General features: G+C 45.0%; 1 protein-coding gene and 1 long non-coding RNA gene across 2 annotated transcripts; both read left to right on the top strand.

Annotated features, from left to right (window-relative positions):
- Positions 1–28,066: 28,066 nt before the first annotated feature.
- LOC141130144 (uncharacterized) lies at positions 28,067–35,013 on the top strand. Its single transcript, XM_073618094.1, has 4 exons — positions 28,067–28,422; positions 29,729–29,992; positions 30,198–30,283; positions 34,106–35,013. Exons 1-4 carry the CDS (start codon positions 28,101–28,103, stop codon positions 34,361–34,363), a joined length of 930 nt encoding a protein of 309 aa, XP_073474195.1. The 5' UTR covers positions 28,067–28,100; the 3' UTR covers positions 34,364–35,013.
- A 1,572-nt stretch (positions 35,014–36,585) lies between these two features.
- On the top strand, positions 36,586–39,007 carry LOC141130143 (uncharacterized). Its single transcript, XR_012242007.1, has 2 exons — positions 36,586–38,321; positions 38,427–39,007. It is a non-coding gene; the product is annotated as an uncharacterized lncRNA (long non-coding RNA).
- The last annotated feature ends 33,082 nt before the right edge of the window (positions 39,008–72,089 follow it).

Below are 72,089 nucleotides of genomic sequence, written 5' to 3'. Positions count from 1 at the left end.
TGTAGGGGGAGGGGGGGGTGCAGAGATGTGTGTGTAGGGGGAGGGGGGTGCAGAGATGTGTGTGTAGGGGGAGGGGGGTGCAGAGATGTGTGTGTAGGGGGAGGGGGGTGCAGAGATGTGTGTGTAGGGGGAGGGGGGTGCAGAGATGTGTGTGTAGGGGGAGGGGGGTGCAGAGATGTGTGTGTAGGGGGAGGGGGGTGCAGAGATGTGTGTAGGGGGGAGGGGGGTGCAGAGATGTGTGTGTAGGGGGAGGGGGGTGCAGAGATGTGTGTAGGGGGAGGGGGGTGCAGAGATGTGTGTGTAGAGGGGTGCAGAGGTGTGTGTGTAGGGGGAGGGGGGTGCAGAGATGTGTGTGTAGGGGGAGGGGGGTGCAGAGATGTGTGTGTAGGGGGAGGGGGGTGCAGAGATGTGTGTGTGTAGGGGGAGGGGGGGTGCAGAGATGTGTGTGTAGGGGGAGGGGGGTGCAGAGATGTGTGTGTAGGGGGGAGGGGGGTGCAGAGATGTGTGTAGGGGGAGGGGGGTGCAGAGATGTGTGTGTAGGGGGAGGGGGGTGCAGAGATGTGTGTGTAGGGGGAGGGGGGGTGCAGAGATGTGTGTGTAGGGGGAGGGGGGTGCAGAGATGTGTGTGTAGGGGGAGGGGGGAGCAGAGATGTGTGCGTAGGGGGAGGGGGGTGCAGAGATGTGTGTGTAGGGGGAGGGGGGTGCAGAGATGTGTGTGTAGGGGGAGGGGGGGTGCAGAGAGGTGTGTGTAGGGGGGAGGGGGGTGCAGAGATGTGTGTGTAGGGGGGAGGGGGGTGCAGAGATGTGTGTGTAGGGGGAGGGGGGGTGCAGAGATGTGTGTGTAGGGGGAGGGGGGTGCAGAGAGGTGTGTGTAGGGGGAGGGGGGGTGCAGAGATGTGTGTGTAGGGGGAGGGGGGGTGCAGAGATGTGTGTGTAGGGGGAGGGGGGTGCAGAGATGTGTGTGTAGGGGGAGGGGGGGTGCAGAGATGTGTGTGTAGGGGGAGGGGGGGTGCAGAGATGTGTGTGTAGGAGGAGGGGGGTGCAGAGATGTGTGTGTAGGGGGAGGGGGGTGCAGAGAGGTGTGTGTAGGGGGAGGGGGGGTGCAGAGATGTGTGTGTAGGGGGAGGGGGGGTGCAGAGATGTGTGTGTAGGGGGAGGGGGGTGCAGAGATGTGTGTGTAGGGGGAGGGGGGGTGCAGAGATGTGTGTGTAGGGGGAGGGGGGGTGCAGAGATGTGTGTGTAGGAGGAGGGGGGTGCAGAGATGTGTGTGTAGGGGGGAGGGGGGTGCAGAGATGTGTGTGTAGGGGGAGGGGGGTGCAGAGAGGTGTGTGTAGGGGGAGGGGGGGTGCAGAGATGTGTGTGTAGGGGGAGGGGGGGTGCAGAGATGTGTGTGTAGGGGGAGGGGGGTGCAGAGATGTGTGTGTAGGGGGAGGGGGGGTGCAGAGATGTGTGTGTAGGAGGAGGGGGGTGCAGAGATGTGTGTGTAGGGGGAGGGGGGTGCAGAGATGTGTGTGTAGGGGGAGGGGGGTGCAGAGATGTGTGTAGGGGGGAGGGGGGTGCAGAGATGTGTGTGTAGGGGGAGGGGGGTGCAGAGATGTGTGTAGGGGGAGGGGGGTGCAGAGAGGTGTGTGTAGGGGGGGAGGGGGGTGCAGAGATGTGTGTGTAGGGGGAGGGGGGGTGCAGAGATGTGTGTGTAGGGGGGGGTTGCAGAGATGTGTGTGTAGGGGGAGGGGGGGTGCAGAGATGTGTGTGTAGGGGGGGTTGCAGAGATGTGTGTGTAGGGGGAGGGGGGTGCAGAGATGTGTGTGTGTAGGAGAGATGTGTGTGTAGGGGGGAGGGGGGGGTGCAGAGATGTGTGTGTAGGGGGAGAGGGGGTGCAGAGATGTGTGTGTAGGGGGAGGGGGGGTGCAGAGATGTGTGTGTAGGGGGAGGGGGGTGCAGAGATGTGTGTGTAGGAGGAGGGGGGGTGCAGAGAGGTGTGTGCAGGGGGAGGGGGGGTGCAGAGATGTGTGTGTAGGGGGGAGGGGGGGGTGCAGAGAGGTGTGTGCAGGGGGAGGGGGGGTGCAGAGATGTGTGTGTAGGGGGGGGGGGGTCCAGAGATGTGTGTGTAGGGGGGGGTTGCAGAGATGTGTGTGTAGGGGGGGGTGCAGAGATGTGTGTGTAGGGGGGAGGGGGGGGTGCAGAGATGTGTGTGTAGGGGGAGGGGGGTGCAGAGATGTGTGTGTAGGGGGAGGGGGGGGGTGCAGAGATGTGTGTGTAGGGGGAGGGGGGGTGCAGAGATGTGTGTGTAGGGGGGTTGCAGAGATGTGTGTGTAGGGGGAGGGGGGGTGCAGGAGAGGTGTGTGCAGGGGGAGGGGGGTGCAGAGATGTGTGTGTAGGGGGGAGGGGGGTGCAGAGATGTGTGTGTAGGGGGAGGGGGGGTGCAGAGATGTGTGTGTAGGGGGAGGGGGGTGCAGAGATGTGTGTGTAGGGGGGAGGGGGGTGCAGAGATGTGTGTGTAGGGGGAGGGGGGTGCAGAGATGTGTGTGTAGGGGGAGGGGGGGTGCAGAGATGTGTGTGTAGGGGGAGGGGGGGTGCAGAGAGGTGTGTGCAGGGGGAGGGGGGGTGCAGAGATGTGTGTGTAGGGGGGTTGCAGAGATGTGTGTGTAGGGGGGTGCAGAGATGTGTGTGTAGGGGGGTGCAGAGATGTGTGTGTAGGGGGAGGGGGTGCAGAGATGTGTGTGTAGGGGGGTGCAGAGATGTGTGTGTAGGGGGGTGCAGAGATGTGTGTGTAGGGGGGTGCAGAGATGTGTGTATGGGGGGGGTGCAGAGGGGGTCCAACTTCCATGCAATTTTTACTCCATAGACCTCAATGTTAAACCCCAAGTAGTATGTAAATCGTGGCTGAATAATATAGACACGATTTCAGTACAACTTTGTAAGCACAAGCCTCACACCATGTATGTTTTCATTTGTAATGCCAAAGTTGTGGCAAAGTCGTACAAAGTAGTACTGATCTCAAATAGTGTCAAAATTGCGCAAATTTACGGTAAAATCATACGACTTTGAAGTCATACAAGTGTGAAAGGGGCGTAAGGCTGCCCATACACGGGTCAAATTTTGAAGGAATTTTCTTTTGAAAATCAGAAAATTTGTGATTGGATGGCACCACCATTGATTCTGAAATTCAACCATTCTTTCTGGGAAATTCTCTTTTCTTGCAAATGCGCATTTCTTTTTCGATTACATTTCTCGTACGATTCTCCCATCATTGATTAGAAAATCGTTTGTTTTTCTAAAAATTTTCAACATGTCCGATTCCTCGAATTTGATGGCCGCACAAAAATCAGCTATTGCTGCATCACCACTAATGGTGCGAAATACGAATGGAAATTCTTAGATAAGATTTTCTGAAAGAAAATTCTTTGGAAATGTGACCCGTGTATGGCCGGCCGATCACAGATTTAGGTCGGGATCACAGCGGTACAACAAACGATCTGACATTGGGGGCTCAGGTCACATGATGTGTACAAATCAATGATTCTCTATGGGAGTCTTAACTGATTTGACTTAGAAAATCCTCCCTGAACTACTTTGGTCCGACTTCAGCCCATTGAAGATCATTGAAGTCGGATCCTCGTCCTCAACATACGACTTGTGACATCCGACATGTGATTACAGCAGGAAAAAGAATTTATGTCACTCTGGGATTGTTTTGATTGGCCAAAGGAACAGTCAGATTATCAAAGTCGGATCAAAGTAATATCTGTTCATTCAAGTCGAATGGAATTAGGACCGATTGTAGGACCGATGTCGCAGAGCAAAGTAGGATGAAATTCGTATGACTGTCATGTAGTATCAGTGTGAACCCGGCCTTAGTGTGTGTGTGCGTATATATATATATATATATATATATATATATATTTATCTTCAGCCCATCAGAAGTGCTTCAGATTAGCCAAAGATTACTGAAGAGTTCCAGACAAAGTTTTTCCAAACACTTTCCCCCAATGGATCCGATATGATGAGCTTTTCTGAAGGGAGCCGAGAGCTTCAGCTGAACATTTCCAAATTCCCTAGGCGAGATAGCTAAGGGCAGCGACGGCGGCAGAGAGGAGGGCAGCGACGGCGGCGGAGAGGAGGGCAGCAACGGCGGCGGAGAGGAGGGCAGCAACGGCGGCAGAGAGGAGGGCAGCAACGGCGGCAGAGAGGAGGGCAGCAACGGCGGCAGAGAGGAGGGCAGCAACGGCGGCAGAGAGGAGGGCAGCAACGGCGGCAGAGAGGAGGGCAGCAACGGTGGCAGAGAGGAGGGCAGCAACGGCGGCAGAGAGGAGAATTCATACATAATAAAATGATGTCATATGAGGACCTATAACTACATCATCCAGCTCTTGCAGTACAGAGGTGTTTGTACAATCTCCAGATAAATCTACTATCAGATTGTAATTTGCAGTAGCGGCAAATTTATTTTTTTTGGGGAGGGCACAAACCCCCCTGGTCAGGAGCCCAGATCCTACCCCATCTATGGTGGGCAGTGCTTCCCTCTGGGCAATGGGCAGCGACTTCCTCTTCCACCGCTCTCTTTCTCAGCATCACAGTGTCTTCCGCTGTGCGTCTCCTCCTCGGCCAATTGGAATGCTTCTCCTTTCAACCAATTTGAAAACAGGTCTCAGACCCGCTTCCCGATTGGCAGGGAGGAGAATCAGTGTGACCCAGGGGCAGACTGACCATTGAGCCACTAGGGGGCCCCATCAGGGTTGCCAGCCTCAGTAAAACCAGGGACAGTATGTATAAATCTGTGTTTTTTTTACATCTGTCCCTTACCGACATCCTTTTGGTCTAAAAATCCCGAGATTAGAGCTGCCCCACCTCTCCAGTACCTTCTCAGCCAACAGAAACATGTATGTGTATATTGTGTGATTGTATACTGTGTGGCCTCATAATCTCCTATTGCCCGGGGGACCAATGAGTTGTCAGTCCCCCCCTGGTATGACCATAGTGAATATTGAAGATGGAAGCTGATTGGTTGCCTCTCTTCTTTCAGTTCTAGTTATCCCCCCTCCCCCACAGCAACCAACAAGATTCCTTGGGGAAGATTGTAAACCAGAAACACCGATAAATCCCAGAATACCTTCACCGATCCAACAACAGAGGAGCCCTGGAAATAAGTGCAGTTCCCTCCTCCTCCACAGGGGGGACACAAAGCAAGGACTGGCAGTCAAAGCATATTGCAGTTCCCTCTTCCTCCATGGGGGTCAGTCGGTTCTCTCCGGTGTATTTTCTCTCCGGTGTGAGATGAAATCTCCGGACACTCCCCGCTCTTCTCACCCCACATCTCCGCTTCCCACTCATCACATCCCCGTACAGATCCCCGGTGTTCTCCAACACACAATACGATCTCCTCTCTCTCTCTTCTGACACTTCTTATATACTCAACCAATCAGCACCCTACATGTCAGTCCCCGCCCATGAGTCATGTGCAATAGTGGGCGCGGTCACAGCAATGTCTCCATGTTCTGATTGGCTGTACACAGTATTACATCAGAAACAATGTATCTAGTTACATATATAATATATATATATATATATATATATATATATATATATATATATATATATATATATACACACATGTAGTGGACATAATCTCTTTTTGAACCCCCTGTATAGAGAGGAGTGATCACCACATGTGGTCAGATTGCTGCGGCAGGAAGTCAGAAGGGAAAATTCATAAAGCTACTTTCACACTGAGGCACTTTACAGGCACTACAGCGCTAAAAATAACACCTGCATAGCTCCTGTGTCTCCAATGTGAGAGCCCGAGGGCTTTCACACTGGGGCGGTGCGCTTGCAGAACGGTAAAAAAAAAGTCCTGCAAGCCGCATCTTTGCAGCGCTGTGAAATCAAAAGGGCAGCACCACCAAACCGCAGACAAAGTGCCGCTGCAGCAGCACTTTACTAGTGGTTTTAACCCTTTTTCGGCAACTAGCGGGGGTTAAAACTGCCCTGCTAGCGGCCCTAAAATGGCGGTAAAGCGGCGCAAAAAATAGTGCCGCTTTACCGCCGACGCCCACCTCAGTTTGTAAGTAGCCTAAGACAAGCTCTCTGCTGATTTTCGAATCGTTAGTACGGGGCTTTCGACAGCTGATTTCTCTTTTTCGGATGTGAACTCAACATTTTATTTTAAGATGCTCAGTACAGAAATCATAACACAAAAGTCAAAAGTACAAACACACATGATCGGAATCAAGGAACGACTGGGAAGAGTTTGGTCTTGTAAACTACCGGTCGTAATCTAGAATTAACATTCGTGACGCGGCAATTGATGAAATGTCTACAACAAAAAAAGCACAACTAAAAAAGGGGCATTTATAAATGCCAACAAGTGCTTAATTAACTGCTTCAGCCCCGGACGATTTTACCCCCTTCCTGACTATAGCACTTTTTGCGATTTGGCACTGCGTCCCTTAAACTGACAATTGCGGAGTCGTGCGACGTTGTTCCCAAACAAAATTGACGTCCTTTTTTCCCCACAAATAGAGCTTTCTTTTGGTCGTATTTGATCCCCTCTGCGTTTTTTTATTTTTTGCTCTATAAACAAAAAAGAGCGACAATTTTGAAAAAAACGCAATATTTTTTACTTTTTGCTATATTAAATATCCCCCAAAAATATATAAAGAAATTTTTTTTTTCCTCAGTTAAGGCCAATATGTATTCTTCTACATAAACATAAACAGTAAATACCGCGCTGTGAAAAATTGACCAATTAATAGTGTTTGTTTAGAAAAAAGAAACCTACACCCAAGAAGCTGCTGCTATAAGTGAGATACACATCTAATAAGACAAATAACAATAAGTAGCAGCGCTAAATAAACAAAGTGTACACCAGCACCTGCATGTACACTGGCAGCAGCATTCTTCCTGTTTCCTCAAGAGAGGAAACAGGAAGAATGCTGCTGCCAGTGTGAGGAGGAGGACACCGCAGGAGACTGAAGGCTGCATGTAAGGAGGGACTCCGCAGGGGGCACCTGATGTAAGGACGGACTGCTGGGGACGCCTGATGGCATCTGGTTGTAGGCAACGTGGCTAGTGACACACTCGGCTCCCACTGATTCTGCATTATGGTCTGGAGGTGTATGTGAAAGGTTTTTTGCTGTGACCGATTCCTCTATGCGGTTTGGTGGACCATCGCCTTCCAATCATCCCTTCTGTTCAAAGGCCCCGACCGGGTCAAGGTCACAAGCTTATTTGAGCTTGCCTTGTGGTAAGCATATAACTTTACTGGTGTTATCACAGTGGTGCGGTGGAGGAATCATTTGTTTACCCAGCAACGTCACTTTGCAGATATCATTATAGGTCTTCAGACTTTTTCACCTGCATCTAGATGGACTTGATTGATGCCCATTTAGAGCTGCTTTTTATATAATTTTTTTTAAACTCAATTTAGTTTATGGGCTGTTTTCACATATATGCACCTGTATATGTCATTAATATTGCCACTTTGTATGCTATTGCTGGTGTACACTTTGTTTATTTAGCGCTGCTACTTATTGTTATTCTTCTACATATTTTTGGTTAAAAAAATTGCAATAAGCGTATATTGATTGTTTTGCGCAAAAGCTATAGCATCTCCAAATAGGGGATAGTTTTATGGCATTTTTATTATAAATTTTTTATTAGTAATGGCAGCGATCTGCGATTTTTATCGGGACTGCGACATTATGGCAGTAACATCGGGCACTTTTGACACTATTTTGGGACCATTGTCATTTATAGAGTGATCAGTGCTTTAAAAATGCACCGATTACTGTGTAAATGACACTGGCAGTAAAGGGGTTAACCACTAGGGGGCGATGAAGGGGTTAAATGTGTCCTAGGGAGTGATCCTAGCTGTGAGGGGATGGGCTACAACTCACATGACAGCGATCACTGCTCCCGATGACAGGGAGAAGTGATCTCTGTCATGTCACAAGCCAGAACGGTGAAATGCCTTGTTTACATAGGCACTTCCCCATTCTGAGGCTCCGTGACATGATCGCCGGGAGACCGTGTCCCGCGGGCACGGTCACGCTGTACGCAGTGCTATCCCCGCCTCTTAAAGGGGACATACAGGTACGCCCATTTGCCCACCACTGCCATTGTGCCGACATATATCGGCATGCAGCTGTCGGCAAGTGGTTAAATGGCATTTGTTTTGTAGTGATATAAATAATATTAATATAATGGTTGTTGTTTGATTTTTTTGGTGGAAGTTACCACACCTTTTTTTCCCCACAAATTGAGCTTTCTTTTGGTGGTATTTGATCACCTCTGCAATTTTTATTTTTTGCGCTATAAACAAAAAAAGAGTGTCAATTTTGAAAAAAAAAAAAAAAAACAATATTTTTTACTTTTTGCTATAATAAATAATCCCCCACATTTAAGAAAAAAAATTCTCCCTCAGTTTAGGCCGATATGTATTCTACATATTTTTGGTAAAAAAATAAAAATAAAAATCGCAATAAGCGTATATTGATTGGTTTGCACAAAAGTTATAGCGTCTATAAAATAGGGGATAGATTAATGGCATTTTTATTATTAATTTTTTTTTTTACTAATAATAATGGTGGCGATCTGTGATTTTTATCGGGACTGCGATATTGTGGTGGACAGATCGGACACTTTTGACACTTTTTTGGTGTGACATTTATACAGCGATCAGAGCTAAAAATAGCCACTGATTACAGTATAAATGTCACTGGCAGGGAAGGGGTTAACACTAGGGGGCGATCAAGGGGTTAACTGTGTTCCCTAGGTGTGTTCTAACTGTGGGGGGAATGTGGCTGACTACTTAGTATGAACATACAATCTGTCTCCTCTCCTGACAGAACCGGGATTTGTTTCTTTACACACACAGATCCCGTTTCTCGCTCTGTCCCACGCGATTGCGGGTGCCTGGCTGTCATCGCACCCACCGAGCATGTGCATCGGCTCTGGGGACACACTGCGGGCCTGCTAGAGCGTCTTAAAAAATCAATGTACAGCTACGACAGCTCGCCCAGGGGAGCCAATCTGCCGCAGTATAACTGCGGGGGCTGGTCAGGAAGCGGTTAATTTTCCATTGTGTTGTTTTTAATGTAACTGCCGACTCCCAAACTGTCATTTGAAGAAACACACATAGCCGAGTATTATTCTACACCATTATTTTATCACCCAGAAACAAAAAACAACAGAAATTAAATTAGAGATGCGATCTGCCATCCAAATAAAAATATAACTTAACAAAAAAGTGCAAATCAGCGCTCACCAAACTTCTACTAACATGAAATTAGCAGAAGGGGCCCAAAGGGTGGCGCTCGAGAAATGAACTTCCTCTTCATACTCTCGTAGTACATCACCGCGTTCGTGTTTGTGGAACGACAATTTGTGGATAGTTAGTATGCAAGAAAAAAATCCTGCACACGCAACAAAAATCAGACACTCGATCGTACAACAATCAAACCGTGTCCCTACCCCCAATCCAGCTATTTCCTACTCTGTCCACTTTTAGGTGATCCCTGAAAACTCCTCTCTTCAGGGAAGTCTATCCCGCCTTCAACTAATAACCAAATCTTCCATTTCTCCCATCAATTCACCTTTCAGTTATTACCTTTTCTTCCACCAGCCCCTCTCTATTAGATTGTAAGCTCCCAGAAGCGAGGCCCTCCTAACCCTCTTCTATTGAATTGTATTGTCTCTTATATTTTAAAGTGTTGTGCAAACTGTTGGTACCATATAAATCCTGTATAATAATAATACTCGGCCCTGCTAGGAGAACTTCCTAAGGCCGGGTTCACATTGAAGCACAGAGCGGCTCACAGTGGGGGGTCCGGTGCTCCCCCTTCACCATTTCAGGTCTGATTTCTGGCCAAATTTTGGGCTGAATTCAGACATGAAACAGACCAGAAGATACACAGGACTCCTCTACAATTCACTCTGGAGATATGTGAACCGGCTCCATAGAGAATCGATCACAATCTCCTGACATGTGAATTGGGCGCGGGGAAATAAACGTCCAATTCGCAAAGGTGTGAGCCCAGCCTAAGTGTTTTTGTCTGAGATCTGAGGACCGGCTTATCCTTTCTGATCTCTGGTTCTCCAGACCACCAATGAGGAAAGCCCGGTACCTCTGTGCCAGATCCGGGTCCTGCTGTCTGTTCTGCATGCTGGACCTGGAGATCTCCCACTGGCTGCCCTCTGATTGGTCACTGCTTGATCCGCCTATTCAGACTCCACCCAGTGATATGTGATTGAACCCTGCAGGATGGATTTATTCTGTGTGAAAGGTTTAGTAAGGGCTGCTGTTAGAAATCATGGGGCTCCCAAAATTGCTCTATTATTTTAGGGTACTACCGGTCCACGTTCCGCCCCATAGCATTCGTATTCACCAACATAAAATTATGCAATTTATATGGGGCTCTATGAGACCCAGAATCAATAAACGGGTGATGTATGCCCGCAGGATCAATGGTGGCCTCTCGGTCCCCAACCTGCAAGCTTATTACACGGCAGCAGCTATCGCCCCGCTATCACATCTCCATGAGAGACAGCAGATGCCGCTGTGGGCCGTCATTGACCTGGTGGACTCCCACCCGATACCATTGGCCTCTCTCCCTTGGCTCCCCAGGGCCCACCGCCCAACCAACATAGGCCCATGTTTGGCTCACTCACTTAAGTTGTGGGACTCGATTAAATACTCAGCGAGCCTGATCTCCCCGCATCTCCCTCTACTCCACCTTCTTCACTGCCCGCTATTTCCACCTGGTCGAGATAACCCGATGCAATTTGCGTGGTGGTCCGAGAATAGATATCCACTCCATGTTTACCCCTACCAAGATTATCTCATTCGCGGCATTACGATCCTCCCATGACATCCCTCTTAGGGAACACTACAGCTACATGCAGATCCAACACTTCCTACAACAACTCATTAAATCGCAACCAACCCCCTATACACTAACCCCTTTTGAGATTTTATGCAGAACACGACCTCAATCCTCGGGTTTGATCTCTTTAATATATGCAGCCATAATAGGCGCCAAAAAAACACCCCTGAGACCGTATCATCTCCAGTGGGAGGCAGAGTTGGGGAAAAAATTGGACCCAGAGGATTGGCAGGTCATGACTGCTACTCTATCCAAATGCTCCAGGAATGTACTATTCCTAGGAAATGCTTACAAAATACTATATAGGTGGTATTACACTCCAGCTAGACTTGCGTGCTTTATTCCATCCTACTCCCCCTTATGCTTCCGTGGGTGTGCCCAGGAAGGAACAATGGCACATATCTGGTGAAAATGCCCCAGGGTATGCAGATTGTGGATCAGAATCTGTGCACTCCTTCGTAACCTTTTCAATACAAATATAAAGAGGGATCCCTATGAAGCCCTCCTAAGGAAACCAATCACAGAGTTAATAAGACCAGAACGACAACTGGCATCACATATTTTTACTGCAACTAAATTGACCATAGCAAAAGCTTGGAAAACCCCAGTTCTCAGCTTCGAAGCAGTCAAAAACCGTGTAAATGATATTATGATTAATGAAAAATTGACAGCTGTGCTATCAGACACCCATGATAAATTCCTTCGGACATGGCAATCCTGGGTGTCTCACGTCCACCCTTCTAGATTTGATCCTGCGCTGCTTTCACTCTGAGATGCCTCCACTCCCCCCACCCCGGGGACCCCTCCCCCAATTTCCACCCCTTTTTCCTCTTCTGTACCATTCCCTTTTCTCTTCTCTTGCCTTTCTCTCTCTTACATCTTTTCTTCTTATTTTCTTCTCCTTGACTCCTTTGACCTACAGCCCAACCTCTGTTGGGTTGGACACATGATAAGCGATCACTTTAAGGAAATAAAAAATGTGTCACCCAGCTTCATATGGTCTCTTTCATATTATGTTGTTATACATTCAAAGATAACCCAATCTGTAATAGGCTTTATAAACTTAACCACTTGCCACCCGCCATATAGCAAAATGACAGCAGCAAAGTGGTTTCAATATCCTGACTGGGCGTCATATGACGTCCTCAGGATATTGAGCCGCTGCGCGCCCCCAAGGGCGTGCATTGCGGTGATCGTTGTTGCGGGGTGTCAGTATGACACCCCGCAACACCGATCTAGGTAAAGAGTCTCTGACGGAGACTCTTTACCATGTGTTCAGCCGCGTCCAATCACGGCTGATCACGATGTAAATAGGAAGAGCCTGTGATTGGCTTTTCCTCACTCGCGTCTGACAGACGCGAGTAGAGGAGAGCCGATCGGCTGCTCTCCTGACAGGGGGGGTCTGTGCTGATTGTTTATCAGCACAGCCCCCCCTCGGATCCTACCCAGAACCACCAGGGAAGCTGCCCAGGACCACCAGGGAAGACGCCCAGGACCACCAGGGAAACCAGCCACACTGGACCACCAGGTATACCCCCTAGACCCCCAGGGAAAAACTAATCAGTGCAAAGGCAGCTTCCAATCAATGCCCAGGCAGCTGCCAATCAGCAATCAGTGCCCACTCCAATGCCTACCACTGCCAGTGCCACTAGGGATGCCTATCAGTGCCGTGTATCAGTGCCGTGTATCAGTGCCCATCAGTGCCACAAATCAGTGCCCATCAGTGCCGCCTATCAGTGCCCAGCAGTGCCACCTATCAGTGCCCATCAGTGCCACCCATAAGAACCCATCTTTGCAGCCTATCAGTGCCCATCAGTGTCGCCTATCAGTACCCATCAGTGCCCACCAGTGCCACCCAGTGCCACCCATGAGTGCCCATCAGTGCCGCCTATCAATGCCCATCAGTGCTGCATATCAGTGCCACCCATCAGTGCCCATCAGTGCTGCATGTCAGTGCCCGTCAGTGCCTGCTCATTGGTGCCACCTCATCGGTGCCGCCGTATCAGTGCCCATCAGTGAAAGAGAAAACTTACTTATTTACAAAATTTTTAAACAAAAACAAAAGCAAAACTTTTATTTTTTTCAAAATTTTCGGTCTTTTTTTATTTGTTTTGCAAAAAATAAAAACCGCAGAGGGGATCAAATACCACCAAAAGAAAGCTCTATTTGTGGGAACAAAATGATAAAAATTTAGTTTGGGTACAGTGTAGCATGACCGCGCAATTGTCATTCAAACTGCGACAGCGCTGAAAGCTGAAAATTGGTCTGGGCAGGAAGGTGTCTAAGTGCCTGGTATTGAAGGGGTTAAATACGCTTTGCTGAAGTCTGGTAGGCTAGCATACCCATAAGGTCTGCAGACCAAATGCATCCCCTCCTGAATATCAGGAAGGTGTATGATCTGTTATGTCTAGTACTGTTATATTCGCTATATACCTGTCATTATAAGTAGATGTATTTACACGGTGTGTCCACCACTGATTTTTGTATACTTTTTGTTGATCTTTATGTTCAATAAAAACCTTTGTACAAGAAATCATGGGGCCCCATACAGCCCTCCTGACAGAAAAAAAAATCAAGTTATATTTTTGCTTACAATATAGTAAAATTATTATTAATAATGAAAAACACAATTCCTGCTAAATCTAAAAGATAGAACTGTATGGAGTTAATAAATGAAGCTCTTTGTGTGGATGAGATCTTGGGGGTCATTCACACGGGCGCTGTGCTCTGTACAGTGTGAATCAGTGGTTTATTACTTTGTGCAGGTGATATACCTCCTCCGCCTGTCAAATGCTCTCTGAAGAGTGATCCAAATACTGACCACTCATCAGAGAGCAAAGCACACATGAATGAGCCCCTAATGTATCTTTATTTTTAGAATTTTTAAACTTTTTTAAGTGTTTTTTATTTTTAAATGTTTTACATTTTCTTTCAGTTGTTTTATTTATTTTTTAACAGCCCTGTTAGGAACTTTAGTGAAATATCAGGGGTCTAATCTCTAATGTCTTTACTTTTAAGACAGAGAAAGGAAATGAGGATATAAATTCCCAATCCCTTCCTCTGCAGCCTCAGCTGCACTGCACAGAGAATGAATAGGAAGTGTTCTGTGCTGAGCGGCTTCCTGTTCATTCACAAACTGAAGCATAGCAAACACAGTTTACTATGGGGGGTGGAGAGCAGGGGGTGGGGATGGAGATACAGCACTGGTACTGGGGGTATAGCACTGATCACACTGACAGGGGGTACAGCACTGGTACTGGGGGTATAGCACTGATCACACTGACAGGGGGTACAGCACTGGTACTGGGGGTATAGCACTGATCACACTGACAGGGGGTACTGCACTGGTACTGGGGGTATAGCACTGATCACACTGACAGGGGGTACTGCACTGGTACTGGGGGTATAGCACTGATCACACTGACAGGGGGTACATCACTGGTACTGGGGGAGGGTTGCCACCTTTTCTTCAAACCCAAACACTTTAGCGTCGCACAGCTATTTTTTTTATAGTATAAACTATACATATATTTTGATGTTAAATAACAATTCTAATCATATAAAGTTACTAACAAGAGTTCCTCTTTTACATCTGACATTGCAGAATTCCCTTTCACTGTAAGGGAGAACTCTGCATACTCTGATATAAAGGAGAACTCTGGGGACTCTGACATAAGGGGTGCTCTGGGAACCCTAATGTAAGGGGGAACACTGAGAACTCTGATGTATGGAGAGGACTCTGATGTAATGGGGAACACTGTGGCCTCAGGTGTAAAGGGGAACTCTGATGTAAGGGGTGCTCTGAGAACCATGTTTTACCTTAATGTACTCACTCAGAGGCAGGAGAGAGAAGAGGGAGACTTCAGTCACAGACAGGGATGGATGGTGAGCTCACTCACCCCTTGGCACCTCTCATCCAGATGTATCTGAGGCTGCTGGACTTCAAATTTCTGGCCCCCATTTCCCTTTTCTGAGGCACAGCACTGGGGATTGGAGTGTGGGCAGACACAGAGGGGTAGGGCGGAAGGAAGAGGAGCAGATCAAGCCCTCTCCTCTCCTGTATGTGTGTGTTTGTGGGGGGAGGGGTAATTGTTAGTGTTGGCTTTGGGCCGTGTGAAAGAGAGTGTAGCAGACATTCTCAGCTTAGACAACTGCAGCCAGCAATCCTGCTGGGAAGCCATAGTCCAGTCTAAATAATGTGTCCGGGTTTCAGGCAGTCTGAAACCTGGACGCATGGTTCCAAACCCGAACTGTCGGGGTAAATCCTGGACAGGTGGAAACCCTAGGAAGGGGGCTCTCCAATTGCGCGGTCATGCGACATTGTACCCAAGCGAAATTGACTTATTTTTTTTCCCACATATAGAGCTTTCTTTTGGTGGTATTTGATCACCTCTGCGGTTTTTATTTTTTGTGCTATAAACAAAAACTGAGTGTCAATTTTGAAAAAAACTCAATATTTTTTACTTTTTGCTATAATAAATATCCCCCAAAAATTTATAAAAAACCTATTTTTTTCCTCAGTTTAGGCCGATATGTATTCTTCTACATATTTTTGGTAAAAAAAAAATCGCAATAAGCGTTTATTGATTGGTTTGCACAAAATTTATAGTGTCTACAAAATAAGGGATAGTTTTATGGCATTTTTAGTTTTATGGCATTTAAAAAAAAAAATTTAATGGCGGCGATCTGCGATTTTTTAATCGGGACTGCGACATTATGGCAGACACATCGGACATTTTTGACACTATTTTGGGACCATTTATACAATGATCAGTGCTATCAAAATGCATTGATTACTGTGTAAATGACACTGGCAGTGAAGGGGTTAACCACTAGGGGGCAGTGAAGGGGTTAAGTGTGTCCTAGGGAGTGATTCTAACTGTGAGGGGGGAGGGGCTACAACACACAGAACAGTGATCACTGCTCTCGATTACAGAGAGCTGTGATCTCTGTCCTGTCACTAGGCAGAACGGGGAAATGCTTTGTTTACAAAAGCATCTCCCCATCCTTCCTCTCCGTGACACGATCGCGGTCACCCGGCGGACATCGAGTCTGCAGGACCCGCGGTCACGGGGACCGTGGCAGGCGCGCGCCAGCGACACCGCTTCTTAAAGACAAACAAGATATTTGGGGGGCACACCCTAAAAGATGCATCAAAGATGGTGCAGCCATAAGACTGTACAGTAGAAGAAAATATTACAGCGCACACATGCAAAAAAAGACATTTACCTCCAAATGACAGAGCAATCACATGTAAACAAAATCATGAGATGGCGCTGGTTCCTCTCCTCCCCTCTCTGTACCGATCGGTACACTGTGAGCGGAGAGGGGGAGAGATCGGATGGCAGCAGCGCTGTGGGCTGCATGTGTAGTGCCCACAGCGCTGCTCAGTGACAAATGCCATCCATCCATCCATGCTCAGCCATCCCTCAATGCTCTGCAATACCCTGCAATACTCTGCAATACTCTGCAATACCCCGAAATACTCTGCAATACCCCACAATACTCTGCAATACCCCGCAATACTCTGCAATACTCTGCAATACTCTGCAATACCCCGCAATACCCCGAAATACCCCGAAATACTCTGCAATACTCTGCAATACTCTGCAATACCCCGCAATACTCTGCAATACCCCACAATACTCTGCAATACCCCGCAATACTCTGCAATACTCTGCAATACCCCGCAATACTCTGCAATACCCCACAATACTCTGCAATACCCCTCAATACTCTGCAATACTCTGCAATACTCTGCAATACTCTGCAATACTCTGCAATACCCCACAATACTCTGCAATACCCCTCAATACTCTGCAATACTCTGCAATACTCTGCAATACTCCACAATACTCCACAATACTCTGCAATACTCTGCAATACCCCGCAATATTCTGCAATACTCTGCAATACCCCGCAATATTCTGCAATACTCTGCAATACCCCGAAATACTCTACAATACCCCGCAATACCCCGCAATACTCTGCAATACTCTGCAATACCCTGAAATACTCTGCAATACCCCACAATACTTTGCAATACTCTGCAATACCCCACAATACTCTGCAATACCCCACAATACGCTGCAATTCTCTGCAATACTTTGCAATACCCCGCAATACTCTGCAATACCCCGCAATACCCCAGAATACTCTGCAATACCCTGCAATACTCTGCAATACCCCAAAATACCCCAAAATACTCTGCAATACCCTGCAATACTCCGCAATACTCTGCAATACTCTGCAATACCCTGCAATACTCTGCCATACCCTGCAATACTCTGCCATACCCCGCAATACTCTGCCATACCCCGCAATACTCTGCCATACCCTGCCATACCCAGCCATACCCTGCAATACTCGGTGATACCCAGCCATACTCTGCCATACCCCGCCATACTCTGAAATACCCCGCCATACTCTGCAATACCTCGCCATACTCTGAAATACCCCGCAAAACTCTGCAATACTCTGCAATACCTAGCCATACTCTGCAATACTTGGTGATACGCAGCTATACTCTGCCATACCCAGCTATACTCTGCCATACCCAGCTATACTCTGCCATACCCAGCCAAACTCTGCAATACTTGGTGATACCCAGCCATACTCTGCCATACCCAGCTATACTCTGCCATACCCAGCCATACTCTGCAATACTTGGTGATACCCAGCCATACTCTGCCATACCCAGCTATACTCTGCCATACCCAGCCATACTCTGCAATACTTGGTGATACCCAGCCATACTCTGCCATACCCAGCCATACTCTGCCATACCCAGCTATACTCTGCTATACCCAGCCATACTCAGCCATACCCAGCCATACCCAGCCATGCTCAGCCATACTTGGCCTCTCTATGTGGCCAGGCTGTGAAAGTCTCACACATGTGGTATCACCGTACTCAGGAGGAGTAGGAGAATCTATTTTGGGGGGTCATTTTTGGTATGTACATGCTATGTGTTAGAAATATTGTATAAATGGACAACTTTGTGTTAAAAAAAAAAGTGTTTTAACCATTTCCCACTCGCCATCATACGATGTCCTTGACTTTGTGCGGGGATATCTGAATGATGGGTGCAGCTACAGGCATCATTCAGATATCAGCTTTTTCAGCCGGCGATTCCCTACATCATGAGAATGATCATAGTGGCTGTTCCACTGCTTGATCGTTCTTATGGGAGGCGAGAGGGGACCTCCCCCCCTCCCGCCACCCTCCGGTGCTTCTACCGACTCACCGCTACGATCGAAGCCAGGATCTTTTTTTTTTTTTTTATTTCAGGCTTCCCAGCTTAGAGGTGAGATGTGGGGTCTTATTGACCCCATATCTCACTGTAAAGAGGACCTGTCATGCCATATTCCTATTACAAGGGATGTTTACATTCCTTGTAATAGGAATAAAAGTGATCAAAAAAAATTTTTTTTGGAAAAAAGTGTCGAACTAAAATAAATAAAGTAAAATGAACAATACATTTTTTTTTTTAAAGCGCCCCTGTCCCCGTGTGCTCACATGCAGAAGCAAACGCATACGTAAGTCCCGCCCACATATAAAAATGATGTTCAAACCACACATGTGAGGTATCGCTGCGATCGTTAGGCGAGAGCAATAATTTTGGCTGTAGACCTCCTCTGTAACTCAAAACATGTAACCAGTAAAAAATTTGAAAGCGTCGCCTATGGGGATTTTTAAGTAGCGAAGTTTGGCGCCATTCCACAAGTGTGTGCAATTTTGAAAGGTGACATGTTAGGTATCTATTTACTCGGCGTAACTTCATCTTTCACATTATGCAAAAACATTGGGCTAACTTTACTGTTTTGTTTTTTTTTAAAGCACAAAACTTTTTTTTTCCAAAAAATATACGTTAAAAATATTGCTGCGCAAATACCGTGCGAGATAAAAAGTTACAATGACCGCCATTGTATTCTCTAGGGTCTTTGCTAAAAAAAATGTATAATTTTTTGGGGTTCTATGTAATTTTCCAGCAAATAAATTATGATTTTTACATGTAGGAGAGAAATGTCAGAATTGGCCTGGGTGCTCCTAGAATGCCTGAAGGTGCTCCGCATGTTGGGCCTCTGTATGTGGCCATGTGTAAAAGTCTCACACATGTGGTATCGCCGTACTCGGGAGTAATAGCAGAATGTGTTTTGGGGTGTAATTTGTGGTATGCATATGCTGTGTGTGAGAAATGACCTGCTAATATGACATTTTTGTGAAAAAAAAACAAAAAACTTGATTTTGCAAAGAATTGTGGGAAAAAAATGACAACTTCAAAAAACTCACCATGCATCTTTCTAAATACCTTTGAATGTCTTCTTTCCAAAAAGGGGTCATTTGGGGGGTATTTGTACTTTTCTGGCATGTTAGGGTCTCAAGAAATTAGATAGGCCGTCAGAACTTCAGGTGTGATCAATTTTCAGATATTGGCACCATAGCTTTTGGACTCTATAACTTTCACAAAGATCAAATAATATCCACCGATTTGGGTTATTTTAATCAAAGATATGTAGCGGTATAAATTTTGGCCAAAATATATGAAGAAAAATTACTAATTTGCAAAATTTTATAACAGAAACTAAGAAAAATGCATTTTTTTACAGATTTTTGTCTCTTTTTCTTTTATAGCGCAAAAAATAAAGAACCCAATGGTGATTAAATACCACCAAAAGAAAGCTCTATTTGTGTTAAAAAAAGGACAAACATTTCATATACATACAGTGTTGCATGACTGAGTAATTGTCATTCAAAATCTGAGAGCACCAAAAGCTAAAAATTGGTCTGGTTATTAACCACTTAAGGACCGCCTCCCGCCGATGTACGTCGGCAAGGTGGCACAGGCAGGCAGAATCACGTACATTGGACCCCCCCGGTGCCCGAGGCGGTCCGCTTTTGTCCAGCGGCGATCGGAGGTGAGGGGGAGACCATCCATTTGTGCCCCCTCCTCGCAATCACCGCCGGACAATCAGATCATTCCTCTGCTGCTGTATGCTAAACAGCAGCAAAGGAAATGATGTCATCTCTCCTCGGCTCGGTATTTTCCGTTCCGGCGCCGAGGAGAGAAGACTGCAATGTGAGTGAAAACACTACACACACATCACAGTAGAACATGCCAGGCACACAAAACACCCCCCTTTACACCCCGATTACCCCCTAATCCCCCCCGTCACACTGACACCAAGCAGTTTTTTTTTTTTCTGATTACTGCATGGTGTCAGTTTGTGACAGTGTTGTAGGACAGTTACTGTTACCCCCCTTTAGGTCTAGGATACCCCCTAATAAAGTTTTAACCCCTTGATCACCCCCCGTCGCCAGTGTTGCTAAGCGATCATTTTTCTGATCGCTGTATTAGTGTCGCTGGTGACGCTAGTTAGGGACGTAAATATTTAGGTTTGCCGTCAGTGTTTTATAGCGTCAGGGACCCCCATATACTACCTAATAAATGTTTTAACCCCTTGATTGCCCCCTAGTTAACCCTTTCACCACTGATCACCGTATAACCGTTACGGGTGACGCTGGTTAGTTCGTTTATTTTTTATAGTGTCAGGGCACCCGCCGTTTATTACCGAATAAAGGTTTAGCCCCCTGATCGCCCGGCGGTGATATGCGTCGCCCCAGGCAGCGTCAGATTAGCACCAGTACCGCTAACACCCACGCACGCGCCGTACACCTCCCTTAGTGGTATAGTATCTGAACGGATCAATATCTGATCCGATCAGATCTATACTAGCGTCCCCAGCAGTTTAGGGTTCCCAAAAACGCAGTGTTAGCGGGATCAGCCCAGATACCTGCTAGCACCTGCATTTTGCCCCTCTGCCCGGCCCAGCCCAGCCCACCCAAGTGCAGTATCGATCGATCACTGTCACTTACAAAACACTAAACGCATAACTGCAGCGTTTGCAGAGTCAGGCCTGATCCCTGCGATCGCTACCAGTTTTTTTTGGTAGCGTTTTGGTGAACTGGCAAGCACCAGCGGCCTAGTACACCCCGGTCGTAGTCAAACCAGCACTGCAGTAACACTTGATGACGTGGCAAGTCCCATAAGTGCAGTTCAAGCTGGTGAGGTGGCAAGCACAAGTAGTGTCCCGCTGCCACCAAGAAGAAGACAAACACAGGCCCGTCGTGCCCATAATTCCCTTCCTGCTGCATTTGCCAATCCTAATTGGGAACCCACCACTTCTGCAGCGCCCGTACTTCCCCCATTCACATCCCCAACCAAATGCAGTCGGCTGCATGAGAGGCATTTACGTTATGTCCTCTCAAGTACCCCTACCCAGCGAACCCCCCCAAAAATATGTCATGTCTGCAGCAAGCGCGGATATAGGCGTGACACCCGCTATTATTGTCCCTCCTGTCCTGACAATCCTGGTATTTGCATTGGTGAATGTTTTGAACGCTACCATTCACTAGTTGAGTATTAGCGTAGGGTACAGCATTGCACATACTAGGCACACTTTCACAGGGTCTCCCAAGATGCAATCGCATTTTGAGAGACCCGAACCTGGAACCGGTTACAGTTATAAAAGTTAGTTACAAAAAAAAGTGTAAAAAAAATAAAAATAATAATATATAAAAAAAAAATAGTTGTCGTTTTATTGTTCCCTCTCTCTCTTTATTCTCTCTCTCTATTGTTCTGCTCTTTTTTACTGTATTCTACTCTGCAATGTTTTATTGTTATTATGTTTTATTGTTAACCATTTTTTTGTCTTCAGGTACGCCATTCACAACTTTGAGTGGTTATACCAGAATGATTCCTGCAGGTTTAGGTATCATCTTGATATCATTCTTTTCAGCCAGTGGTCGGCTTTCATGTAAAAGCAATCCTAGCGGCTAATTAGCCTCTAGACTGCTTTTACAAGCAGTGGGAGGGAATGCCCCCCCTACCGTCTTCCGTGTTTTTCTCTGGCTCTCTTGTCTCAACAGGGAACCTGAGAATGCAGCCGGTGATTCAGCCAGCTGACCATAGAGCTGATCAGAGACCAGAGTGGCTCCAAACATCTCTATGGCCTAAGAAACCGGAATCTACGAGCATTTTATGACTTAGATTTCGCCGGATGTAAACAGCGCCATTGGGAAATTGGGAAAGCATTTTATCACATCGATCTTGGTGTGGTCAGATGCTTTGAGGGCAGAGGAGAAATCTAGGGTCTAATAGACCCCAATTTTTTCAAAAAAGAGTACCTGTCACTCCCTACTGCTATCATAGGGGATATTTACATTCCCTGAGATAACAATAAAAATGACTAAAAAAAAAAATGAAAGGAACAGTTTAAAAATAAGATAAAAAAAAGCACCCCTGTCCCCCCCTGCTCTCGCACAAAAGGCGAACGCAAGCGTCGGTCTGGCGTCAAATGTAAACAGCAATTGCACCATGCATGTGAGGTATCACCGCGAAGGTCAGATCGAGGGCAGTAATTTTAGCAGTAGACCTCCTCTGTAAATCTAAAGTGGTAACCTGTAAAGGCTTTTAAAAATGTATTTAGTTTGTCGCCACTGCACGTTTGTGCGCAATTTTAAAGCACGTCATGTTTAGTATCCATTTACTCAGCCTAAGATCATCTTTTTTATTTCATCAAACATTTGGGCAATATAGTGTGTTTTAGTGCATTAAAATTTTAAAAAGTGTGTTTTTTCCCCAAAAAATGCGTTTGAAAAATCGCTGCGCAAATACTGTGTGAAAACAAAAAATGAAACACCCACCATTTTATTCTGTAGGGCATTTGCTTTAAAAAAATATATAATGTTTGGGGGTTCACAGTAGTTTTCCTGCAAAAAAAAAAAAAAATTTTTCATGTAAACAAAAAGTGTCAGGAAGGGCTTTGTCTTCAAGTGGTTAGAAGAGTGGGTGATGTGTGACATAAGCTTCTAAATGTTGTGCATAAAATGCCAAGACAGTTCAAACCCCCCCAAATGACCCCATTTTGGAAAGTAGACACCCCAAGCTATTTGCTGAGAGGCATGTCGAGTCTATGGAATATTTTATATTGTGACACAAGTTGGCGGGAAAGAGACAATTTTTTTTTTGCACAAAGTTGTCACTAAATGATATATTGCTCAAACATGCCATGGGAATATGTGGAATTGCACCCCAAAATACATTCTGTTGCTTCTCCTGAGTACGGGGATACCACATGTGTGAGACTTTTTGGGAGCCAACCACGTACGGGACCCCGAAAACCAAGCACCGACTTCAGGCTTTCTAAGGGCATAAATGTTTGATTTCATTCTTCACTGCCTATCACAGTTTCGGAGGCCATGGAATGCCCAGGTGGCACAAACCCCCCCAAATGACCCCATTTTGGAAAGTAGACACCCCAAGCTATTTGATGAGAGGTATAGTGAGTATTTTGCAGACCTCACTTTTTGTCACAAAGTTTTGAAAATTGAAAAAAAAGAAAAAATTTTTTTTCTTGTCTTTCTTCATTTTCAAAAACAAATGAGAGCTGCAAAATACTCACCATGCCTCTCAGCAAATAGCTTGGGGTGTCTACTTTCCAAAATGGGGTCATTGGGGGGGGGGGTTGTGCCATCTGGGCATTCCATGGCCTCCGAAACTGTGATAGGCAGTGAAGAGTGAAATCAAAAATTTACACCCTTAGAAATCCTGAAGGCGGTGATTGGTTTTCGGGGCCCCGTACGCAGCTGGGCTCCCAAAAAGTCCCACACATGTGGTATCCCCATACTCAGGAGAAGCAGCTAAATGTATTTTGGGGTGCAATTCCACATATGCCCATGGCCTGTGTGAGCAATATATCATTTAGTGACAACTTTGTGCAAAAAAAAAAAAAAAAAATTGTTACTTCCCGCAACTTGTGTCAAAATATAAAATATTCCATGGACTCAACATGCCTCTCAGCAAATAGCTTGGGGTGTCTACTTTCCAAAATGGGGTCATTTGGGGGGTGTTTTGTGCCAGCTGGGCATTTTATGGCCTTCAAAACTGTGATAGGTAGTGAGGAGTAAAATCAAAAATTTATGCCCTTAGAAATCCTGAAGGCGGTGCTTGGTTTTCGGGGCCCCGTATGCGGCTAGGCTCCCAAAAAGTCCCACACATGTGGTATCCCTGTACTCAGGAGAAGCAGCAGAATGTATTTTGGGGTGCAATTCCACATATGCCCATGGCCTGTGTGAGCAATATATCATTTAGTGACAACTTTTTGTAAATTTTTTTTTTTGTTAGTCATTATTCAATCAATTGGGACAAAAAAATAATATTCAATGGGCTCAACATGCCTCTCAGCAATTTCCTTGGGGTGTCTACTTTCCAAAATGGGGTCATTTGGGGGGGGGGTTTGTACTGCCCTGCCATTTTAGCACCTCAAGAAACGACATAGGCAGTCATAAATTAAAGGCTGTGTAAATTCCAGAAAATGTACCCTAGTTTGTAGACGCTATAACTTTTGCGCAAACCAATAAATATACACTTATTGACATTTTTTTTACCAAAGACATGTGGCCGAATACATTTTGGCCTAAATGTATGACTAAAATTGAGTTTATTGGATTTTTTTTATAACAAAAAGTAGAAAATATCATTTTTTTTCAAAATTTTTGGTCTTTTTCCGTTTATAGCGCAAAAATAAAAACGGCAGAGGTGATCAAATACCATCAAAAGAAAGCTCTATTTGTGGGAAGAAAAGGACGCAAATTTCGTTTGGGTACAGCATTGCATGACCGCGCAATTAGCAGTTAAAGCGACGCAGTGCCAAATTGTAAAAAGTGCTCTGGTCAGGAAGGGGGTAAATCCTTCCGGGGCTAAAGTGGTTAATAGCCGAGAGTAGTTTTAAATGACTTTTTCTCCTTTGAAATGTCATTTTGCTGTCTGACTGTTCTAAACACGGGAAACATGCGCCCCTTTACAGGCACACTATAGACACCCCCAGGTACAAAATTTAAAGGGATATTACACTTTTATTGTTTGACTTTAAGCATTATTAAAATCACTGCTCCCAAAAAAACAGCCGTTTTTAAAACTTTTTTTTGCATTGATCCTTGTCCCCTGGGGCAGGACCCGGGTCCCCAAACACTTTTTATGACAATACCATTCATATAAGCCTTTAAAATTAGCACTTTTGATTTCTCCCATAGACTTTTAGAGGGTGTTCCACGGCATTCGAATTTTCCGCGAACACCCCAAATTGTTCGCTGTTCGGCAAACTTGCGAACAGCCCTTGTTGGAACTGGAAGCTCATCCCTAGTGAGGGGGAAAACCCCCGTTAGACTTACCGGTAACGGTATTTCCAGGAACCTTTCAGGACAGCGTCTATATTCCCACCCTATTCTATTTGTTTCACTTGTCGACCTTGTTTACCTGATGGTGGTGTTTTTTTATGATTTTCTATTCTCTGTTTTTTTTTCCTCTGCCGAGTGCACCTTTGATGGAGGTTACTTGATCTTCTAAACAACTGAGGGTCAGTGGAAAGGGGGGGGGCTTTTAAATTGTATCTGATTTGTGTTTCCTGTAGAGGGCGGAGCCAATCATCTCTCAAGTAGCTGTCCTGGAAGGTTCCTGAAAATACAGTTACCGGCAAGTCTAACGGGGTTTTCTCCCCCCCAGTATAGTACATTCCCCTTCTTGTATAGTAGAGCCCTGTCACGGACCCCCATCCCCAACAGGATTATGTCTGCCATAGATGCTTCCTTTGTCCGGTACCAGCACAATCCAAGGTCCCTTGGCCCACCCAGTCACTTTTATTAGTTTTTAATAGGAAAGCAGAGGGACTGGTAGGAACACCAGGGATTTCACACAAAGGAAGCAATACAAAGAGAACAGGAGACTTTCTCATACAAGTACATGGTACAATAGCCACATATCAGGAATATGAAGTGTTGGGTTTACATATTCTTTAATGTCTCTCAGACTTTTCTCTTCCTGTCCTCTACCTTGGTTTGCCTCCCAAATCTAATCCAGTTTTGTACATCTATATTGTGTGATGTCATTGCTTTCGTCTTTTTAATCTTTGGCCTTGTTTCCCTCCTCTGTAAGAAAGAATTAGCCGTTCACACAAACCTTTTCCAATTTGGTTATTTTTCACTCTCTAGGGAAGCCCTTCAATGTTCCATTCCCTCAAATATTCCCTACACTGGACTCTATTTATGAGTTTTTACCTCGGTTAGTCCTCCTCCTGTTTTATTAGCTGCCTCTACCTCACCTCTCTTCCATTCCTCCCAGTCACCATCTCCTGGGTGTCCATCCATTTTCTGTTATTGTGGCTGTACAGATGGAGACATATGGAGTACATTCAGAGAAGTCCTGGAGGGTCTCCGAGCACTTCTGGGGACTTCCTAGGTGGATGTTATAGATCTGAACTCACATGGGAGCTACAGAAATAACCCGATTCCAGGCCAGTCACCAACCTTTTTGTCTTGATTTAACCACTTGAAGACCGGGTTTTTTTTCTGGCACATTTTGTTTACATGTAACAATCAATTTGATTTTTTGCTAGAAAATTACATAAAACCCCAAACATTATCTACATTTTTAGAGCAGAGAGCCTAGAGCAGGAATCTTCAAACTACGGCTCTCCAGCTGTGGCAGAACTACACATCCCATGAGACATTGTAAAAATCTGACATTCACAGACATGACTAGGCATGATGGGAATTGTAGTTCCTGAACAACTGGAGGTCTGTAGTTTGAAGACCCCTGGCCTAGAGTATAAATTGGTGGGTTTTGCAATTTTTTATATCACACGATATTTGTGCAGCGATTTTTCAAATGCAATTTTTGGGAAAAAATACACTTTTTTGAATTTTTTTAATGCAAAAAAAAATACATAACCCAACTTTTTGTAAAGTATAAAAGATGTTACGCAGAGTAAATGAATAAAAAAAATATCATGCTTTAAAATTGTGCACTCCTATGAAACGGTGATAAACGTCAATTTTACTATCCATAGGCGAATGTAAAAGCCTTTACAGGTTACCGCTTTATATATATAGAGGATTACTGCCCATTATCTGATGTTTAGACCATTACCTCACATTTGTGGGACTATCACTTTTTGCGTGTGTGCGCGACCGACGTGCATTCACCTTGCTCGCTAGCACAGGGGGAAGGGGGCACTTTAAATTTGTTTTGTTTTTTTATTTAATTCACTTTTTTATTTTTACACTGTTACTTTAAAAAAAATATATATTATTTATTTTATTTTTAAGCTTTTGCTTTAAATTTTTTTTAATCGCCTTTCATTGCTGTCACAGGTTATGTAAACATCTTTTGCAAAGGCAGTTGACCGGTGTTCTGTCGAAGTGCCCGCTATCGAGAAGTGCCCGCTATCGAGAAGTGCCCGGGTTGTACTGCTCATGCGCCGTACGGAACAGCACACCAGCTGATTTTACGATCCGCTGTTGTGACAGCACCTGCGCTCCCGTGGCGAGTTCATGTCAGTGAGGGGCGGATTTGTACATGTTGTGGGCGGATTTATTAATGATGGGCAGTTGGGTGCGGAATTTTTAAAGATGCCCAGTGCTGCAAAACAAAACTTTTTATGCTATTCTTCGAAGAATAGCATAAAAGGTTTTGTTTTGCAGCACTGGGCATCTTTTAAAATTCCGCCCCCAACTGCCCATCATTTATAAATCCGCCCACAACATGTACAAATCCGCCCCTCATCAACATGAGCTTGCCACGGGAGCGCGGGGCACAATCTGACAGAATTTTTTTTTTTCTGTCGGCTATTGTGCACAGGCGCCATCTTAACAGCTGATTGTAAAATCAGCTGTTGTGCTCTTCTGTACAGCGCATGTGTGGCACATGCGCTGTTCGTCCCGGTCACTTCTCGACAAAACACCAGGATATACACACAGCACAACCATGATGCTTGGCTTCACAGTTATGGCACAAAATAATCCCTCTGTCACATTGGGCAGGTAGTGGCACCCGCCGCCTGCCAAATACAACTCATTTACCTGAATTGGGACACGCTGACGCCATGTGGTTGTGGAATGGTGGTGCAGATTTTTAGGGGTAAAACACAGACAGTGAGGAGGTGACATAACGCTTCCTCACCGCCTGTCAAATGTCCTCTAAACAGCGATTCACCTTCAGAGGACAACGCTTATGTAAATTGGCTCTAATTGTTTTTTGTTTTTTTTTCTCCAGCCCCTGAGTATTTATCTCTCCTATCAGTGATCAGTAATCCTCAGCTGGCATTGATATAAACTTTGATCACATTTCTGATCTGTCTTCTCCTCCCAGGTCTCCTGTGTATGATGATCATATCGGTGTCATCAGGAACGGTGTATGTACAGAGCGGATCAGACATCACTGACTGTAATATGAAATGTCCTGAGGATAACAATGAAGTGACTCTGGAGCTGTACAGAGTATGCAGAGGGGTGGATAGGACATTGCTGGAAAATCTCTGTTATTACAATCACACTAAATCTCATGACTCCAGACTCCGACTGCACACAGGGAGCGGCTGCTGGAAGCTGACACATGCCAGGAAGGAGGATTCCTGTGTGTATAAGATCTGGTGTCACTGTGGTCCGGGATATGTAATGTCCTCTACAGAGATCCGTGTACTGGGTAAGAGTACATATACCATTTAAAAGTTCTTCTCTCCCAGAGGGGGTCTAATGCATTGGTCTTTTTGCATTGCTTGCATATTTGCCATCATTGCTGCCTCGTGTGGGAGAGCAGTGGTGGGATTGGGGGGGTCAGTGTTGGGATCGGGGGTATCAGTGGTGGGATCGGGGGGGTCAGTGTTGGGATCGGGGGGTCAGTGGTGGGATGGGGGGACAGTGATGGGACATGAAGCTCCATAAGAGGAGGTGACACAGTATGTGATTGTCAGACTGAACTCTCCTGACATTTATTTTTCTATTAAATGATAACTAAACCCCAAAATAAAAATTTTATAAATTGCAATTTACAGTCCTTAAAGTGGAAGTCCATGCAAAATCTAAAATCGCTGCATCTATAGACACCACGGATCTAACACTAACCTCTCTATCCCTGTAAAGAAAAAATTTGTATACATACCTTTTTGGAAGCCGATCTGACCCGATCCGACCGGATCCCACACTGAGCTGTCAGCCATATGGGCGGGTGCAGAGGAGACAGATGACAATGGAAGCCCCATAGTAACTCTATGGGTGACGTCACTTCGCATTAATTTCACAGCCGTTGTCCTCCGTGTCTTCTGCAGAGCTTCCGCCGCTGGAGATCCAGTTGGATCGGGTCAGATCGGCTTCCAAAAAGGTATGTATACTCATCTTTTCTTTACAGGAATAGAGAGGTTAGTGTAAGATCCCTGGTGTCCATAGATGCAGGGATTTTAGATTTTGCATGGACTTCCACTTAAAATATTTTGTCTGCATTCATTTTATTTTATAGACTAAAATTTTTAGCAAATACAGAAAATATCGGTTGCTCCTGCCAGAAATGCCTCTTCCTTGTCACTTCCTATCAGCTGAACTGAACATATAAACACCTTTTATCTTCCTTCTGTACACTACTACACCTATCATCCCCTATGTAATGGAGGGTAACAAAGGCAGACATGTTTCAAATCCAAATGGGGAAGTAAATATCCCTGCAGGAAAATCCAACCCAAGTAAATAAATGAACAAAAAAAAGTATCAAAATCTATCTGTATAGATATGGCTGCACCCCAGAACCCAAACCCAAAACATTTACTGTACCAGGCAGGAAATGAACTGATAGTCATATAACACTGGGGACTGTATGTGGCTGATGAGGATTCAGGTCACATGAGCACTAAGCAGTGTATAGAAGTATACAAAAAGAGCTAGCACTCTATTCTATGTATCTGGGCTCTGTGTTGGTGACATATGACTGATGGTGACTGTCCTCCTCCTGAACTTTCCAGATCCGGTTCTCATCTCCAACATCACCAGTAACTGTAGTCGGCTGGGTGAGGAGACGGCTGTGAGGGTCCAGTTCTCTGGAGAAGAGAGCGCTGTGACCTGGGAGGAGGACGGGGAGCCTCTCCCTGAAAGATACCGGCTGATAGATGACAATAGGATGCTGATTATCCCCAGTGTGCAGAGAGACGACGCCGAGAGGAGATTCCGGGTCAGGATCACAAACCCGATCAGTGAGGAGATCCGGGAATACCGGCTGGAGATCGGAGGTGAGAGGAGCAAATACTAGGGGAATAGAGGAGGGTGTGTGTATGGGGTCGGGGTGCAGGTTTATATATAATAAAGCAGAGATTTGCTATGTGTATACATTGTAATATAACAAAGCAGACTGTAGAACGGATACATTGTATATTGATCACACATATAATCTCTACACAGAGATGTGTTCTAAACATTGTATTTATTTTCTGACAGATCTTCCATCAGATTATAGGAGATCCAGAATGTTTCTCATTGCTGGAATGCTCGGTGTGATTATTGGGATTATTTTTGTGTTTCTGGTGAGTAATGATTACATCTTTCCTTTCTGTGATTGGATTATTCCTCTAGATCAGCAGTTGTCTCTATAGAGAGTCTGTTGATTTAAGATGGATCTATACTGAAAGGTGAAGTTATATTATCAGTTTCTGGAATGTATGAAGAGCAATGTAAGGTGTGAAATACTTGCTGCTCCTGGAGTTGAGAGCTCCGGATGGTTAATGTTCCTCTTGCAGACAAAGTTTCAGGTGCTGGTCACATGATCTTTACTGAAGGAGGAGATTAGCTAAACTGAACCAAATACTTATAACTGTGTAATCAGCACTGGAGGAAACCCAAAGCAGAAATTGTTCCAGGAAAATAAATTCTCCACTTCTTCCATTACTCTTTATTTATCCATTCTGGTTTTATATTTTTGCTTAAGTCAATGTCTGCTATAACAAGCTCAAGCCTCTTATTTTGGTCATCTTGGGACAGGAATCAGGGCCGGTACATTAGTCTGGGCACCAGCATGTTTTGGCAATGGACTCCACTACTCCCCCTGTCCAGTGTGTGCCGTGCTGAGCCTCGCTCAGTGCCAAGCAACGTAGTCCCCCCCACTCACCCGCTCGCCCGCTGCACATCCCCTGCCCGCTGTATATCCTGTAAGAGGAGGGAGAAGGAGATAGGCTAGATCTGCCCACAACCCCAGTGTGCAGCCAATCTGTGCCTAAGAAGGGCGTGTGGGCAGGAGATTTCAAAGCAACCAGTGCTCCTGTCCTGATGTCTCCCTGAGCCTCTGAAGACAATGCAGCTCTGGGTGAGTGAACTCCACCCTCTCTCTCTGCCTTAAATGTTCCATAGTCTTCCTGCCTTCCATGTACCATAGTGATCCTGCCTTCCATGTACCATAGTGATCCTGCCTTCCATGTACCATAGTGCTCCTTTCTGCCTTCCATGTACCATAGTGATCCTTCAATGTGCCACAGTGGTCCCTCCTTCCTGCCTTCCATGTGCCACAGTGGTCCTTCCTTCATGTCTTCCATGTACCATAGTGATCCTTCATCAATTGCAGCCACTGTGCCCCATCAAATGCAGCCTGACTGTGACCCCCACACCCACCGTCTGACCGGCACTTACCCCATCTTGGTGGCAAGTCAGGCAGCGGCTCCTGTGTCCTCCATGCTTCCCGTGTGTCTCTTCTTCCCTTCTGCTAGGCGTCCAATAGGATCACCTGTGCTTTTAGCCAATCAGGTGATGGTATTAGACCCGCGCTTCCTGATTGGCGGACAGGCGGTTCAGTGTTAGAAAAGCAAATATTTACCGTATTTATCGGTATATAACACGCACTTTTTTCCCCTGAAAATCCGGGGCAAATCGTGGCTGCGCGTTATAGGCCGATCCCCGTCACTTTTGCTCGAATCCGAGCGATTGCCGCCGACATACACAGCTGTGTGTAAATTTAAATATGGTGCCGAGACTGCAAGGACTCGGCGGAGCGGAGATACACATACCCGAGAGTCCTCGGCTTTTCTCGGCGCCGCTTACAGTCCCGCCCAGTTCCGCCATTGGACCTGTGTGATGTCCATCATAGGGCGTGACTGTGAGCGGCGCCGAAAAAAGCCGAGGACTCTCGGGTATGTGTATCTCCGCTCCGCCGAGTCCTTGCAGTCTCGGCACCATATTTGAATTTACACACAGCTGTGTATGTCGGCGGCGATCGCGGCGAGCACGGGGCAAGGCTGCACTGGGGCAAAGCTGCTCTGACAAGGCTGCAATGGACACTGGGGCAAGGCTGCACTGACACTGACAAGGCTGCAGATGGACACTGGGGCAAGGCTGCACTGACACTGACAAGGCTGCAGATGGACACTGACAAGGCTGCAGATGGACACTGGGGCAAGGCTGCAGATGGACACTGGGGCAAGGCTGCAGATGGACACTGGGGCAAGGCTGCAGATGGACACTGGGGCAAGGCTGCACTGACAAGGCTGCAATGGACACTGGGGCAAGGCTGCACTGACACTGACAAGGCTGCAGATGGACACCGATAACGCTGCATTGATGGGCATTTTAATATAAGTTTTTCTTCCTTAAACTTCCCTCCTAAACTTGGGGTGCGTGTTATACGCCGGCGCGTGTTATACGCCGATAAATACGGTATTTGCTTTTCTAGCACACCTGGGCAATGCTCTGCGCTCCGAGTCCACCTTTTTTGAAGTCTATTAGAGCCTATGGCTCAAATCGGGTGCTTAAAAAAACACCCCCGCCGCTGTAATTTAGGCGCCCGGCGTCCTAAAAGGGGCCTGATGCCTGAATAGAAGGTGGCCGTGGCAGACATGGACAGATTCATGCAATGCATGAATCTATCCATTCTACATATAGGGGGTGGCATGACAGAGGGGGCCCTAATGGATGGGCCCCCACTGGATAGGTGGCACTGGTGGGCACAGATGAGGTGGCTGTGGCTCTCCCTGTTCGGGACCGATGTCCCCTTCACAGAAGCCGGAGATCTGCTTTTTTTTCTCCTCACACTGTCAGCGCGAGGAGAAAAAAAACTGATTACCGATCTTCTGTTTACATCACATGATCAGCTGTCATTGGCTGATAGTTGATCGTGTTGTAAGGGGCCGGGATCTCATTAACTCAGTGAACACACAGCGTGCCGCACACGCTACGCAGGCAGCTCATGTACGGGAAGACATCTTTTGACTCCCTCCTGGCAATTAAGGCCCACGCTGTAGCAGTCATACGACTATAGCACAGACGTGAGGAGGTTGAGCTCTCTGTCTATTTTCAGTGTACACAAAACAAAGTAATTTTCTAAATGATTGTGTTGAGGTTTATATGTACCCCTGAGACTCCAGCTTGGGGCACATCAATCAAAGCATAGTTTATAGGTACAAGGAAGCCCAGGTTTTTTTTAACCATGGCCCTTAAGCCCCTCCCATGATCATATTTGGCCACACCCACTCTTTGCTGCACCGCACTCTGTAGGTCACTGTCTCTATGCAATGTCCCTTATTCTCAAGTTCACAAGTTGGAAGGTGTGTGTATACATGGGCAGCACAAAAGGGGTGGAGCCGGGGGGTGGCAGAATGAGGCTTTGCCTAGGGTGTCAAAAATCCTTGCACCAGCCCTGATAGGAATGAAGAAGATACATGGAAGAACCTCCAGGTGGATGCAGAATTAGTGTGTGGATGAGGTCTGTGCAGTAACATCTAGTAAAGTTAAAGGTTGGTAAGTGTGGGGATGGTTTTAAAGAATATCAATCCTTAGATGTGGTGGCTGCATTTGTCTTCTTTTTTCAGTTCTTCTTCAGCAAGAACATGTAATAGCTATTGATCCTGCCAGATATTCAGTGTCCTTTTCCTTTCAAGCTTCTACTATGAATTTTCCTCCCCCATGTAATGGAGATGAAGATCTGTTTGTAGTCCAGTTCAGGAGAGCAGCCTAGGGTGACAACTCAGCTCTACACAGATACAGTGCAGTGAGTGAGTGTTGTCACCCTAGGACAGGAAGTGTGTTATTCATAGATATACCAGGCAGGTGAAAATAAAAGAAGACAACAGAAAATGAATGCAGCCACCACATCTAAGGACTGATAAGTTGCAATATATTACATTTTTGTTTTGGGGTTTAGATACACTGTGTTGGCACAGACAGCAGTTGGCAAAGTTGTGATGGATACATAATGCTGAGCAGAGTGCGGGGAATTCTGACCCAGGGCAGCCATATCACATGGGAGAATAGACTATTGGATGATGGAGGGTGGGAATAAACTAGAAAGAGAACAACCCCAATGCTGTATGTTGGTGATAGTCACTGCAATTTTCTGAGGGTGTCTGTGTGATTTATATTTCCAGATTTACTACAGAAAAGGAGATTTGAAGAGCAATGGTGTCTCTGAAGATGAGCCACTGGCAGAGGATGGATCAATGCCACCCATCAATAATGGATCCATACCCACCAATGGTGTCTATATAGAGGTGCCACTGGCAGAAGATGGATTTATGCCACCCATACAGAATGGATCCATACCCACCAATAAGATTGGATCCCCACCTGCCACTAAGAACACATTTTTATCTATTGAGAGAATTGAGGCCCCCTACTCCATGTAGAGAAGCTCAGTATCTAGAGTCTAATGTTTGGCTGTCTAACAGAAATTTGTTAGCAATCATAAAAAAGGACCTTTATAATATAATTCCTGATAAGAAGCAGCAGAGCAATTCCTCACATATGAGGGAACATTCAAACCAGGTGTATCGAGCAACACAAGGACACTCTAAAAACAATTGCTGTCTATGAGCCCTTCACACCACACTGCATTTTATGCAGCACAACACACAAAAATCTGCATAAACATAACATTCTTGTCAAATTACAAACAAAAAGTGAGGATCTTGACCCTTGATGTGTCCAATGAAGTAAAATTGCATTTAAAAAAATTCAGGTCAGCGTGCAGAGAGATGTATGTCAACGCACATCAACCTGCATGTGGTGCATGTGTTTTCTGTGCGCTCAGGTGTGATTGAGTCTTCAGTGCCTTAACTCTTTTCTCAGGTACCTATCAGATGTGTGACATCATCAACTGTATACCCCACCCACTCCTACCTCTGACACCCATAGGGTCATTAGGGGCGGAGTCTAGAAGAACTGTCTTTATGTAGGCATCACCTTTATTAAATATAGTGGTCATCTAAAGATGTCTGAGTTTAGGTCCACTTTGAAGTCAATTTTTTTATTTTATAAATAGAGGAGAGAGTTAAATACAGTGAGGTAAAAAAGTATTTAGTCAGCCACCAATTGTGCGACTCCTACCACTTAAAAAGATGAGAGAGGCCTGTTATTGTCATCATAGGTATACCTCAACTATGAGAGACAAAATGTGGAAACAAATCCAGACAATTACATTGTCTGATTTTTGAAAGAATTTATTTGCAAATTATGGTGGAAAATAAGTATTTGGTCTCCTACAAACAAGCAAGATTTCTGTCTCTCACAGACCTGTATCTTCTTCTTTAGGAGGCTCCTCTGTCCTCCACTCATTACCTGTATTAATGGCACCTGTTTGAACTTGTTATCAGTATAAAAGACACCTGTCCACAACCTCAAACAGTCACACTCCAAACTCCACTATGGTGAAGACCATAGAGCTGTCGAAGGACACCAGAAACAAAATTGTAGACCTGCACCAGGCTGGGAAGACTGAATCTGCAATAGGCAAGCAGCTTGGTGTGAAGAAATCAACTGTGGGAGCAATAATTAGAAAATGGAAGACATACAAGACCACTGATAATCTCCCTCCATCTGGGGCTCCACGCAAGATCTCACCCCATGGGGTCAAAATGATCACAAGAACGGTGAGCAAAAATCCCAGAACCACACGGGGGGACCTAGAGAATGACCTGCAGAGAGCTGGGACCAACATAACAAAGGCTACCATTAGTAACACACTACGCCGCCAGGGACTCAGATCCTGCAGTGCCAGACGTCTCCCCCTGCTTAAGCCAGTACATGTCCGGGCCCGTCTGAGGTTTGCTAGAGAGCATTTGGATGATCCAGAAGAGGATTGGGAGAATGTCATATGGTCAGATGAAACCAAAGTAGAACTGTTTGGTAGAAACACAACTCGTCGTGTTTGGAGGAAAGAGAATGCTAAGTTGCAACCAAAGAACACCATACCTACTGTGAAGCATGGGGGTGGCAACATCATGCTTTGGGGCTGTTTCTCTGCAAAGGGACAGGAAGACTGATCTGTGTACATGAAAGAATGAATGGGGCCATGTATCGTGAGATTTTGAGTGCAAACCTCCTCCCATCAGCAGGGGCATTGAGGATGAAACTTGGCTGGGTCTTTCAGCATGACAATGATCCCAAACACACCGCCCGGGCAACGAAGGAGTGGCTTTGTAAGAAGCATTTCAAGGTCCTGGAGTGGCCTAGTCAGTCTCCAGATCCCAACCCCATAGAAAACCTTTGGAGGGAGTTGAAAGTCCGTGTTGTCCAGCGACAGCCCCAAAACATCACTGCTCTAGAGGAGATCTGCATGGAGGAATGGGCCAACATACCAGCAACAGTGTGTGACAACCTTGTGAAGACTTACAGAAAACGTTTGACCTCTGTCATTGCCAACAAAGGATATATAACAAAGTATTGAGATGAACTTTTGATATTGACAAAATACTTATTTTCCACCATAATTTGCAAATAAATTCTTTCAAAAATCAGACAATGTGATTGTCTGGATTTGTTTCCACATTTTGTCTCTCATAGTTGAGGTATACCTATGATGACAATTACAGGCCTCTCATCTTTTTAAGCGGGAGAACTTGTACAATTGGTGGCCGACTAAATACTTTTTTGCCCCACTGTATCCTATCAAGTTATATTTTGTCTTGTGTCCCAATGCAACAATTTCCCTTTATTTTCCTGTCTTGGGATGCAACAGGAAATGAGTCTTAGAAAATTGTCACAGAGACCAGTGAAAGATATTTTCTCATTTTTAGACTTCCCATTATGTTTAGTCACCAGGACAAATAGAGATAATGAATCTCCATAGTGGGAACACGGCAATAAAAATTTTACTCGGGGTTCAGCCCTTCCCTTTGCTTAAAAAAGGCTTTACTTGCTCAATAAGAGGAGGTTAAACCCTGAATAACATCTGCGAGCATTTGCCTTAATATGAAGTATGCACAGCACTTACCTCTGGGTGTGCTCTCCTCCAATGGTCAGAGGTCTGAGCCAATCCACTCCATTCCTGCCAATGCCACGCCCTTCCCCAAGTCTTCCAGGTCCAAAATCTTCTTCCTTCTCCTATTGGACAGGCACTGATGATGTAACCCCCGCACATGTACACTGGAGTTATATGATCTCAGCATCCGGCTCCATTCCCGGCATCTGTGAGATCCCCGGACTATACACTGCACTCTGCATATACTACAGTCAGTGTGCAGAATAACATTGCCAGCAGGAAAAGTCAATTTCCTACATTTCTCAGGATTTTCTACTGATTGGTAATCTGTATTGTCATCTGTTTAGACCTCCCAGATGAGCAAAACATTGATCTAGAATTCTTATTCTGGTGACAACACTGCTGGGTGATTGTTGGCATTTCCTGGCTATATGTCTTGTGTTGGAATGTATTTGCTACAGCAGGAAGGATTTTTTTCCCCTGTTGTAGCAAATTGGATCCTGCTTTTCTGTTTTTTTGTTTTTTTTTACCTTCCTTTGGATCAACTGTGGGTATAGGATTGGGTATATTGGATTGTATGATAATTTTTTTTTTATGGTTGAACAAAAGATGGACTTGCGTCTTTTTTCAACCTGACTATGTAACTATGTAACATTGCCAGGTCATATTAATCCACAATATTGTTGGAGGGAATTACTGTTGCCTTTTTTACTAAGTTGAACTCCAGTCAAACTGCTAAATACTCATCAAAGGATTTATAATTCTGTCCGGCCACTTTTGTCATTCACACATCAAAGCCGGACATGTGATGTTTACAGCTATAGAATACAGTGATGTCACCTCCTGCCCACAGCATGCTGATTGGATGGTGAAGGGACAGCAACACAGAATAACTCATCAACTCTGCCCTCTCCTCCTGTCAGCACATGTGCAAGCAGCAGAGTCCTGATTGGCTCATACTGTTGCACCTCCCTTCCTAGTCTGAATGCTGCTATTCAGAGGGTGATGGGGTGATATCCAGACAGATTCAGATACCTAGGCTAGTTGTCTGCAAATATAATTATAAGTCCATCTCCAGGTTCCTTGACCCCCCTTCCCCCCGTATGTATGTGTGTGTTTTAACATTATTTACTTACCCTTTTCTGATGTCTTCTGGCCAGTCATGTGGCACGCTGGGTTAATGTCCTCTCTGGTCTTCTCCCAGGGTGGGCAGTCTTGGTTGATGCAGAATGTGGCACTGATTCAGTGGTGTCGGCAGGGGGGCCTGACAGTGGCTGAAGCCCCCGAGTGGGTCCCCAAAAAGCCCAGGTCTCGGGTGGGCACTATTCTATTAGCCCCGAGCACCGCCACCGAGCGGGGAATGATCTGATTGAGTGTTATAGCAGGTCCTGCCTTCTGGAGCCTTCAGCGCTGATAAACGTCCCACTGGTCCAATGCCGGGACTGCGGGATGGGACGTCCATCATAGGCGCTGCAGGCTCCAGAAGGCAGGAATTACAATGCGGCCCCACTTGGCGTTCGGGCGGCTGGCTCTCCTCTCCTCATCGTGTCTCTCTCTGGCTGCCTGGACTCTGCAGGAGGACACCTGAAGTCTGGTCAGGTAGGTCAGCGTATGTCGTGTAGGTCAGCGTATGTCGTGTAGGTCAGCGTATGTCGTGTAGGTCAGCGTATGTCGTGTAGGTCAGCGTATGCCGTGTAGGTCAGCGTATGTCGTGTAGGTCAGCGTATGTCGCGTAGGTCAGCGTATGTCGCGTAGGTCAGCGTATGTCGCGTAGGTCAGCGTATGTCGCGTAGGTCAGCGTATGTCGGGTAGGTCAGCGTATGTCGGGTAGGTTAGCGTATGTCGGGTAGGTCAGCGTATGTCGGGTAGGTCAGTGTAGGTCAGGTAGGTAATCAATGGGAGTGAAAAGTAAATTGCATATTTTTTCCTCTTTTTAGCATTTGTATCAGATTTATATCAGTCACTGACACAATTCTGGGGTAGAAGTAAACTATATTTTTCTATGCATTTTATTCATACTGTACAATATGTTAATATGATTCATATTATCTGAAATAAAATTCAGAATTTGGTTGTTGGTTTCCCTTCTTTGCTGTCTTCCTGTACAAATAATTCACAAAAAATCTCTAGTCTCGCCATTCTTAGCCAGGGTTCCTCCACAGGTGATAGAGGTTTGTCAGGCTCCTCGTGGTTGAATGGCTTTCCATTTGATGGAGTCAGTATAGTTCTGGAGCCAATGCAGAAATTAAGGTATCAAATAGTTCATGATAAAAGTCCATAAAAGTGCAGGGCTCCTTTAAATGTGCAGAAATAGAAGAAATGGTCACTCAGACAGAGATGTTGTCTCAATCAAGAGAACAAAACACACATGCCTAATGCACTGCAGATGTGATCCCTCCTGTAGGTCCACGTTCGGTGTCTAGAGATGTCACCTCCTCCGGATCAAGGCATATTTAACCATTATAAATGAAAATTTCTTATAGTGTAGTATTTAATGAACATTCCATAGAATAGTGAAGAAAATCTTCTGGCTACTTTCAATCAGCAAAACTATTTCTATATCATTACAGTGTATACAGAACATCAAGTACAAAACATTATGTGACAGTTCTTTAGAAAGGTGGGAAACAAACGCTACGCACTTCAAGCAGATTAGCCCAGAGAGGACCAGACACTTTGGAGTTGCATTCCTAAAGGCAAATAGACTGTTCACTTTGCAAAATGCCGTTGCTCCAGAACTTAGTAAATGAGCAGAAGCTCTGCTGACTTCCATCATCCAATCATGTGCAAGCAAAAATGCTGTTTTTTTTTTTTATTTTCCTTGCATGTGATTGGTTATTGTTTGCAAAGTGAACCTTCATCTCATTTACTAAGCTCTGGAGCAATTGCACTTGTAGAGTGCAGTCTATTTGCCTTTAGTAAATCAACCCCTGTAAGCCTACCAAAATTAAAGTACGACCATAGATGCAAAGTGATCAGGAGATGCTGGCGGGGGACCAATGTACCCCATCCAATTTTAAAGAAAGATAACAGTTAGAAAGAGAGAAAGACAGAAAGACAGAGGGGAAGAAATAAAAAAAAAAAAAAAAAAAGGGGATAAAAATGATAATAAGGGTCTCCTACCTGGACCTCCCAATTAGAGCTGGAGTCATGGAGCTCCTCATACTTGTCAGAAAATGAATTGGGTCCAGTAATACCAAGTCTTGTGAATCGGAGCCTCTTGTCTGCTCACACAGGCTGTAAGCTCCTCCATATTATAATATAATAATTATTATAATAACAACATTCTCTGAATTATTCCAATGACTCCCTGTAGAAGACGAGGCAGATTTCTAAAGGACTGGGATGCGAGCCCTGGCTGCACTCATGAGGTGTCCTCTTAGAGAATTACGGTTCTTCCATAGCGGAGATGTATTAGGCAGGCAGTTGGGTCGATTTCTAGTGGCAAACCAGTCAGATCCTGAATAAAAGCACAGACTCTCTACCAGAAGGGCCAGATCCATGGACATAACCAAAAAATAGGGATTATTGTACCACTAGATGCCCTACACCAGGGATATGGAATTAGCGGACCTCCAGCTGTTGTAGAACTACAAGTCCCATCATGCCTCTGCCTCTGGGTGTCATACTTGTGGCTGTCAGTCTTGCTATGCCTCATGGGACTTGTAGTTCTGCAACAGCTGGAGGTCCGCTAACTGCATATCCCAATAGCTCAACACTATCAGGTGGGGTCTGTGTGTGGGAAATGTTAGGAGATATTTAAACCCTTAGAACATGGGCCTACAGAACTCAGCATAGCTGTGAAAAAATACTAAAATTACCACAAACTAATACAAACAAATTTTAAAAACATTGCAAATTGGAAAGAAACATAATAAAACAATATGGGTGACTCATTATCACCAACAACAATAATGGTAATAACTAAGATATAAAACACTGAATATGTGATTCCCTCTATTTATATAAAAAGTGGATCCTTTTATCATGGATACATAGTATCAGGGCAATAGGAGAAGTTTTGGGTAATAAAATGAAAAGCTTAAAGATATATATATATATATATATATATATATATATATATATATATATATATATATATATATATTAACCACTTCTGGACTGCCCTATAGCAGTTTTACTATTACAGTGTGGCATCTGTGCACCAGATCATATATATATATATATATATATATACATGATCCGACACCTCCAGGTAAGGGGCACGCATTCGCACCTGTGGCGGCTCACTTCCGCTGTCATTACACAGCGTAAGTCGATCGGTGCTGGGTACTCGATGTCCGTCAGCACCTGCCGATCAGTGGGCAGAGAGACAGAATGGCGATCCGCCTATGTAAACAAGGTAGATCTTAGTTCTGATGGGGGAAGGGGTGGAGTTTGTATCCCTGCAAAGCAAGAAAAAAATTCCAGCTCTTCCCTTAGTAAAAGCAGCTCACACAGTGTAGTAAAACACTGGCTAGGTACACGGTTAATACTTTGATCACCCTTGATGTTAACCCCTTCCCAGCCATTGTCATTAATACAGTGACAGTGCACATTTTTAGCACTGATCACTGTATTAGTGTCGCTGGTCCGCAAAAAGTGTCAGTTAGTGTCAGAATGTTGGCCGCAATATCACAGTCCTGCTATAATTCACTGATCGCCACTATTACCAGTAGGAAAAATAAAGTGAATAAAAATATCCCATAGTTTGTAGACGCTATAACTTTTGCGCAAACCAATCAATATACACTTATTGGGATTTTTACCAAAAATATGTAGCAGATTACATATTGACCTAACTTTATGAAGAAATTTTATTTTATTTTTTTATTGGATATGTTTTATAGCAGAAAGTATATATATATATATATATATATTTTTTTTTTTTTTCAAAATTGTCTTTTTTTTTGTAGCACAAAAAAATAAAAACCGCAGAGGTGATCAAATACCACCAAAAGAAAGCTCTATTTGTGGGAAAGAAATTACATACTTTTTTTTTACGTACATTGTCACACAGCTGCGTAATTTTCAGTTAGAGTAATATGTAAAGTTTAAGAAAAATCGGCTCCTTTCAGGGATACCTCATCCATTATCATCAACACTTTGATATTGGACTTTACTGGTACCAGAGAGTGACGCTCACATAAAACTTATAAAATATAATATTTATTACAAAATTTCATGAAAGATGTTGAAGATCATAGTCAACATATTCTTTTATGCGATATAGGCCATATCAATAGACTATCACAAATTATCTTTGATATGTAATCCAAGAGGTTGACGCGTTTCGCAACTACCATCTTCCTCAGGACCTCCTTTACTTGGCAGCAAAAAGAAATAGCCTACCTGAGGGAAAAAATATATATAATCAACATCTTATAATATATAGAGTCTACATATAATCTCCTAGACTTACTATGTTAAACTTAAAGGGGGTGTAAACCCTTGTGGTTTTTCACCTTAATGCATCCAAACTTCTGGTAGTCACCGGCTCCCCATCCCCCCCGTTTTACTTACCTGAGCCATGGAATTCACTCGGCTGTGATGCGCTGTCCCTCTCTCCATGGTGTCTCGTGTCCTGATTGGATAGATTGATAGCAGTGCAGCCATTGGCCCCCGCTGCTGTCAATCAAATCCAATGATGTGGGGGGGCAGGGCTGAGTCATACATTTTGGCGGCTATGTACGCCGAATGAATGACTCGGGAACGCGCCCGCAAGGTAACCTTACAGGAGAGCTCTTCTTCTAGGGGGTTATCTGATGTTGGGGGGGGGAGCCGCGAGAGCCACTGAGGGACCCCAGAAGTCGGTGTTCGGGGCCACTCTGTGCAAAACGTGCTGCATAGTGGAGGTAAGTATGACATGTTTGTTATTTTAAAAAAAAAGCTTTACAATCACTTTAAGCATCGCTATGAGAGTATAACTCCAAGACGGTGAAAAAGTGTGCAGTGTGGATATAGCACTATTTGAAATACAGCAAAATGGATCTAGAAAGTAACAAAAGTTGACAACCAGTTAACCCATTAGCCAATCGGGATCATACAAAATGTTACGTGAAAAAAGACTTACAAGAGGGCATCTTACTTACTTCCATGCAAGATATGCAAACACACCCCTCTATAGGAGAGGATGTTATATGTATTTTGTGTTGTTGTTCATATCTAAAAATGGGCCAACACTCAGCAACCCACAAGAATAATGTGAAATACCCATCTGAAACAATAATCAATAAATTAAAAACCATCTTGCCAATTGGAAAAGATTTCCAAGCCATGGGTGCATATAAGAATAACAATAGCACAATTACCTGCAAGTGCCCCCAAAGAGCCCACCCAAAATGGCCTGGTCATGAAGGGCGGGGGGGTAAATATTCTGGATTTCAAATGTATAGAATAGGAAGTGGCCAGTAGAGGGAGGTATGGAGCTAAACTTTCACAAGCAAAGAAGTTTATTTACAAAAAGGATACAATTAGGGAAATAAAGTGACATTTTGTAGCCAAACAGAGAAAGACGATGTATAAAGATCCGGGGTAGGCAACTTTTTGAGCTCAGTGTGCCAAAAAATGTTTTCAAAATTGAGCGTGCCAATTTTATAACAAAACAATGTCAACTTCACACTCTCAATCATGAAAAGGATTTTTTATAAAGTAAATGCTGTAAACTACTTAGTAGTGAGAAATTAACATCCTTGATTCTCACGCCTCAGATCAGCCCCAATTCATTCACCTCAGATCACGGTCCCCCTGCACATCTGCCCCACCTCTGTACCCCCTTCTCATCTGCCCCGCCACTGTAACCCCTGCACATCTGCCCCACCACTGTAGCCCCCTGCACATCTGCCCCACCACTGTAGCCCCCTGCACATCTGCCCCACCACTGTAGCCCCCTGCACATCTGCCCCACCTCTGTAACCCCCTGCACATCTGCCCCACCACTGTAGCCCCCTGCACATCTGCCCCTCCACTGTAACCTCCTGCTCATCTGCCCCACCGCTGTAGCCCCCTGCACATCTGCCCCACCACTGTAACCCCCTGCTCATCTGCCCCACCACTGTAGCCCCCTGCACATCTGCCCCACCTCTGTAGCTCCCTGCTCATCTGCCCCACCTCTGTAGCTCCCTGCTCATCTGCCCCACCTCTGTATCCCCCTGCTCATCTATCCCACCACTGTACTACCCTGCTCATCTGCCCCATTACTGTACCCCCTGATCTTCTGTCCCACCTCTGAACCCCTCCTGCTCATTATCCCCACCGCTGTACCCTCTTCTCATCTATGATATGTGTGATATGCAGAGTGGTGAAAGGAAGCAGAGATGAGACACATCTACCTGTCCTGGCACACTCATCCTGCTGATCCACGTCTCGCATCCAGCCCACATGTTTGTATGTGATGTATATTATGTATGGGATGTATGTGATGTATGTAATGTATGTAATGTATATGATATATGTGATGTCACATACAAGCATCTGGAATGGATGCACAATGATGAGCTCAGGTCAGGGGTATTTTCTGAAAGCAGTGGGCCTGTGTACAGGATCATAAGTTGGTCCCCCGCAGCTGAGAAAAAGTGCGGCGCTCTGCACCACAGGAAAAGTTGGGTGTGATTTTCATTGTGCTGAATACTGGCGGTGGCTTAAAGGGACACAGAGTGTTGGGGTTCAGTAGTAAGTGACACAAAGGTTCAGGAATCATTTTAACAAAGTTCCCAGAAGCTCAACAGTAAACTGTCCCCTGATTGGGTTTTTCTCAATCAGTGAAATCTCTTCTTTCTGAGATTGGTAGTGGCAACCAAGCGAGTCATCTTCCTCCAGATGGTGGGTGGGGCTAGCAGGATTGTGATTGGCTTTAGCAGTAGCCAATCACAGTCCTCCTCCTTCTGGAATCAGGGACCGCCCCCCCTAGCAGAACTGCACCCAATCTCTTCCCCATCACAAAAGCTGACGATTGTAGCTACAGCAAAGTTATAGAACCAAACAATGTTTCCCATCTTTTACAATGTGTGGGGGTGCAGTGCCTCCCCCTCAGTGTGGTGTGGGGAAGTCTGAAATTGGAATGCATTCGTGTCTCACTGACACTTCCCTGCGCTGCTCTGCTGATGGGGAGGAAGTCGAGTGCCGGCAAAAGAGGCTTTGTGTGCCGTGCCGGGTGTTGTCTACCCCTGATATAGATACATATGAAAAAGAAATCATTACAAATGGGTATCAGAGGAAAAAGGGAAGATGTATCTAATCCATCACACTGGAAAGCAAAATAGGTTTTATAATTAGCATTGACCTCAAGTTCTTCATTTATACCAGGGATCCACGCTGGGCTGCAATCCAGACCCAGACCAAGTGACTGTTATGTCCCTGCCACTTAGTAGCTGGTTGTCCTCTCCAGGGTCTCCCACCCAGCCACCACTGTCACCCTCACCACAGGGCAGGGGGCAGGATATGCTGCAGATCTGACCAGACAGATGGAGTCTTTCCAAATGAAGCGGACAGAGGTGTGAGCACAGGGTGTGCCAGGTGTGCCTGGGCACACCCTAATCACCCTGTGCAGAGATTAAAGGGAAACTGAGGACACTGTGGGATTGTGATGTGAAGGGGATTTGTGATGTAAAGGGGGACTGTGAACACTGATGTGAAGGGGGGGCTGTGATGTGAAGGGGGCTGAGGACAGTGTTGTAAAGAGGGGGCTATGATGTAAAGGGGGACTAAGGACACTGATGTAAAGAGGTAAATGTGATGTAAAGGGGGTTATGATGTGAACGGTAGGCTGCACACACTGCTGTACAGGGGTTGTGATGTAAAGGGGAGTGGTGATGTGTTTTAGGGCAAACATGAGATTCAAACCTCGGCCAGAAGAAAATTTTACCAATTGGATCTCCATAAATTTTAGTTCAATACCCCTAAATTAAATCTTTGGATTATAGAGTATCTGGTTTGTATCAAGGAAAGACGAAGAGATCTGGAAGCCGCACACCGGTCTGATGATAAGTGCCTTTATTGATAGAAAGCTGGATCACAAAAGTGTACAAGACACTACAGCAGAAGTGTACAGAGATCAACTGACGCGTTTCGCACTCATAACAAGTGCTTACTCATAGCTATGAGTTTCTTGGGTAACAGAGGGCCCAGTTTGGGGTCCTGTAGTATGATGCACCAACATTTCCCTCCATACATCTATAGTTACTATGGAATTGTGTGATAAAACCCTGTCAACAATAAATTGCAGGTAAAAACAAAAAAAATACAGTATTTTAAATGCTTACTTTCCGGGTTTTTGCTTTCAATAAATGTAATTCGCTTGCAATGTGCCTCTGAACTTGCTAGAAAATGTGACTACTACAGGAAGAGTCATTTTCTTAGCACAGCCCCCTCCCTCCTTGCATGTCATAGCCCTCTACTCTTCTGGGAGTGTATTATTAGTGTCTGTGCTGGGCCAGCTCCTCTGCCTCTCCCTTCACCTTCCTACATAACCATTTGAGTAGCTGCCATTGGGGGAGTGACGGAGAATATTTGTGTAGCCAGGTGGGGGGCTTCTAAGAGATGGCAGAGAGGAGACATTGCCAAATAAACCATAGACTTCCCCCTTATGCTCATGGACAGTTGTCTCCTTGCTAGCTGGGTTGTCAGATGGCAGTGGAGATGTTCTTTCTGACATGACAGCTAGTCTTAGCACATAGGAAGATGGGACAAAGTACCTAATACACTTTGTCTAATGAGGGACAAATGCATTGAAAAGGGAAGTGAGATGACCCCCCCACCCACACACACACACACACACACACACACACACACACACACAATACACATCTGTGTGAGGCAGAGGCACTCACTGACTGATTGAAGGGAAGACAACAGCCAGTGGGAACAACAAAGGTCCTGCTCATGCTCACAGCAAGTATTATGGTGCTTTATCATTTTTTCCCCAGGAGAAACAGTACATCAATAGTTAGAGACCTGAGTTCAGTAACCTGCGTAGAATGGTAGACCTTTAATAGTTACCTGCTGACCTTGAATAATAAGAAGAAGGGACTAGATATAGGCTGTGTGGACAAGTGAGATCATACCAATTATTACCAGAATGGTTGTATCTTTACACACTTCTACTTTATAGGAGGTACTGGATTTGGTTGGTCATAGTTCAGTAATTGCAGGCTGAGTGATTTATTCCCTAGTCTGCAGTATAGTTTGCATTTACACTTTCGAAGATTTGAACCAATAGAGACATGCCGGAGCCCCTCTCAACAGGCTTGAAAAAGAGGGTGGTACCCTGGAAACGCGTTGCCTGTACTAATGCAGTAGATGGTATCCCAGAACCAGCCGTGGAGCTGTTTGACATCCTGAGCCTCTGCCACTTGTCATCTAGGAAGCCGATGGTGGTTCCCTTTGCATCAGAGCCATACTGCCTGCTCCCTACTGCCTGTGCTCTTTTGCAGCAGAATGGACAAAGATAGCTAGTATCACACTGTGGGTGGAGGATTTTCTTTGTTTTCATTTTGGATAGAGTGAAGAGGGATTAGAACCCCTGTTAGGTCTTTGTCCTGTGTACCATTATCATTACAACTGGGCATTAAAAAATCCAAAATGTTGGTCTTCCCCAGAACAGCAATAGAGGGGAAATCCTTTAATGGGGACCCTAGTTTCAGTGACAACTGAGGATTCCTTCACTTTAAGGGATTTCCTCCCACTGCCTGCATTGGTTATTGGACAGGAAGTGAAGGGAAATCTCCCAAGTGTGATATAAATGGCATAAACAAACAGGGCATGGGGTTATAACCCTCCATTACTCTATTCCAAATGAAAAAAAATGCCTACTTTAGTTCTACTTTAATGTAAGTGGATATTTTGTTTTAAATAAATCAATTCTGGTTATACTACTGATGGAGCGCTCTGTGTGGTCATATCTCCCCCTAGTGGTCATGGATCCTTGCAAGCTGGTTGCCACTTTGCAATGATTTGACTGCAAGCTGTGCAGATCACCTCAAGATTTCTGATCCCTCCTATATGGGGCTTGTCAAGTTCATGAGCGCAGTGTACATTCAGAGTGCTGAGGTTTTTGAGCCGCAGAAAGAAGAAGCATTATCAGGAGGACTTATTCAAGATTTGACTGCGGTTGGGTTGTGAAATTTGCTCTTTTGAATTTTACTTTATTGTCTGCACAATACCGGGGGATTTCCTCAGGTGGATATCTTGACTGCAAATACTTACAACCTGGTTACAATATTTTTAGTGCTTGATTTCAGAGTGCTGGGATGTTTTTTCTTTGTTAGGTATTGTAAAGGAAGGTCCCACATTCCACTTGAGTGCCTCGATCAGCACACTGCTCCCTCCAGTCTGGAACTTCAGATATCAGATATTACAGCCCATATATTGTAAGAACCAGGCGAGACTAGCTCAGTTACAAAACTGCAACATGGGACTGTTTATTGAAACACAGGTACACAGAGATATTCAAACTTTTCCTCAGTAGACTGTCCAATCAGCAGGGAGAGCTGTTGGAGGAATTTGCCCCCTCCCCTCTCACAGCTAATCTACATACACATCCCATAATACCCAAAGCAGACAGACACAATAGAATAATGGAATACAGCCACAGCCACATCCCAGACGACCCAACACAGAGCACACCATAGTATGAGACAATATACAATATATGTGTGTATATATATATATATATATATATATATATATATATATACACACACACACACACACACACAAAACATTCCAGTGTGGTTGTACAGCGAGTCCGATTAGTCTTGGTCACCCTGTGCCCCTATTAGAGACACGGGATGACTTAGACATAGGGGGTGCATGGGGAGCTGAAACAAGGGTTTCCCAACCTCCCTAAGGGATTCTGGGTTTCACGGCCCCCCACCCAAAGTGACTCCCGTCACAGGTATTTTCCTGTACTTGCAGAATTATTGAAGCCCAATTAGAAAAACATTATTTAACATGTGTTTAAAAAAAATCCTGGCATTCAAGCTCTAAAAATTTTACTAGTTGTGAGTTTAATTGAAGATGTCTATAGAGGAGAGCAGGAAAAAGCTGATTAACCACTTCCGGACCGTCGCATACGTCCTAACTTTGGAGAGGAATATCGTTGTTACAAGATTCATTATATGACCAAAAGTCTGTGTACACCGGATCATCACCCCAATATCAGGTTGTTGGATTTCCCATTCCAAATCCATGGACATAATTATGGAGTTGCCCCCCTTACCTTTCCCTTTGCAGCTATAATAAACTCCAGTTTCATGGAAAGGCTCGCCACAAGGTTTTGGGGTGTCTGTGGGAATTTGTGAGGTCAGGTACTGATGTTGAATGATAAGACACCTCCTACACCCAGTGCCAAGGACAAGGTCATCTAGAGCCCAGGGTGAACAAATTTCAAATTGCACCCCCCATATGTATAAGCATTATGTGTCAGCAAACCTCCCCCTAGATAAAATTGGGGACCATTCTTACCCTCTAAGCAGAAATTCCCCATCCTACCAGTACAAATCCGCTCATCTGCTGAAAGCACAAATCTTTGCCCCCCCATCTCCCCTCACATCCTCTCTCCCAGTATGCCCCCAGCACAAACACCCACCCACCCCCACCAAAAAAGTCCCCCCTCCTAGCAAAAATCCTCTACCCCTCAAATTTCCGCTTCCAGCACCAATCCTTTCCCCCCCAACTCCAGATTCCCCCCTCCCAGCACAAATTTTACTCCCCTATCCTAACACAAATGCCCTCAAATCCCCGCTCCTAGCACAAATCCTCTTCCCCATCCCTCTTTCCAACATAAATCCCCCCAAATCACCACTCCTAACACACCTCTACAAATCTCACCTCCTAGAACAATTCTTACCCCCTGCCGCACCCCAAATTCCCCCCTCCCAACATAAATCCCCTCCTCCCAATCACCTTGTGGTGCACCTCCCACCTCACATAATACCACAGTGCCCAGGGCAGCCGTCCCTCCTGCCCACCCCTTGTCCCAGCCCTGCCTATACCCTCCCCACCCCCTCGGTACCTGCTGTGCTTACCTCCATAGGTGATTATCTATCACTGCCCACACAACAGGTGTAGCAATCCGGTCATTTGATATTCCCACTCTTCTTCCTCTTCTTTTTAAGGGCTTCTGGAATGGATTTGTGTGATTTTGACTGGTCAAAGCAGTCCGCACCGACCAATCAGAATCACACTGGTGCATCCCAGAAACCATGAGGAAACAAGAGGAAGAAGAGCGGGGATTTCAAATCACTGAACACTGTGTGGGAACTGACAGCTAATCACCCATAGAGGTAAGTACAGTAGGGGTGGGGTGGGGAGGATGTGTGTTCCTAATATTTTGTGAAAAGGTGAACTTACACTTTAGGGTGACATAATGTTCAGAGTCTTGATCCTGGAGATTGGAAATGTACAGTACAGGTGACAATATAATGAATCTTCCCCTTCTTTCTGTAGGGCTTCCGAATGGATCAGAGCAATTCTGATTGATCAAAGCAGTCATTTGCCCATGTGGACCAATCAGAATCACTCAGGTCTATCCTGGAAGCCGAAAGTGGAGGAAAAGTGGGGCTTTCAAATGCCTGGCACATTGCACTGGCTGCATGGGCACTAACAGCTCATTACTCATAGAGGTAAGTACATTGGGAATCGGGTTAGGGAGGGTGTGTATTCACCTTTTCACTTTTTTGTGAAAAGGTGAACTTATCCTTTAAGGTGACAGGTGCTGGGACATAATGTTCAGAGTGTTGATCCTGGAGGTTGGACATGTACAGGTGCAGTTCACCGACAGGTGCAACTGACCTACTTTAGGTGGGTTTTATATCCCCCATAGATTTGTATGGGGAGAGGAGCAGTTCTGATGGGAGGTAAAGCCCATGGACACAAAGCTCACCATACATATTACAATCTGACCGCACAATCTTTATACAATCAGCTTTAGATTTACCAAAACTATGAATGCCAATGGCTTGAACAGTTCAGGTCGGCCCTCATATTACAATCAGGCAGGTCTTCATACTACATGGATATTGGTGGATCTAAAGGAGATTGTACAATCAGAGTAACTGTGCATGGCAACAAATCAGATCCTCAGTTCATTCTTGTTTAGTAAGCTTTGAAAGTAAAAGACAGAAGCTGATTGGTTGCCAGGCACAGATGCTCCAGATTCCATCTGTTCCAGTTTTGATAAAATTTCCCCCAATGTGTGATTTCCCCGTATTACACCCTCTGTAATCCCATTGGATGATCAGGGAGTGTTGGGGTTCCCCTTTAAAGGAGTCATTCCCTGAGAGGACTATGGAGTCGGCCTTCATTAATGTCTCATATACTCATCTCCTGGCTATGATGGTCATCCTCCAACTTCACCAGAGTCACTCACTCAGAACAATCTACATATAAGGACTTCACCCGTCCATAAACAGCATTTTTTGAGGATCAGCAATGGCATCATTCATACTATTCATCGATGATTTACACAAAACCCCCTACAAAACAAAAAAGGAGGAAGAGGTAGAATGGAATTATATTAGTAATCTTTATTTGTATAAATAATCAAATATTGACCAATGACATCATACAATGATAGGAAGTAATGTCATAAAACTGTCACTGTACCCCTCATTGATGATAACCGGACCAATCAGAGAAATAGATTTCATCTCATCATTGCACTGAGCCGGATGTGAGCAATGCAGCCCAATGGATGTGATGTGACCCTTCTACATGCAAAGCTTCTATATTATGTATGTAGAGCCTCCTCCCTCTCTATTACATGTACAGAGCCTCCTCCCTCTCTATTACATGTACAGAGCCTCCTCCCTCTCTATTACATGTACAGAGCCTCATCCCTCTCTATTACATGTACAGAGCCTCCTCCCTCTCTATTACATGTACAGCCCCTCCTCCCTCTCTATTACATGTACAGCCCCTCCTCCCTCTCTATTACATGTACAGCCCCTCCTCCCTCTCTATTACATGTACATCCCCTCCTCCCTCTCTATTACATGTACAGAGCCTCCTCCCTCTCTATTACATGTACAGAGCCTCCTCCCTCTCTATTACATGTACAGCCCCTCCTCCCTCTCTATTACATGTACAGAGCCTCCTCCCTCTCTATTACATGTACAGAGCCTCCTCCCCCTCTATTACATGTACATCCCCTCCTTCCTCTCTATTACATGTACAGCCCCTCCTCCCTCTCTATTACATGTACAGCCCCTCCTCCCTCTCTATCACATGTAAAGCCCCTCCTACCTCTCTATTACATGTACAGAGCCTCCTCCCTCTCTATCACATGTAAAGCCCCTCCTCCCTCTCTATTACATGTACAGCCCCTCCTCCCTCTCTATTACATGTACAGCGCCTCCTCCCTCTCTATCACATGTAAAGCCCCTCCTACCTCTCTATTACATGTACAGAGCCTCCTCCCTCTCTATTACATGTACAGAGCCTCCTCCCTCTCTATTACATGTACAGCCCCCTCTCCCTCTCTATTACATGTACAGCACCTCCTCCCTCTCTATCACATGTAAAGCCCCTCCTACCTCTCTATTACATGTACAGAGCCTCCTCCCTCTCTATTACATGTACAGAGCCCCCTCCCTCTCTATTACATGTACAGTGCCTCCTCCCCCTCTAATACATGTACAGCCCCTCCTCCCTCTCCATTAAATGTAAAGCCCCTCCTACCTCTCTATTACATGTACAGCCCCTTCTCCCTCTCTATTACATGTACAGCCCCTTCTCCCTCTCTATTACATGTACAGCCCCTCCTCCCTCTCTATTACATGTACAGAGACTCCTCCCTCTCTATTACATGTACAGAGACTCCTCCCTCTCTATTACATGTACAGAGACTCCTCCCTCTCTATTACATGTACAGTGCCTCCTCCCTCTCTATTACATGTACAGCCCCTCCTCCCTCTCTATTACATGTACAGCGCCTCCTCCCTCTCTATTACATGTACAGAGCCTCCTCCCTCTATATTACATGTACAGAGACTCCTCCCTCTCTATTACATGTACAGCGCCTCCTCCCTCTCTATTACATGTACAGCCCCTCCTCCATTTCTATTACATGTAAAGCCCCTCCTCCCTCTCTATTACATGTACAGAGCCTCCTCCCCCTCTATTACATGTAAAGCCCCTCCTACCTCTCTATTACATGTACAGCGCCTCCTCCCTCTCTATTACATGTACAGTGCCTCCTCCCCCTCTATTACATGTACAGCCCCTCCTTCCTATTACATGTACAGCCCCTCCTCCCTCTCTATTACATGTACAGAGCCTCCAACCTCTCTATTACATGTACAGAGCCTCCTCCCCCTCTATTACATGTATGGATCCTCCTCCCTCTCTATTACATGTACAGCCCCTCCTCCCTCTCTTTTACATGTACAGCGCCTCCTCCCTCTCTATTACATGTACAGCCCCTCCTCCCTCTCTATTACATGTACAGAGCCTCCTCCCTCTCTATTACATGTACAGAGCCTCCTCCCTCTCTATTACATGTACAGAGCCTCCTCCCTCTCTATTACATGTACAGAGCACATCACACGGAGGTTCCATCGGGCTCATCTACTTCACCTGGAGCAGCGAGTTCCTTTTACTTTAATTTTTCAAATGATTTACATTGATGAGTGAAAAACATTCTATCAGTTCCTCTGATTGTTCTTTTCTACATTCTTCAAATATTGAGTGTCTGTACCCGGAGATTATTTATTTTCATTATTATTAAATTGACTTTAATGAAGCTTGGTCGTTATCTCACATTTGATTTTTTAAATTCATGAAATGCTCTTAATAGGATTCCATCCAATAATGTATGCAAATAGGTCATGTGACACGTGTGACGGGAGTCACTTTGGGCGGGGGGTTTGTGGAACTCGGCTTACCTTAGAGACCTCTGGAAGCTCCTTGTCCAGCTCCTCCTATGTGTAAGTCACCCTGTGTCTATTAGGGGCACAGGGTGACCGTGAACCCCAGTCGGGACTGCACTAACCAGACTCACCGTACAACCACACCGGACTCAGCATTTCCTTTTACCCCTGTTCTCCTGGGGTCACAACATGAATATTGAGAGACTCCCGCACACAGAGACACCCGCACACACAGACTGACTTAGGAGAAAGAGAGCATTAGATACCCTGGCTGGCTCTGAGAGAAGTGAAGGAGTGGGGCAGTGGGCAGGCAAGCCAGGTGGAATGGGCATTGTGGTGGCTGTGTGGCATGGGGCTGTCCTGGGCCAGTCCAGTTGCTGCAGCAGGCTGTTGGTCTTCCTGGCTCCTTCAATGTCAAGCGGGGGAATTTAATATACATTACCACCGCGCTTCTACAACTCCTGGCAAAAAGTATGGAATCACCACTCTTGGAAAATGTTCAAAAAAAACAATCGCAGCTTTGCCTCAAAACTATTTTCATTCAGCATTCCAACCTTCTGGCTTTAAGAAAAACTTAAAGTGGATTTCCACCCACTTTTACAACTCTTCAGCATCCCTCACTAAACTGTGCACTGCAAACGAATTGGATATTTTTTTATTTTTTTTCTGAGCACCTACTGTATATCTGCTGTATTCATTTTTCACTTCCTCCTCCCTGGGCGCGGCCCATCGCATCATTTCCTGTTTGCAATGCCTTCTGGGAAGGGGCGGCAACTTCCCCTGACACTGCCGTTGCTATGGAAACCTGACCTGAAACCTATTACGCTGCTTGTGCTGCACTGAGCATGTGCGAGATCTGCAAGGATGAGATCCAGGAAGAAATACAGTCTGGCTTCAGATGCCCACACTTAAGATGGCCACGGCCTGCTGTAAGTTTATAAAATAACAAACTACTGCTATAAACGAACAAAAAAGACCTTAGTTTACAGACTAACTTTACTAGAATACATTAAGCTTGTGTATTATAGGGGTATTTTTATTTAAAAAGTATAATTTTGGCCGGAACACCACTTTAAAGAAAGAAAACTGTAGTCAATTTCAACTGTTTTTGCAGAGCAAGTAGAGGAAAAAAATATGGAATTACTCAATGCTGAGGAACATATTCTGTAATCACCATGGATTTTGCAGTTTTAAATTAAATATCTGCATCAGATTACATCTCCTAATTAGTCTGCAGTTAACCACTTCAGCTCCGGAAGGTTTTACCCCATTATTGACCAGGCCATTTTTTGCGATACAGCACTGCGTTACTTTAAATGACAATTGCGCAGTTGTGTGACGCTGTACCCAAATAAAATCAATCTCCTTTTTTTCCCACAAATAGAGCTTTCTTTTGGTGGTATTTGATCACTCCTGCGGTTTTATTTTTTGCGCTATAAACAAAAAAAGAGCAACAATTTTGAAAAAAAAAAATCAATATTTAAAAAAAAAAATCCCAATAAGTGTATATTGATTGGTTTGTGCAAAAGTTATCATGTCTACAAAATAGTGAATATTTTTATGGCATTTTTATCATTTTTTTTTTACTAGTAATGGCGGCGATCAGTGATTTTATAACGGGACTGCCACATTGCAGTGGACAAATCAGACTCCTAACTGACACTTTTTTGGGAACCAGTGACAATAATACAGTGATAAGTGCTAAAATTATATACTGTCACTGTACTAATGACAGGAAGGGGTTAACACCTGGGGCAATCAAAGGGTTAAGCGTGTTCCTAGGAGATGCTTTCTAAGTGTGTGGGGGATGGACTGACTGGGTGAACACAGAAATCTGTGTTCCTACTTTGCAGGAAGACAAGACTGCTGTGTTCTCCCTTGTCAGAATGACAAGGCAGATCGCCGTTCTGCCTCTCTGGGGAATGATCGGCGGGTCCCGCCGGACCCGCGGATTGGCTCCCCTTCTGGCCAAATGGCGCGCAAACCTCCGCTGTCTATTGCAGTAAATGACATACAGGTACGTTGTTTCGCACAATAGAGCCGACCTGCCTCAGTATATCTGTGGTAGTCGGTCTTTAAGCACTTAAAGAGAACTTCCACATCTTGGTGAGTTGTTGCACCAACCTGATTGTTTGAACTAACATCTCTCGTATTGGAGCCATGATTCATGCCAAAGGAGAGGATTATAAAACTTCTTCAAGAAGGTAAATCCTCACAGAATATTTGTTATTCCCAGTCAGCTGTGTCTAAAATCTGGACCAAGTACCAATCAAATGAGAAGGTTGTTGTGGAAATGCACAACTGGAGTCAATGTCTGTCACCGAACTCTAATAGGGCGTACACACGGTCGGACTTTGTTCGGACATTCCGACAACAAAATCCTAGGATTTTTTCCAAAGGATGTTGGCTCAAACTTGTCTTGCCTACACACGGTTACACAAAGTTGTCGGAAAATCCGATCATTCTAAACGCGGTGACATAAAACACGTGCATCGGGACTATAAACGGGGCAGTGGCCAATAGCTTTCATCTCTTTATTTATTCTGAGCATGCGTGGCACTTTGTCCGTCGGATTTGTGTACACACGATCGGAATTTCCGACAACGGTTTTTGTTGTCGGAAAATTTTATCTCCTGCTCTCCAACTTTGTGTGTCGGAAAATCCAATGGAAAATGTCCGATGGAGCCTACACACGGTCGGAATTTCCGACAACGCGCTCCGATCGGACATTTTCCATCGGAAAATACGACCGTGTGTACGGGGCATAAGACATCGCCTAAAGGAAATTGGCTTTGCTGTATGTAAATCCCAACGAAAACCATCAAAGAGGAACTGCAGTCTGCTCACATAATTTGTAATAAAAACAACTTTGCCATTCCAAAGCTTCCCTCCAACCACTTTGCATATTATTTTATATATACTGTGATTCTGTACTTGCCAAATATGCAGAAATCTCTCCCTGCTGAGTCTGGCTGCATCCATTTTAACTGTGGGCAGCTGAAGCTGCTGCCTGTTCACTTCCTGGATTTACACAGACACACAGAGGCAAACTTCCAGCTCTGTAGCTTTCATTGGCCCTTTTATGACTCATCCCCACTCCCTTACTGGCAAATTCTCAGGAGAGTGGGAGAGAGAGAGTTGTGCATGATGTCATAAGCCTACACCAAAGACCAGACAAGAAACAGGAAGTGGGCTGTATAAGGTATTTACTGTCAGAAAAAAGTTTTACTATCCAAAGTTAAAAAAACAATACCATATCCCCACAAGTGCCAACCAATTGTGTTTTCTGAGTCTGATCACCAGAGCTATATACCCCAATCTGTGAGGCTGAGCTATATACCCCGATCTAGGAGGATGAGCTATATTCCCTGTCCTGTGAGGCTGAGTTATATACCCTTATCTGTGAGGCTGATCTATATACCCTGATCTGTGAGGCTGATCTATATACCCTGATCTGTGAGGCTGATCTATATACCCTGATCTGTGAGGCTGATCTATATACCCTGATCTGTGAGGCTGATCTATATACCCTGATCTGTGAGGCTGATCTATATACCCTGATCTGTGAGGCTGATCTATATACCCTGATCTGTGAGGCTGAGCTGTATACTCTCTCCTGTGAGGCTGAGCTGTATACTCTCTCCTGTGAGGCTGAGCTGTATACTCTCTCCTGTGAGGCTGAGCTGTATACTCTCTCCTGTGAGGCTGAGCTGTATACTCTCTCCTGTGAGGCTGAGCTGTATACTCTCTCCTGTGAGGCTGAGCTGTATACTCTCTCCTGTGAGGCTGAGCTGTATACTCTGTCCTGTGAGGCTGAGCTGTATACTCTGTCCTGTGAGGCTGAGCTGTATACTCTGTCCTGTGAGGCTGAGCTGTATACTCTGTCCTGTGAGGCTGAGCTGTATACTCTGTCCTGTGAGGCTGAGCTGTATACTCTGTCCTGTGAGGCTGAGCTGTATACTCTCTCCTGTGAGGCTGAGCTGTATACTCTGTCCTGTGAGGCTGAGCTGTATACTCTGTCCTGTGAGGCTGAGCTGTATACTCTGTCCTGTGAGGCTGAGCTGTATACTCTGTCCTGTGAGGCTGAGCTATATACTCTGTCCTGTGAGCCTGAGCTATATACTCTGATCTGTGAGCCTGAGCTATATACTCTGTCCTGTGATTCTGGGGCTGTATACTCTGTCCTGTGATGCTGAGCTGTATATTCCTGACACTATGGGTGGAAGCAAGTGTTATACAGGGGATGGTGTGGGTGGATTATATAAGGGGTGGGCTTATGAAAAGTGGGAGGAGTCAAAAAGGAAGGGCAGGATCTGGGGCCCCCATCCTAAAACTTCACCAGCTGCCACTGGTCAGCAGTATGTGGGGGATATTTGGGGTTCCATATTACATAACATGATCTATAGGGGGTGGGATGGAATAGGGGAGGAGGAGATTCTGCTGTATGATTATATGTGGAAACAGATGATATTTATAGAAAAGGGAGGTAGGTGTCTGGTCAGGTCAAAAGATCTTTCAGTTTCGTGTGAGGAGAAAAAGCATACAAGTCATCTGCCAGGAGGAGGAAAAGCATACAACTCATCTATCTTTGTTACTTTGTGCTTTACATAATAGTACCTGAGATGCTGAATGTATTCGGTAATAGTCAGTGATCAGTATATAGTCTGGACACCGAGCACACCACCAACCGACCGAGCGAGCCATGATCTGTCCACCGACTTCTCCTGTGTATGGGGTGAGTGCACATTCCGGGGGGCGTTTCAGTTGGTGGGGTGGGGGAGGGGTCAGTGATGTTGGTGATGGGATGGGGGAGTCAGTGATGTCATAGGTGGGATGGGGGTCAGTGATGTTGGTGGTGGGATGTGGGGTCAGTGATGTTAGTGGTGGGATGGGGGGGTCAGTGATGTTCGTAGGGGAGGGGTCAGTGATGTGTGTAATGTAATGGACGAAATGACTGATCTCCGATCACTGGTACGCAGGAATGGTAATCAGTGATGACAGTGGGGTGTATGAGGGAAGGGGGGCTCCATTATATCTCTGGGTTGTAGACACTCCCCCCTCCCCTCCTGGCATCACAGATGTCAATATATTTTATATATATATATATATATATATATATATATATATATATATATATATATATATACACACACACACACTAACTTTATTGCTAAAATTACTGTGAAATTCAAGACATAGTTGGGTGTAGTAAGATGTCCGCTGCTGCCTTATGACTGCAGGTGTTCTGTCAGAATAGCAAACCTACTACACATGCGCAGTATAGTATGTCACTTCCGTTACCTATTCTGGTGGGTTGCCTATTCTGACGGAACACCGGCTCCTCCTGTCTGTGTACAGGAAAACATCAGAGCCAAGGAGGAGAAGCCGGCTTCAGCAGGTCTGTACTGTGCAGGCAGTCGGTATGAGATACGCCAGCTACCTACCACAGAGGGGGTGATTGCCACATGCGGGACCCCGGGCAGGTGGCTCGGGTGTCCACACTGGCACACCCCGCTAGGCAAGAAACCAGAGCTGAACTTGTTCCAGCACTGAGCTCCAGGAATAAGCACAGAGTACCTAGGCCAGGTTATGCTGGGGGATGGGCCCAGGGCCCCCCACAGTGGCAGAACACCAGGGCACAAGTGTGACCCTGGTAGTTCCCCCACTGCTGAGGGGGTTTACTAAGGCCAGAGCAGCTGTGCATGGCAACCAATCAGCTTCTATATAACATTTTCAAAGCCTGATTGAACAAGCTGAAGACAGAAGCCAATTCGATTGCCATGCACAGCTGCAATAACAGCAACTAATATTTCTCGGGTGATTTGCAGCAAATGGGGAAGATTGTAAACCAGAAACATCAGATAAATCCTAAAATACCTTCACTGATCCAACAACAGATCAGGACTGCAATTCCCTCTTCCTCCATTAGGTGGCAGCACACACACACAGCTCCAGAAACTGAAATATAATCAGAACTGCAGTTCCCACTATTCCTCCATTAGGTGGCAGCACACACACACAGCTCCAGAAACTGAAATATAATCAGAATTGCAGTTCCCACTATTCCTCCATTAGGTGGCAGCGCACACACACACACAGCTCCAGAAACTGAAATATAATCAGAACTGCAGTTGCCCCTTTTCCTCCATTAGGTGGCAGCACAAACACAGAGCTCCAGAAACTGAAATATAATCAGAACTGTAGTTCCCCCTTTTCCTCCATTAGGTGGCAGCACAAACACAGAGCTCCAGAAACTGAAATATAATCAGAACTGTAGTTCCCCCTATTCCTCCATTAGGTGGCAGCACACACACAGCTCCGGGAAGTGGAAGTCAGTCGGTTCCTCCGGTGTGTTTTCTCTCCGATGTCAGATTAAATCTCCGGACACTCCCCGCTCTTCTCATCTCACATCTCCGCTATCCGATCGGTCACAGTCCTGTACAGATCCCCGGCTCCTCTCTGTGCTCTAACATACAATGTAACCATCATCTCCGCACTCTCTCTCCTCTGACACCTACTATATACTCAACCAATTGGCAAGCTATATGTCAGTCCCATGTATGTAGTCCAGTCCTATGAGCCGTGTGCAGTGGTGGGCGCGGTCTGGGTGTGTCTCTGTGTTCTGATTGGCTGTACACAGTATTAGATGAGATACAATGTATCTATTTATATATTTTATAGTGAATAAATAGAGTGTACAGGGGGAGGGGGGGGCAGAATGTCATCATGTGATCCCACATTTCTCTGATCACAGAATCAACCTGATTTTACCTTTTTTTTAACAATTTTATAATTTTTGCACGCATGTTAGTGTAAGTCCACCCTAAAATCTCCACATCTACAGATATCCATGATCTAACACTAAGCTAATTAGTCCTGTAAAGAAAAAATCAGTATATATAAACTTTCCCTGAAGCTGCTCCGGCAGGGCCGCTGATGTGGCCCCATACAGCCTACCTGGCGGGGCCCCCTTCAGCCCCACCCTCAACCCCACCCCTCCCCCAAACTTGCCTCAAAAAAATAATTGCATGTAACAATGGGACAGGCAGATTGTACTCAAGTCAATCTATCACTTGGGTACAATCAGCCTACCCATAGTTGGTTCGAATCTTAGCCGGTCCCTGCTAAACCAGGCAAGATTCTAATCATTTATGGCCGGCTTAACTGACTGACATCAACAGTGACACTAATATAATGACCAGCTAAGGGAGAAGAGTGTGGAGTATATGGTGGTGGGTAGTGTGTGCAGGATGGTGTCAGTAAAGCAATAGACAGTGTCAATTTTTTTTTGTTTATTTTTTATAATTTTATTTCTGTATTTTTTTTACAAGGATTTTGTGAGGGCAGTGGATAGTGTCAGTATTTTTTTTTATTTTTTATTAATTTATTTTATATTTTTTTTTACCATTTTATTTTTAATAATATTTTCCCCAGTGCTTTGCTTGCAGGTGGGGGGCACTGTGGACGGTTATGGCTGTACGGTGTCAGTAGACAGTATCAGTAGTTTTTTATTATTTTTTTTGGGGGGGGGGGGCTGTGGATGGTGTCAGTTTTTTTATTTTTATTTTATTTTTTCTTTACAATTTATATATTTTTTGTCATTTAGTTTTTTTTTTACAATGCTTTCTTTTTTTTGGGGGGGGGGGTGGACGACATCAGTGTTTTTAAAATTATTTTTACAATTTAACCTTTAAATAACTATTTATTACAATTCTTTTTTTTTTTTTTTTATCAGCCCTGTTGGGGGGTGGCTTTGATGAGATACCAGTAGCCTAAACAGGCCCCTGACGTCTCCCCTTTGAGACAGGGAAAAAGACTGAGGACACAAATTCCCCAGTCTTTTTCTCTGCAGCCTCAGCTGCACTGAAGATAAATGGACAGAAGACAACGGCTGTGAAATGAATGGGGAGTGATGTCACTCATAGACTTTCTATGGGGCTTCCGTTGTCGGCTGTGTCCTCTGCACCCGCCCACACAGTAAAGCCACCGCGGACAGCTCAGCAGGGGATCGGAACGGCTTCAGAAAAGGTATGTGTACTGATTTTTTTTTTTCTTTGCAGGGATATATAGGTTAGTGTTGAATTGTGGATGTCTATAGGTGTAGCGATTTTAGTGTTAGACTAGACTTAGAAATTACTGCAACAGCCCAAAAAAAGTATTTATTTTCTCAAAGCAGAAGAATTTTGCAATTCTTTATATTCCATAACATTTGCACAATGATTTATCAAATTTAACTTTTCAGAAAAATTACTTCAATGCATTTTAGCACACACATACAAAGTATTGGGACACCTGTCTTTACAGGCACATGAACTTTAACCGCTTGCCGATCAGCTGCCGTCATTATACTGTGGCAGGTTGGCACAGTCCTGCTAGCCATAGTAGCTGTACATCAGTTCCTTTAAGCGGGATAGCAGGGGCGCGCCCACTTCACTGCGGGGGTTGCCGATGCTCGTGACCGGCGGTCGCGATGACCGCTGGCCACAAGAGGCAGAACAGGGATGTGTGTGTGTGAGTAAAGGAGAGGCAGATCATGAGTTCCTAATAGTTACGAACCATGATCTGTCATAGTCAGTCCCCTCCCCCCACAGTTAGAAACGCACACTAGGTGTTATGGAAATATGTCTGATTGGGACTCTAAAAACAGAAGTTAAAACTGCAGCTGCAGGAACAGATTCAGAGGACGCAATCACTGTGTTTAACCGCTTCAGCCCCGGAAGATTATACCCCCTTCCTGACCAGAGCACTTTTTGCGATTTGGCGCTGCGTCGCTTTAACTGACAATTGCGTGGTTGTGCGATGTTGCACCCAAACAAAATCCTTTTCCTTCATTTTTTTCCTACAAATAGAGCTTTCTTTTGGTGGTATTTGATCACCTCTGCGACTTTTATTTTTTGCGCTATAAACAAAAAAAGAGCAACAAATTTTTTTACTTTTTGCTATAATAAATATAGAAAAAAATTTTCTTCCTCAGTTTAGACCAATATGTATTCTTCTACATACTTTTGGTAAAAAAAATAAATCGCAATAAGCGTAAACTGATTGGTTTGCGTAAAAGTTATAGCGTCTACAAAATAGGGGATAGTTTTATGGCATTTTTATTATTAATTTTTTTTTATTAGTAATGACGGCGATCTGCGATTTTTATCATGACTGCGACATTTTGGCAGACACATCGGACGCTTTTGATACTATTTTGGGACCATTGTCATTTATACAGCGATCAGTGCTATAAAAATGCACTGATTACTGTGTAAATGACACTGGCAGGGAAGGGGTTAAACACTAGGGGGTGATCAAGGGGTTAAGTGTGTCCTAGGGAGTGATTTTAACTGTGGGGGGGTGGGCTACCACTGACATGACAGCGATCACTGCTCCCGATGACAGGGAGCAGTGATCTCTGTCATGTCACAAGGCAGAACGGGGAAATGCCTTGTTTACATAGGCATCTCCCCGTTCTGAGGCTCCGTGACACAATCACCAGGAGACCGGCGGACATCACAGGCACGGTCACGCTGTATGCAGCAGGTGCCCGCTCACCCTGCCAATTAAAGGGGACGTACAGGTATGCCCATTTGCCCACCACTGCCATTATGCCGACGTATATCGGTGTGCAGCGGTCGTCAAGTGGTTAAAATGTCCATTCAGTGCCAAAATGTATTTTTACATGTTATTTTATTCATAGATAAGAAAGGGGTGGTGTGAGAGGTTATTAAAAACTAACAAATAGAAATATGTTATTAAAAGCTAACAAATAGAACAATTGCAAAAGTAAAACCTTGAGAGGGGCGGGGGGGAGTAGAGACAGAGAGCTTCTAGCAGAAGATGTGTCTGTGTGTTAGGTGAAGGTTACAGAACATATTTCAACAGTGCAAAAGACCTTCTCTGGTCTCACAGGCCCTTCTAGCCGTCCCAACCTTCCCAGTCCTTCAGACACCAAGTCCCCTCTTACCAGGGATGTAGTCACACACAGGGCAGACAGCTTTTCAGACACAGGTCTGTCTTGATGCAGCAGCAAGCTGCACACACTCCACCTTCCTCCACTCTCTGCTCTCACTAGCCCCTCGTTATATGGGCTGTGTACACCTGGGCACACACCCTGCTTGCTATCCATAAGACCTGGACACAGGGTTAGAGATCCCATCCCACCCAAGTCTCTGCAGGATCTCCAAACTACAGAGCCCCATTGGAACATAGTAAAACCTGGAGAAAGCTGCCAACACAGTTTTCTCCCTTTCAAAGCTATGCTCTGTAGCACTGCAGTCACCTGACATGCAAACTCTGTGTCCATTTTCCATCCCTTTTCACAGTGACAGGGACTCTCACTATTACAGTATGTATATATATATATATATATATATATATATATATATATATATACACACACACACACACACACACATATACACATATACACACACACCCACATACACACCCCGGCTTTATATATATAGCTCTGCTAAACTCCATGCCCAAGAGGGTTAAGGCAGTGCTGGCAAATATTGGTGGCCACACAAAATATTGACATTTTGGGCCCAATTTGGACATTTTCACTTAGGGGTGTACTCACTTTTGTTACCAGCGGTTTAGACATTAATGGCTGCGTGTTAAATTATTTTGAAGGGACAGCAAATTTACACTGTTATACAAGCTGTACACTCACTACTTTACATTGTAGCAAAGTGTCCTTTCTTCAGTGTTGTCACATGAAAAGATATAATAAAATATTTACAAAAATGTGTGGGGTGTACTCACTTTTGTGAGATACTGTATATACAGTCTCCTACATATATATCCACTGCATTCTAGTCTAGCCAAGCCTATACCTGACTGCAGGCCATTCCTGGTGTCATTTTTCTAGTAAACTTCAGGCGGTGTTTTGCTAATCCAATTTTACAGCATGTCTGGAAGGCCACCAAGGAAAGGCAGACGCTCACAGGCCACTAAAAGAGGGCAAGCAGGCTCTGTGTCTACAGCCAACAGTGCTCGTCGTGGACACGGTGCATCCTCAGCACGTGGCCGTGGGGCACGCTTGATCTTTTTTTTGACAGCTGGCCGTGTTGAGCCATAACATGCAGAAGAGTTGGTAGAGTGGATCACAAAGCCGTCCTCATCCTCCTCATCCTCTGTCACCCAGGCTAAGAGAAGTTTGGCTGCCAAAGCGGCCTATTCCATTGGCTCAATGGCATCAGTCACTCCTTCCCTAGCCCCACCATCATGTCCTTAGGAGTCTTCCGAACTGTTCGACCACGGTGTCAGGTACATGCTGCAGGAGGATGCGCGGCATTTTAAAGGCTCCGATGATGGTACCCAGGTTGAGGATGAAGGCAGTAATGTGAGCCCAGAGAGAGGGGGTGCCCAAGAAAGAACAAGAAACTGGCAGTCATGTTCCCCCAGCTGCAGCATACTGCCAGGTTTGCTCCAGTGGCGAGGAGGGAGGAGAGGATGAGGTCACTGACTCTATATGGGTGCCTGATAGAAGGGAGGAGGAGGAGGCACATCTCCAACAAGGCAGGATGCCCTCCAGGGGCCAGCTTAAGGACAACCAACAGACTGCATCACACCGCAGAGCTCCGCATGTGCAGGGCGCTGCTGACTCTGAGCGTTTTTTCAAAAGTTCTTTGGTGTGGGCCTTTTTTGAGACGTGTGCAGCAGATCGCACCGTTGCTGTTTGCAACATATGTCTGAAGCATCAAAGAAAAAAGGGAATATTTTTTGGACTTTAAATGAGACGCAACGGGGAATATTGCGCCTCCTGGTTGCTTTTGCAAAAAAGAGGGGGGGAGGGGGGACTTTAGATGAGGTGCGTGGGGTAGAGCCAAACAAAACCATATACATATGTAAAAAATTGTATTCTTTATTAGACCAAAGATAGGGCATGGATCAACCCATATAAACGCATAATAGCACATTGGCATATAAAATACAAAGTATCAACATACATATTAAGGATAGTCACCAACATGACACAGAAAGTAAATATTATACATCACAGTCCCTCAAGTAGAGTAGGCATAACATTATGTCAGGGTGGTAGAGCAATAAAAACCCATCTGGAATCATAAATGTGAAATGGATGCATCAAAATAGGCTCAACGACGTTTCGTGGACTTCTATCCACTCATCAGGAGCAAGTGCATCCATTTACTAAGAGGGGATAAAAAAAAATCACCATTATAGTTTAATATAACCACAGACTGGAGGGGTAGAGGGATTAAAGATGATGATGAACAAATAAACGGCCATAACTGAAAGTACTCACATAAGAGCTGATACTAGGCCATGCGATAACACCTGCCGGAGGTCAGCCAGATAATTATGTCCAGCACGGGAGCTGAGGAAAGGACCCAAGCATGGATCAGGAGCACACACACAGTCCCCCCAAAAAAAAGTGTGTATAGAAAAATCTTGATGTAACTGTAGATGGGATTTCTGTATTGTATACAATAAAGTGGTTTGTTACCATATTGGTACAAATAAAAAGAAATGTCATATAGAGTAAACCCATCACCACAGTATAGAAGTATATTGTGGAGCATTTCAACAAAGTGAACAGAATGAAAAAATAGGGTGTCCATATAGTAAGAATAGGGAAGATATTGTCCATCAAAATCAGCTGTGTTCAATGTGGTATATGGTAACTGGATCACTAGGGGTCAGATACAAGGAAGTGAAGGCTCTTGAACCACATACACCTCCATCCCTAATCAGCTTGGCTGACACATGGTGAGTAGGTCTGGCTGCTGTCATGCTGTCTCTCCCTTGTCATGCCAGTGTGACGCTGGATGGGACGCTGGCCGCTGGGCTCACCCTGCAGTTCCCCCTCAGTGACCTTTTCTCAGCAGTCCCATATTGCACTCCATTCTTGGTTCATATCCCATTAGGATCTACATGGGTAAATGCATAGCAAGCTCTTGATTTATTCTTAAATTCCTCTATAACAAGCATTACTAATATTTCTTCACTCCAGTTTTCATTCATTTCTCCTGATTTCAGAAATCTCATCTCCTCTTCCCTATTCTTACTATATGGACACCCTATTTTTTCATTCTGTTCACTTTGTTGATATGCTCCACAATATACTTCTATACTGTGGTGATGGGTTTACTCTATATGACATTTCTTTTTTTTTATACCAATATGGTAACAAACCACTTACTTTATTGTATACAATACAGAAATCCCATCTACAGTTACATCAAGATTTTTCTATACACACTTTTTTTGGGGGACTGTGTGTGTGTGTGCTCCTGATCCATGCTTGGGTCCTTTCCTCAGTTCCCGTGCTGGACATAATTATCTGGCTGACCTCCGGCAGGTGGTATCGCATAGCCTAGTATCAGCTCTTATGTGAGTACTTTCAGTCATGGACGTTTTTTCCTTTTTTTCTTTTCCCTCTCTCCTTTCTTTTCCCCTTTCTCCCCTCATTCCCTCCCTCTTTTCACTTTCCCTTTTTCTTCTCTCTCTCTTTTCTCTTATTTCCCCCTACTTTACTACACAGTATCTGGGTATTTAATATGGGATCAAATGCCACTATAAGATTCATTATATTTGGCCAAATTTATAAAGAGATTTGCTCTATCCTACTAGTCTGTATGTAGGTATTTATTATATTATATTGAAGTACAATTGGCTTTTTTGTCTTTTGATAAGAGCCATGTACTAGTTATCTGTAAATAGGTTAATATTAGCATCTTTAATTTCATAGACCATCGGTGTTGAATAATCCCTTTGGTAATCAACATGATCCGATACCTCCACTGACCAACCCTGGTGGACCCGATTCCCAGCGGGTAGCTGCTGCGGGCGGTCATTATGTGTCGGGTATCTTTGGACAAGCGATGTAACCAATGCTCATCCAATATTTTAAGTTAGGTAAGCACATATATGTAATGTTATATTGTTTTGTATTATAGTATTTTATTACTATCTAAAAAGACTTAAAATTGATTGTTACTAGACTAATGATATGTTCTATGTAACCTCGATGAAACTGTAGAAGCATGCGGTGCCTTGAAGAAGCAGGAATCTGCAAAACATGTCGGCCCCTCTGCATATCCAAGCATCTTGTTTCACTTACTAAGTATTAATTCATGGTCAAAATGTTATGATGACTATGCGATTTTTATCTGATATTATGTAATAAAATTTTATATTTTCTTAAATCACATTGTTTGTGTGTTTACCTGGTAACAGACATATATATCTCCAATTAAAGTCCCATCATCCTTGGGAGAGCATTGCCTCTCTCTTATTTCCTAGTTTTTAATGATCTACAGTGGAAGTTTGTGCAGGAGTGAGGAAGTTCTGGGAGCAACATTCTGCATGAGATACGTAGTGGAGGAGAAATAGTCTGCAAGGTGTTATGCAGAGGAAGGGCCTGTAGATATTATGTGTACATCAGTACTTCACGGCTCAACCTTTTGTTCCAATTCTTAAACAAGATGGCAAAGCAATTGTTCTATGGGCATCCCATATTTCCTTTCCCCCAACCAAGTTATATCCCTCAATAAACAAAACCAACGCAAAATGACTGTTCATTGTCTCAGAAGTGATAGATGGAGGTCTGGCAGCAGGGTGACATGGTGGATGTTAGTTACTAGTAGCAACCAAGTGCTACACAAGGCAGTAATATTATATACATTTATTTTTTTCAATTTTTTGTGAATGCAACAGGTTGGTGTTGGAGGTCGCTGGCAGCAGCTCCATCTTCCAGAGCATACATTTGTCTGCTTAGCCAGTCATACCTGGTTATGCTGCCACCATAGAAGAAGGACAGACATAAGAGGACAGATCATGCCCACACCTCACATCATCCTCTAATGCTTGTGGCTGCTCTCCAAGTATTTCCACAATCGTAATCCCCTAATCTGTATTCCCCGGTGTTATCACCGGCTGTGTGTGAATCGGTGTTAAGGGGAGATATATTGTGATTTGTGACAAAGCCAGGAAAGGATGGTGAAGGAGAAACCAGAGATAAAAAAAAGGGAAGAGAGAGAGAGTGCAATGAGAGAACATCTGCATGGAGCAGTCATTACAGGAACCGTAATTATACCTGGAAGTGTACTGGTAGAGAATAGTATACATGGCAAGTCTAAGGTCTAAAATGGGGCAGTATGTACAGAAGAGGGGATGACATTGGGGCAGACTGACAACTCACAGGCCCCCCCCTGTCCATACTCAAGCCACACAAAACGCCACTTATTTATTATACTATCCACATTACATACAAAACTCCCCTTTACCTGCAGAGGCAGCAGCTGAGGATGTACACATGCTGCAGCAGGAATTTTACCGCCCATTGCTTTTGGCGGGCGATTGCGACCCATTCACCCAAGTGAATATGGCCACTCTGCAAACACCATGCAAGCATGTGCAATGCATACAATTGCGACCTGCCAGTGTGGGATCCAAGGGGTTAAAGCAGGTGATGAGGAAGCAATAAAACACCTCCTTATTGTCTGCTGGAACCCCTTGGTCACTGTACTGCACAAAATTGTGCTACACCTGCCAAGCATGACAGGGTGTAAAATTCCTGCTGCAGCATGTGACCACTGTAGGTAAAAGGGGAGTAAAAACAGGTCTCAACTATAAGGTTTTACCGGCCCCATTTGGACTTCCAGTCTGAGCGTGGAGGGGATGACATTAGCATTGCGTACAGGAGGGGAGTGTGGAGACGATGACATGGGGTTGGGTGTACCCCCCCAACCAAACTTGAAACCCAACTACCTTGCCACACACTCCCCTTGCTGCTCCTAGCTCTGTCATACCCTTGGTCATATGAAAGTGGTCAGGCCTAGCGTATGGCTGGTAAACTCCAGCATTGTCACAGGGAGATCCTAAGCTCCCCTTTAAGTGAAAGCATCAGGAGGAAGGTTCAGCAGTGGTAAGGTGAGTATCAAAGACATTGTCACTTTACCTTGGAATGGGTGAGGTGGCAGAGTCTTTAAAACATTATGACAGTTAATGAAACTGTACTCCGTATACACATGTATCTTATTAGCCATCACAGACTAGGGCAGGGGTCTCCAAACTTTTGAAACAAAGGGCCAGTTTACAGCTCTTAAAACTTTAGCCTGAACTGTGGCCAGTGGGAGCAGAAAATGAACTGGCATCAGCAGTAGTAAAAACATTCCATCACTGGTGGCAGTGGGAGGAATAGTGTCCCATTCACTGGTGGCAGTGGGAGGAATAGTGTCCCATTCACTGGTGGCAGTGGGAGGAATAGTGTCCCAGTCACTGGCGGCAGTGGGAGGAATAGGTCCTGTATCAGTGGAACAGCTGGATAAAGACAAGCAAAGTGCCACAGTTTGGAGACCCCTGGACTAGGGGATAACCTACTAAAGGAATAGACTTCTCATTGGCTCAGGACTGCTGTTCTCATGTCAATCATCCAATAAATGCAAAGGATGTTATTTTTTTTTCTTCCACTACACATAATTGGGATGTTCAAGATGAACACTCTACTCAGCCCTGATATCTCATTCACCATGGAATATCCACAGCAAAAATAAATACTCAAAAACAATTGTGAGTTTTAAATATATAAGCAATAAAGAGAACAGAGAAAAATAAAAAAATCATTTATAAAAAGACAAAATACAAGACTACAATAGAATACAAGACATAGAGTTAAATTATAAAATGCTTATAAAGAAGCCTTTCATAGCAGTCTATAACATGTTATACATACAAATAAGTAAATTGTTATAATCTTACAGTTAAAGAGGAGTTCCACCCAAAAGTGGAACTTCCGCTCATCTGATTTCCCCCCCCCCCTCCCCTCCGGTGCCACAATTGGCACCTTTCAGGGGGGAGGGGGGACAGGATACCTGTCTGACAGGTATCCTTTCCCACTTCCCGGAACCTCAGCTGCGGATATTGATGTCACGGCTGGGGCTCCCTCCTCCTCCCCATCGCCAGGCCAGAGGAGAGAGGAGTGGGGCCTCGCTCATGCGCAGTAGGGTTCCCGGCGTAAAGGCGAAAGGCTACACTGCTGGGTACCCTCACCCGCAACGGTAACGGCAGCTCCCGACAGTGGATGGAAACAATCTGCGGTGCCGACATCGCTGGACTCCAGGACAGGTAAGTGTCCTATTATTAAAAGCCAGCAGCTGCAGTATGTGTAGCTGCTGGTTTTAATTTTTATTTTGGGTGGACCTCCGCTTTAAGTTAAATAAAAGTGCAGAATGTCAAAGAAAAAAAAAAAAAGGAGGATTAAAAAAAGGAGGGCTGGAACACCAGATCCTATTCTACAAATGTAACGAACAGCTGAACTCTAAGCAGATGTAAAACCCCCCAAATACCAAGGGATCTATTAATAAAAGAGAAAAATGTGATCTGTACAAATAGGGCAAACATTAAAAAAGGTTATTACACCATTTCCTGTGCTGGTCGAATGTTTTTCTTGGATTTAAAGTGTTTGCAAACCCACAAAAAAAAAAAGACCTGCAAAACAAAGGCATAATGAGCTAGTATTATGAAATACTTACCTTAGTTCAAAGCACCCGTAGCAGTCCCCATACACCGCTATGGCCGGCAACATCGCTCCCGGAGTTACTTCCGGGTAGCATGGGATCCGGCGCTGTGATTGGCCAGTCGCAATGACCTCACTCCCGCACGCGCCTCCGGTTACGGCTCACTAGCTATAGCAACGGCACATGCAGATACAGGGGATATCTCCTAAACCGTGCAGGTTTAGGAGTTATCCGGGGTAGCTACAGGTAAGCCTTATACTAGGTTCACATGTAGCAAAAAGTGGTCTGTAAGGGATTACAACCACTTTAAAAATGAAATAAATTAGCATTTGGTCACTAAAAATTGCCTACAAATGTCCTATGACAGTTAGCACCATCTAGTGGACAAATTAGATATTTTCTGTTTTAAAGCGGAGCTCCACCCTAAAGTGGAACTTCCACTTATCGGATTGCTCCCCACCTCTGGTGCCACAATTGGCACCTTTCCAGAGGGGGGGTTCAGATACCTGTATAATACAGGTTTCTGCACCCACTTCCGGGCACAGATATCCGCAGATATGTCACTTCCCTTCACCCCCCGTTGTGTTCTGGGAAACACACAGTTCCCAGAACACAATGGGGACCAGTGAAGACGCGCGGCGGCGCAGTAGGGAACTGGGCAGTGAAGCTGCAATGCTTCACTTCCTGATTCCCCCACCGAGGATGGCGGCGGGGGCAGCCGAGAGACGATCGATAGCTTGTCTTCTGCTGCCGACATCGCGAGCACCCATGACAGGTAAGTGTCCATTTATTAAAAGTCAGCAGCTGC

The sequence above is a fragment of the Aquarana catesbeiana genome, linkage group LG02 (genome assembly GCF_042186555.1).
Source record: "Aquarana catesbeiana isolate 2022-GZ linkage group LG02, ASM4218655v1, whole genome shotgun sequence".
Taxonomy (NCBI): domain Eukaryota; kingdom Metazoa; phylum Chordata; class Amphibia; order Anura; family Ranidae; genus Aquarana; species Aquarana catesbeiana.
This window is presented reverse-complemented; position numbering and strand designations above follow the sequence as displayed.

Excerpts from the sequence above, each read along its gene's own strand:
- LOC141130144 (XM_073618094.1), top strand. The coding sequence starts at position 28,101 with ATGATGATCATATCGGTGTCATCAGGAACGGTGTATGTACAGAGCGGA. Across the intron at positions 29,993-30,197 it reads ATACCGGCTGGAGATCGGAG|ATCTTCCATCAGATTATAGG; the intron begins GTGAGAGGAGCA and ends ATTTTCTGACAG. Across the intron at positions 30,284-34,105 it reads GGATTATTTTTGTGTTTCTG|ATTTACTACAGAAAAGGAGA; the intron begins GTGAGTAATGAT and ends TTATATTTCCAG.